Here is a 70,975-nt window from a genome sequence, read left to right on the forward strand (position 1 = left end):
TCCGCCCTAGTGGCCGTTCCCTTCCTCCGCCCTAGCGGCCGTTCCCTCCGCCCTAGTGGCCGTTCCCTTCCTCCGCCCTAGCGGCCGTTCCCTCCGCCCTAGTGGCCGTTCCCTTCCTCCGCCCTAATGTCCGTTCCCTCCGCCCTAGTGGCCGTTTCCTCTGCCCTAGCGGCCGTTCCCTCCGCCCTAGTGGCCGTTCCCTTCCTCCGCCCTAGTGGCCGTTTCCTCTGCCCTAGCGGCCGTTCCCTCCGCCCTAGTGGCCGTTCCCTTCCTCCGCCCTAGCGGCCGTTTCCTCCGCCCTAGTGGCCGTTCCCTTCCTCCGCCCTAATGTCCGTTCCCTCCGCCCTAGTGGCCGTTTCCTCTGCCCTAGCGGCCGTTCCCTCCGCCCTAGTGGCCGTTCCCTTCCTCCGCCCTAGCTGCTCTCGAGGAGCTTCCCCAGCGCGTCCCGCAGCTCCGTGAGCTCGAACAGCTTCCCGTCCAGCAGCTGCAGCAGCGATCGGAGGCTGTGGCGGAACGCCTCCCGCTCCCGCTGGTTGCTCCGCATCCGCTGCTCTAGCTCGCTCAGCCGGGCCTCCAGCGCCTGGTTCATGGACTCCGTGTCCTGGGAAAACAACATTTAAAACTATAAACGATAAAGTTGCTTTTTGTTCACGCAGAAGTGTGAAGTTCAGTTTTTTTTTTTTACGTCTTCCTAGCGGGCCTCCATTTTTTTTATTTCCAACATTGGTAACACTTTTGGACATCTTGGAGACAAAGGTTTCCAATTTCTGTAAAAATAAATGATCAAATAAATTATAACTCTGTTATTCTGCACATAAGACCTGTTTGAGTTCTCTGTTTCCTTCGAGCTGCAGGACTTTTATATTGCAGTGAATAAACGAAACAAAAACAGCTGCTTTATAATGGACATACTGGCTGTAGAAATATTATTATTGGATGTCATTGACACTAAACTTTGTGGAGACTTCTGGGGGCGCTTTTCAGAAACCGGGAGATATTGCAGTGGTTTGAAAATCCCCCCCCCCCACACACACATGCTCATATTTACAGACTTTCCCCTGTGACCTGAACGCAGCCAACATGCCCATCAGCTGCAGGTGCGCCCGTTTCGCTCACCTGTAGCTTCTGCGTCAGGGAGTCCTTTTGAGACTGGAACTCGTTGGCACTCTCCACCTCCACTTTAAGCCTCTCCAGCTCCTGGAAGTGACGAGAAAAAAAGGAAAAAGCACTTCTTATTAAAAAAAAAAGATCAAATGAGACGCGCTCCTCGGTACACCGACCCCCGCTCCTCGCACCTCCTCCTTGGCCATCAACGCCGACTCCAGCTCCTCTATCGTTTGGTTGAGTTCCGTCTTTTGGGATCTGATCACCGGGGATTGGCCGCTCACACACTCCAGCTCCGTCACCTGGGGAAACGAGAGACATCATCAGCGCCGAACGTGGTCGACGCCAACGAATAAAAAATTTTTTTTAAAAAGGAGAACGACCCCCCACCCCCCTCCCCGTCGACCCGATACCCGCTTGTGCAGCCGCTCCGCTTCCTCCTGGTACGCCGCCAGCTGCTGCTTCCACTGCTTGACGTTGGCCGTGGACTCCAGCAGCGCCGCCGTCAGCTTGGCGTTGTTCCCCTTGAGCGCCGCCAGCTCCGCCTCCCAGTGCTTGTTGACGTTGGACGAACTGGGACGCGGAGAGACGGTTAGAATTAATGTCCCCTGAAGCGCAGAGGACAAAACCGTCCCCCATGTGTTGCTGTATAATTAATAGGAAGCATGTTTTTTAATGTGATGCTGTCCAGAGGGCCCCCGGGGGGGAGCAGATTAATAATAAATGAATGAAGCGGTTCGCTAATTTAATTTTAAAATCAGCACTCAAAGAGAAGTAACTGGGGGGGGGGGGGGGGGGGGGAGGAATCAGCCTGGCTCACCTGTGAGAGAAGGCCAGTGCATTCTGGGAAGCCGGTGCTCTAGGTTCGGCATGCTGAGGCGTGCCCGTTGGGACTCTCTCGTCGTCTGTGCCGTTGATGCTCTCTGGGGTCAAAGGTGACAGCAGGTCACCTGCGACCGACTCCTGGTTAAAGAAAAATAATATATATATATATATGACGAAAATACATATATGGGACTTTTTGCTGAGAAGTTTGCATCTGTATGATAAATATGAGGCTTGAGCCAGGACTGAGGTTAGCTTAGCTTAGCATAGAGACAGGAAACGGAGGGGAAACAGCTGGCCTGGCTCTCTCCAGAAGGTAACAAACCCCACCTCCCAGATTAAACCCAAACATAGAGCATGTTCATTATTTAACTTATTGAGCCACGCCAGCTGTTTCCGGTCTTCATGCTAAGCTAAGCTAAGCTAAGCGGCTGCAGCTACATATTGATCCCGCAGACAATTTGGACGATGAGACGAAACAAATCGAATCCGTGTGAATGATTTCCGTGCTCTCAAAAAATGAACCGGATCTCCGTGTTGACGTCTGGTTTACCGTCTTTTCTGTGGCGCTCGCATATATATATATATATATATATATATATATATATTTTAGACAGAATTAAGACTTCTTTTTAATTCATCTTCGTGTAATCGTTTTTTTGATTGGCAGCTGCTCAAAACGTCCCCCAACTGGAGCCGACTGTCACTTTCTGAGAGCATGAGCATTTTTGGTGGGATAAATTCACAGAGACGGGGGTTCCTCGGGTTGTTAGTCTGACATCGGGGGGGACAGACGAGGGCTTCAGACACTGATGACGGGAAACAACTCGCTGTATTGACATTGTGCTCACACCGTTTAGAAGAGGGGAGTCATCGGTAACGGGGGGGCAGGGCTGAGGAGGGGGAGGCATGAAAATGATGCTTTCCACTTCTTCTTTTTTTACCTTCTTTTTACCAGGTTTGTTGACTGACAACACATTCCTTTTTACAGCGCCCCCCTGAGGCTGCTTTAGGGAGAGCAGCATCGTTAACGCGTTATTAGTATTATACGTTTATGTGTGTGTGTGTGTGTGTGCAGCGTGTAGGCGCTGGTGTGTGTTACCTGGGAGGGAGAGCTGGTGAGCTCCATCTTCTCCTGAGACTTCTCCTTCGCTAACCGCGCTGCCTCCTTGAACTCGGCAAACTTTTCTGCAAACTAGAAGCAACGGGAGCGAGTACCACAACAACAACAACAACAACAACAAGTTTCACGCCCGCTCGTCATGACGTTGCTCTCACCTTGGCCAGGTTGCTCTCGGACGAGAAGCCGAGGCCGTACACGGTGTTCGCCCGGCTGTCGGCCCACTGGCCGAACTTCTGCGACGTCTTGGTGAAGGTCATGTTGGGAGTGATGGTGCTGTTGATGACGGCCTGGCGAGGAAAACCAGTTCAAGCGCTTCCAATGAAATACATGCTGGATGTTGACGTTAAGCTACTCTTTAAATGTAAGTTTAGACACGGTGAGTCATAAAAAGCTGACAGAAGGTCTACGTAGACTGTAGAGACATTTGCAAAGTGGGAAAACTGGTTCCAAAAAAGTGACTTTCGTGAGTGGACGTGAGCTTGTGAATGCAAATATTGTACAGCAGTCAGCTCTGTAAACACTTCCTGTTTGTTAAATATGTAACGACGTGATTAAAAAAGGTCACAAAGATAAATTTGAGATGAAGTGCGAGGCGAGACGATTAATATAAGATGTATCATTATATACACAGAGTACTTTTAGATAACTTTGACTTTTCCGGTCAAACAAGGACAACCCCGCTCGTCAATGACGGAGATTGTTTTTGTTTTATTTCGGTGTTCTAGACTTTGGAAAGAGACTTTGTTTTTAAACGTGTGGCATCTGTCTCACTTGTTTTCTTTCTCTGCGCTGAACAGACGTTCTTTGTCTTTGACTTGTTTGTCTGGATAATAACGTCCTCCAGCTATTTCCAGCAAGAACACAGCAATAAAAAAAAAATAAAAACTGCCTGGTTGAACAACAGCAGTATTCACCCAGAAGAGGCTGTTACATAACCATGCTGACTCCACCCCAGCACCTCTCTGGAGACCAAAAATAATCGTCCGCCACAGAGATATGACGGAGCCGACCGCCTCCTTCACGGCGTCGGCACAGAGGGCGGAGAGGTCAACGAGTCCGGAGAGCTGAGCAGAGGTGGGATTTATATCCACAAAATCAAACGCACCTCTCTTGTGCTCCATTCAGGGTGGAAACAACACACACACACACACACACACACACGCACACACCTTGGATCCATCCAGGCTGATGATCCGATACACGTTCCTGGTGTTGTCGAAGAAGTAGGAGACGGTGACGGCGTGTTTGCTGGTGGGAACCCAGTTCTTCTTGGTGCTCGGGTCGATCTGGAAGACGTGGGCCCGGGTGCTGAAGATGGGCTGCTCCCTGTGAAGGAGGGGGGAGGGGGGGGAGGGGGGGGGGAGAGATGTCGTTGGTCAGTATCCAGGCCTCAACTCCGCGGGCGAAGCTTTTAAAGTGCGTTTCACCAAAATAGATAAAACAACAACGATTATAGGGACAAACAAGATTCTGCAGCCATGCTCACGGCTCTGTACTTAAAAAGTAACAGGAATGTGTGCACCACATTGTTATGATCCACGGTGGGGTCAGGGGTATCAGTAGGGTGCATCCTCTGGGAGCCACGAACGACTGGACAAACCGGATGTGCCAATTCAACTAGTAGATGTTTAGATATTTTACTGAATAAATGACATTTATTTTGGACCAGAATTGCACAAGATTAAGAGTCGGTATTGGCGTAATCCTCTGGGGACCATGAACGTCTGGACATGTGCCAATCCAGCTAGTAGATGTTTAGATATTTCAGTGAAATAAATTAGTATGTTGATGATGGCACAAGAGGAAGAGTCGGTAGGCTTCATCCTCTGGGGACCATGAATGCATGAACCACATTTCATTGCAATCCCTCCAACAGGAAGTGGCATTCCTAGAGTCACATCTCTGGCGTGGCTAAAAGACACACAAGCAGAAAACTTGTGAACAGAGCGCCGCATGAAATATCCAACACTGCTCTGCGAAAAGGAAAAGAGAGAGTGGAATTATGAAGGAACGTGATGAATCAGAGGGAGGTGAGAGAAACCACTTCCCGGGTCCCATGACATCCATAATTCACCAGCCTGCTGTGTTGCTGCCAGTAACTGGGCGAGAAGTCATGAGGCATTCACGAGAGTGTGTGTGCTTAAGTACAAACACACAAGGGCACAAAGTACATCAACTCAAAACGCTATATAAATATATATTTTTATTTTATTTATATATATATTTATTTATATATATAAATAAATGAATATAATTTATTTATATATGTATAAATAAATATATATATATATATATATAAATTAAACATTTATTTATATCTGAATATATATATATATATTTATATATATATATATATTCATTTATATATATATATATTTATATATATATCTATTCATTTAGATATAAATATATATATATATATATATTTATATCTAAATATATTTATTTATATATATATATATACATTTAGATATCTAAATTAAAAAATATATATATATATATATAAATATATCTTTATATATCTAAATTTAAAAAAATATATATATATATGTATATATATATATATATATATATATATATATATATATATATATATATGCAAATAAATGACTTGATAGGAGAAACAAAACAATGTTGTCGAGCGAAAAAAGATTTTCAACAATGTTCCAAAACGCAAATAAATTATTATAATTCCCCGATCACTCCACTATTTGGAGTTAATGAACCTTTGCAGCCGGCGGGGCTAATGAAGTCATTAAAATGGGTTTATTTTCAAAATAAAGCCTCATGGAAGCGTGACAAAAATAATGTCATACAAACGATCACGACGCTCAGATTTTGGCGACATAAACGATATTTGATCTGCTAGAACTCTGCTGCATAAATGGGATTTATTGCCGTATAGGTTTTCACATGCCTCGTCGTTGTGGTGCATAACAGTCACACAAATACACGACATGGACAACATGGACAACCATCAGCACCAATGGCCGCTGGTGAAGCAGCGAATGCCTTCGCGTCAATGCCGGTGCATCTCCCGAAGGAAGCGTTTATTTTACCGATTTGGCCAATTGATTTGAGATCCGTGCCGTGGAAAGAGGCCAACGCTGGCGTGGAGACGCCGGAGCGAGGCCAAAAGGTGACCTGGAAGCACCTGTGCCGACAGACAGAGATCAGCACGCCCCGATCTCCCAGGGTCTTTGGGTTAAAAGCAAAACGAGCCGGAGCAGTCCGGTTGTAACCGGTCTGAACGCTCCACAACAAACTGAGAGCAGAGGTCAACATGGAGACGTCCAGATCTGTTGTTGTCCTTAGAAAAATATTTTAAAAAGTGGGACTTCTACAGCTCAAATGGAGAGTTTGTAAAAAGATAAAATTTTTCCTTGAATACAAGAATATATATATATATATATATATATATATATATATATATATATATATTCATATATATATATATTTCAATATGAATGGCATATTTAAACGATAAATACGATAAGCGTCAAATAATAAATAAAAGAATAAGCCATGCTACCGGGCCTTCAACCACACATGTTGAAGTTCAGCATTAATAATGTCGGCCATGTTCTTACTTTAGCATCTTAGCATCTGATTAGCACAACGCAGAGTGCAGCTGAGGCTGACGGGTGCGTCATAAACCAAAGTTTTACATAAATTCTCATTTTTAACCAGATGATCAAAAATGTATTCGAGTTTAAACATTTGATTAAAATGAAATCCAAATAAAAGCAATAAACGTGAGTTATGTCCGTCTGGACCAAAGCGGTGCAAAGGTCGTGCCGACAAGAGACGTCTATACATGTTTTGGATAACTCATATAACGGGTTATTAAAATGCAGACAATCGAGTTCCTCTTTCTGCCGTCGCTCTGGACAACCGGCAAAAATAAATAAACTGAAGCACGGCCAACTGTTATGAATGTGAGTAGTTTTTATAATCTCCTGGTTGTATTTGGATGACCACAAACGGCAGTAAAAGTACTAAATACCACACTCACAGTAAAAGTACTGCATTCAAAACCTTCCTGAAGTAAAAGTATTGATTGTGCAGTAACATGTATTTTTTTTTTGTCTGATGTCTCTGGATTCATGTTAAATATGTGTGTTAATGAAGTACGGTACAAGTGGTGGAACGTAACCAAATACATTTGCTCAGGAACTGTACTGAAATACAACTTTTAAAATACTTCACTTGAGTATTTTTCCATGGTATGCAACTTTATACTTTTACGCCACTACGTGTCGGAGTGAAATATTGTTATTTTTACTTCAGTACAGTCCCTTGATGAGTGGAGTTACATTGTGAATTGATTAAAAACCCCAAATATGATTTAAAAAAGTAATGAATTATAATAAACATAGAGACTATTAAGAATGCAAAGTAGTGGAAATCACACATTAATAAATCACCATTCAATCCAATATTGAATAATAAATACTTCTGTAGTTTAACACAGTATGAAAGAGAGATGAAAATAGAGTTGTAGATTTCCTTGTTGACTTCCTCCAGCATGATTCCTCTTCCTCTTCCTCTTCCTCATGTTCAGGTCGCAATATTATGTTAAACCAACACGAGGAGTTTGTTTTTTTGCACTCTATATATTCGGACTCTTTCAGCGGCCTTATGAAGCCGATGTGTTCGTCCCATTTAAAGACTCGATGCAAACAGCATTGAGTTCAAAGATGTCCGCCCGTGTTTCAGGAAACGGACAGATGCCACGAACCGTCAATCCTTACTTAATGAAAAATAAAAAGGTCAAACTTCAGTTGGCGTTAAGACGGCGAGCAGACTAACGATATAGATACAACACACTGTCATCAGCTAATGGCTTCGTTTAGCTGGTGAATACTTTACTTTGAAAGATTTCCTCTTCCTACTACACAAAGTAAAAACAAATCAATGTGTTAAAACTTTAAAAAGGGAGAAAGCAGAAAGTGAATTTGGCCAAGTGAAAATTTACTTTAATGTAATTTGTATTCTTTTGAAGTGTAAAGAGAAAATGCTGCTTTAGCATCGTTTTTTAAAATGTAGGAAAATGACCCACGTACCACATTTCTAGCAGCACATTTTATATTTCATTCATTAGTCTGACAGCGTGGCCCAGATCAAAATCTGCCCCCGTGGTGTGTGTGTGTGTGTGTGTGTGTGTCTCTGGGAGAGTGCGTGTCGATTGTTAGCCCATAATCCCTTTTCACAATGAAGCGTACTGAGGCATTCAAGTCTCAATGACAAGTGCTTTGACAGAGGAATCCGACCGCAGATGTTATCAGATCAGCATTTCTGCACCTCCAACTAGCAGAAAACAGAAGACACACACACACACACACACACCAGTGTTTGCATACTGAGGGGGAACAAAGACATGTAGTGTGTCTGTGTCTAAAAAAATAAAAGGTGAACGTGTTCAGATTATCTCGAACTACATCCAGCGTGTTCTTTATCAGGACATGGAGCCACATTTGTCACGGGATTAGTCACATTATCCCAATCCTGAGACCATATATATTATATTATATTCCTGATTTATAAATGTCTTCTTTAGCCCTAAAGATATTTGATTAATAAGACATAAAAAATAAAAAATAAAACAGTCCATTTGTCTTTGATGTGGCTCCCACAGGTACACATAAAAATATATATAAATCTTGGGCTTAATGTGTTTAACCGTTTTGGGTCCATAAAATGTCTGAAAAGAAAACAATTTTTTCAGTTTTAGAGTCCGAGTTCTAAAGATAAATAGTCATAAAACGACCAAGAAAACCAGAAAAATGTTCACGATTCAATGTCTTCCTTTTAAAAAGAGACTACTTAAAATAATGAAAGGGCCGCATTAATTCAGGTTATAAAACGGTAAACATTCATCACGCATTAAAAACACGGCCCAGTCTGGGCATGCAGGAAAAGGAATAACCCTGCATTACTAACTTAGCTGGCGCGGTCGTCGTGGCAACAGCCATGTGACTTATAGGGCTGGTCATGAGCTGCAGACATCCTCCAACTCTCTCTCTCTCTTAGTCCCACTACATGCTCTCTCGCCCAATCCGATCCCGGCGTCCCCCGTCGGGTTAACCCACTCACCGAGAGTTGGCAGGGCAAAAGAAAACACCCATATGTCGTTTACCGGGCTCTCAGATACTCATTGAACATTATATTTAATGCTCATGGGTAAAAAGGTGTTGGTTGTTACACTTATATGGGTGTAATACTTTTTTTTTTAAAGTTACATATTCTCTGTTGCTTTTTCAAATACCTTCACCTCGACCTCCATGGAAGATATAATACAACTAAAGCTACTGAAGTTTGGCATAACGCTACATAATCACGCAACACTGGCTGAGAAATTAAAATAATCATTTAGTTATCGATTAATATACATTTATTTTCCTCCATTGATCTATTAGTTATTTGCTGTATGTAGAGTCAGCAAATGGCAACAGGTGACCCATCTTTACAGATGTACTGGGTTGATTAAAAAAAAAGGTCTTTCTACAATAATGTTTAATTTAGGACTCAGGGTAAGACACTAACAATCTAATATTGATATCAACCTGAGCTGCTGCAGGTGATCCCTCCTCTCCCTCCTATTGCTTCACCTTTCTACTGCGGCTATCAAATAAAAACCAAAGGGCTCGTTTGGCAGAAACAATGCTTCACTGATGGGAAAAACAAATTGGCACCTGCGAAGCCATCATGAGTCACACTACAAACACACAAACACTTAACACACAGTTTCAGAAAATTATGCAGAGCTGTAATAAGTCCTGTCGGCCAATACAACAACAAAAAAATAATCTGTTGCTTATATGTTGACTATGGAAGCCCATTTCTTGCCAATAAAAGAAAGAAATAAGATGAAAATGTAGCCATGATAATAGAGATATTATACTTATGATATAAATGACTTTTTTTTAAACTCATAACCATACATTTCTATCATAATTATGACTTTCTATCTCACAATTATGACTTTCTATCTCACAATTTTGACTTACCACGGGGATATTTTCATTACCACAGCTAAATGTTCATCTTAATTCTTTTCTCTAACTGGCCGTGTGCACACACCGTCAGCATGAGACTTGAATAAAGCGATGTGTTATCTCGCTATTCACCCGTGTAATAACATCCCAGTGGGACACGCTAGTGAACTACTGGCCTCGCTGGTTTAAGTAGAGACATATCCCCCCCCCCCCCCCCCCCCCTCCCGGGGGCTCCGTCTCGTTCAGGGTCGCTCCACTACAACAGAAGCTCGTTGGAACAGCTCATCGCGGGGGTGACTGCACACATGCTCTCTTTCTGTGTCTGAGGAATTGATTGTTGGGATGGATTATGACCAATGGCCTTGAGAATTACAGAGGATGTTCCCCCCCCCCCTCCCTTCACACACACACACACACACACACACACCCTCACCACAATATGACAGCAGACCAATCACATGCTACATCATCTGCTTTCATTGGGAACAAGAACTAGGTCGCTCTTGATCGGTGGAGTCCCCCCCATACATCTGCAGCTTCAGCATCACACAGCCAAATGCAGAGGGGGGACATCATTATTGTCTGGTGTGTGTGTGTGTGTGGGGGGGGGGGGGGTTAAATAGCTTTGGTTGTTTCCATTTGGCAGCAAAATATATATATTTTTTTTCTTTCTGTAATGTCTTTGCATTTATAATCAACTGTCTGAGCTGTGACACTCTCCCCAACAGTAGCCTGCTTCATTGCAGCCTAATCTTTCGGCAGCACTAATCTAACATGTCAGAGTATGGAGGCTGCGAGGAGACACACAAGATGGACAGATACTTCTCCCACGAGTATTTGCTGCAGGGACCAGGGCATTATTCTCCTACACATATTCATCACAGCTGACAGGGGGGGGGGGGAGACTTCACACAGTTGTTGTTTTTTGCCATAGGTGGCTAAGCTAGTAGTTGTTTCCAGCTGTGGTGCCACTGCTGGAAGGCTGCAAAAACAAAGTCAGTCATACCCCCGACATGGAGAATGAGAACCGCGGCTTGACATACCCCATTTTTGCAGGATTTTGGTGGCTTTTAGTCGAGTCGAAAACGCTCCTCTCGGGGGTCTCTTGAGGGCGGTGTGAGGAGGCTTGGAGGCTAGCTTCAGCTCTTGATCCCCCCCCCTCCTCCTCCTCTCTCTCGCTCGACTAAAGCCGCTTGTTGTGGCTTTCACGGCCGGCGGTGCCACGGAGCCGCTCTCCGTCCAGACATCGGGCTCCGTGCTGGTGGTGGTGCCGGTGACGTTACGCCCTCAGGTGCATTTTTTTTGGGAGGGGGGTTGGGGGGGGGGCGGTGGTTTTTGTTTGGTTGCTTCACCCATGCGAACGTGTCCGTGCATGCATGGTGACGGAGGACGGCTCAACGCGGCTCCTTACAAACGAGGATTAACGCCGGCGGGGACTATAAATTCGGGGGCAACGCTGACAGGAAGGGTGCTGTGACTTATAGCCACGTTAAGCTTGTCAAGTAAAATGTTTTTTTTAAAACATACAAATAGAAAATGTCTGAAAAAAAACGAGGTCCAACTGGTAAAATAACGCAAAGGAAATAAAAATGATATTAAGTAGCGTTACTCGGTTAGCGGTTCCTGGTTTGTAGCGTTGCAACACCGGGGAAACGGACACACTGGTACACGTTACGGGGTGGTTATATCCTCAGCCGTAAAAAAAACTAAAAAAAACACTATAACTGTTCAATAATCCCACTTTCAGTCGCTGGCTCTTCCCTTTGTTGTTTCCATTCAATTAAAATCCCTCTACCGAGTGTGAGTTTCTTTTAACTGCCGCAAGTGAGACCTTGAACGCATCTTTTGCGATGGAGGACGTCGTCCTTCACGGGAGGAGGAGGAGGAGGAGGAGGGGAGGAGAGCTTCATCTCCGGTGTTTCTGGTAGAAAAATTTACAGAAAACACTCGGTGCACGCTCCGGGATTTGACATCCTCAGCCGCGGTCCCGAGAACGCGCTCCGACGTTGACGTAAATGAAAATGTGCACTCGCAAAAACCGGTTATATTTAATTTAATATTTTATATTTATCCACTTGATTGTTGTTCACGTAATTTAAAGACGGAGCTTTGAACTAGGATTTTAATTTTAATTTATGATCCTGGTGCTCCATCGGGCCCGGTTCATCCTCTCGCCATCTCGCCCCCGTCTGTGGTCGCTATCAGCCCGCATCTCATTCATTTAACGCCCCCCCCCCCCCCCCCACCCCCCTCCCTCTCTGCTTGCTCTGTAGGGAGCATTAAAACGAACGACGTCATTACGTCATCTCTGGAAAAAGAAAACATCCGGCGTGTCTGCAAGGAATATAAATCAAGGAAGGGTCGTATACCTCCAAAGGTGTACCAATGCAGTTATCAAACAATAATCTGAATTACACAATTAAGCAAAACATGCTAAGAAAAAAAGAAAGAAAAGTTGCATAAAGTCTGAGCAGATTTTAAGAACATCGGTTCCTGTTTACACATTTCAATTTTTTTCCTGGTAATTGATATTAGGGCTGCACTTTATCCTTGTTTTTTGTTATAAATTAATCTAATTTGACCTATAAAAAATGAGATACCAGTGAAAAATACCACCCATCCCAATATCCTAGAGCATAAGGATACATCTTCAAATATATTCGCTTTGTCTAAACAACAATACAAAACCAGATCATATTAAATTCACTATAATGTAAGACAGTTATAGTGATAAACACGTGATCTGCTACTGATGATTGCCATCTTGTGGACAGTTGTTGATACAAGCAGCCCTGAAGTGCACGGATCATTTACTAAATTTTATTGTGACAAACACATTTTATGGCCCAATTTATTGATTGATTTGTGAATTGATAATTAAAACACTTGTTACTGGCAGCCCTAAAATACACACACTTGATTGAAGTGGGAAAGCGACAATCTGCAGATGACATATGGTGCTTAACTCTATTGTAAAGGATTGATTGTTAGCTGTTAGTTGCATGTAATATGTAGTAAATGAGCTGAATGTGCTAAAACATTGGTAGAAGAAAGTGCACCTTTATTACCAGTATATTTTTAGCCTTTATGATTTACTGAAGACCAGTTGACAACGTTTGCCCGGATACAACCTGTTGACTTAAAAAAAACCTCCCCAGCTCCTCCATTTCCCATGTAGTGTCCCCGTCACACTGCCAGACTGACACAAACAGGTGCGAGATTACATTTTTTTGTGTAGTAGTGTGGATTTACATGAAGCAGATTTGTATACACAAAAATGCTGAAGATACTTTTTTTTTTTTTTACATGTGTGTTATTTGGAGAAAGGGTTTATAAAAGTGCTTTTATTTATTTTGTTCTCCTCGCTAGTTCACTGTCAAAGCCTAATATGGGATTTATTTGATCCTTAATAACACTTATATGCTTCTGACAGACTTAACAGACGGGATCATGACATTGGATATCGGCTACCAGCAAAACATTATATTTAGACCTGGCTAAAAAAAAAACACACAAAAAAACAGAAGCATTCTCATGCATTTTGCATCACACGCGACAACTAATTAACCCAGATTAACCTTATTTATTGTGTATTCGCCGAATGCAAGGGTTACGCCGGTGTGAACAGACGACACATTAACCTCCCCCGCATGCTACGAATGCTTCAGATGAAACACTGGAGGACCAGTTTTCTATTTCAAGATTACGCTGAGCGTGAAGACTCAGCTGGAGAACGGCCCCCGGCGGCTTCGAATGTGATCAACAGAGCGGCGGCGAGTCGTGGTCAGAGGGTCGAAAAAAAAGCAGCTTCGTCGAGACAATGGCTACTTTGACAGATGACGTGTCGCATGTGGACTCTGAGATGAGAGCGTTGACCCCGGAAGATGTCACCGGACAAGACGTGGAGGCCGGGGATGAAGTGGAGATCCTCACAAACAGGTAGAGATGGATCGTCAGTATTAAAAGTGGTCTGTGTCATGGAGGTGTGCTTCATAGTTGCTCAGAGGCAACGGCAGATTTTACAAAAATAAATTGGATCCATTAAATTTGCTTCCATTAGTGCCGCCTGTCTGAGTGTTCGAGGGCATACATGTTTATTGCGTACACCTGGCTAAGATGAATGCAGACTAATGCAAAAAGAAATCCTCCCTCAGCGTTATAATGGTCAGTTTAAAAAAAAAATGTTTTAGAGAGATCCAATTTTATGATAATTCTGGAGGGGATTATGTTGAATTGTATTATACAGATAGGTGTATCTATAAAATACCTGTCGGTTAAATCCAATGACCATTAAGACGAATGAACACCTCAATAGAGGATTCATTCCAAGACTGCTATTCGACTGCATTATTTTTAGTTTGGTGCACACACTGTCTGTGAATGTGAGAAGAACATCCTCAATTCAAATGACATTTCTATTCATGCGGCCCAATGTCACAAATTGGCCTCCGGGGGGGGCTTCGCAATCTGTCCCCCGTTTTAAAAATCGTGATCATTTAGCATGATAATCATCACAAAGTTATTAAAATAATACATTTCTAATGTAAAGACCCGGTCGACCAGAGTGACCTTGAATTGACCTCAATACGCTGCCTCCGTGTTGTTCCCCCTCGCCTTTAGTTTACGCGAGGCCGTCCACGATGACAACGTCCGACCCAAGATGCAGTGCCTGATGATGGACTCCTCCTTCTCCATGGTCACCATGCAAGGAGAGGACAGCGGGATCGCGTGGGAGACGACACCCAGCCGCTGCGCCACGCCATGGGCGTCCGAAGCCGCGGATCCGGGCTGTGCCGCACCCGGGTCTGGGCCGGCGGGGAAGATCATCTTCGTCATGGACGAGGAGCTGATTTCAAGACGGAAGAAAACCAAAGAGAGGGTTAGTCAGAAGAGCAAAGCAGAAAGACAACGGGAGATCCTCGGAGAAAGTTCTGACAACGTCTCCGGGAGGCCGGAGTTGGTAGAAGTCTCACAGCCGAATGTGCAACCCGAGGAAGGAGACGAGGAGGACGCGCCGCGCGATCCTCTAGTGGATAAAGAGCAGCGGCTATTCAGCTTAGTCTCCGAGGGCTCTGAAATCCTCAACATTGTTGTTCCTTTAAAACTGGCAACTGTGGATGAAGAGGAGAGCAGAGAAATGGTGGACAACCTTTCGTATCTGGAGGATAGCCTCGTTCCCAAAGCCAGTGTGGAGATTCACGATAACGAGCTGGCATTCACAGGATCAGATGCAGCAAGAGGAGACCAGGTCGAGCCCTCACCTTCCATAGGTACGAGCGTGATGGATCCACCCGGCGCTCCAGTGGCCAGGCCCAGAGGAGCTGCTGGCAACGTGGACTACTTCGAGGCCTTCGCCCTGATTGATGCCCAGGCTCCGGGAAGTCCTGCTGTGACCGCACCGGGGCCGGTGGATCAGGAGGCGATGGTGGTCCCCGAGATCCGGGACACCAAGAACCCTGTGCAGCCTGAAGACAACGACACCTGCACAACCACGGTTGTGGATAATGACAAGTCAGACACTCTGAGTCTGTTGGAAATCACCAGCGAGCTTCTGGATGAAGTCTTCTACGGCGGTACGGGCAGCTACACCATGAAACCCCTGGACAAAGACGATGGACGCGGTGCGCCCTCCAAGTCGCCTTCCAAACCCAGCGGTTCCACTTTGTTTGGCAGCCAAGAGGACATCCTGACTCCGATCTTTCTGCCGGACGGACCTCCCAAAATTATCGACCAAATCTTGCTGGAGGAGCCCAAAGCCATGGCTTTCCTTTACACCGACCTGTATGAGGAAGCGGTCGGCAGCCGGAAAAAAGAAGAGGACGCGGAAAGTGTGACGTCCGAGAAGTCCTTCCACAGCAGGCAATCAGACCGGGAGGCCCAAGGGTATCTAGAGAAATATGTCCTCATAGATGAGACTCCTGTGGAGCCGTCCGACGAAGACAAATCCCCAGAGGAAGGTCCTCGGGTACTGGTCCAAGATTTGTATGATTTTGTCGATTTGCTTTCCGCGCCTGAAAAAGGTGAAGCGCCAAATTCCGAGGAGGAAATCACGGACTTCTTAAGGTCCAGTGCCAACTCTTCTCCATTGGACGTAGAGCCTTTCTCCCGATCTCTCGGGGAGGACGAACTCCAAACAACTCCAAAAAAAAGTAAAGACAAAAAAAGCAAAAACGTCTCCATCAAGGTAGAGAACGTGGCTAAAATCCCAGTGGATCCGCTCGGCGTCTCGAGCTTCGAGTTTCTCTCGGAAGAACCCGACTGGGGAAGCGCAGACGATCTGGACGAGAAGGACGTCGCAACAGATCAGGAATCGCGGAAGCCAGTCGCCCCTCCAAGGAGAAAGGCCTCGTCCTCTCCGAAGGCCTGTCTGGACCTCACACCTTTGACTCCGGTCGACGTCGCAGCGCAGGAAAAGGAAGAGGCCGGCGAGAAGGAGCACAGGGTGGAGGAGAAAGAGACGGCGTCACCGGCGGAGACTGCCGACGAGGGAGACGGAGGGGAAACGACGAGGCCCGTCTGCGATGTTGCCCTCCTTCAAAACGCCTTGGCGGCAATGGAGTCCCCGCAAACCGAAAGCGCAGCCGGCGTCAGAGACACGAAACCAGCCGCGGCTCACGAGAGAGACGCCGAACCGGTAGAAGGAACGGAGACGAGCGAGAGTGAGGCGGCCACGAAACAAACTGAAGCGGAAAAAGTAGATGTCAAGTCGCCAGAATTGGCTAAAACAGAGGTTCATGCAGATAAAGTAGGCGATAGTTCAGCTAAAGACAAAGGACAGTGTGTAATACTTTAGGTGAGCTGCTGTGTGTTCAACAGGTGTGTTGCTGATGTGTCTTCAAGGTCTTAAAATTAAGGGAAATTCTTTACTTTTCATATTTAAAAGTGCCAAATAGTTTGTATTAAATTATTAAAGTTAAAGTTCTAAACCTTTTTTAAAACAGTTACTATCACATTGACCAAATATCCAGGAGGAAATGTTCCTTATTTATTTATTTTCATCCAGTCTCTGACTGTTTGAGCGGTTGGTGCATGAATCATAGCGTGTTTGGGTCACGAGTGTGAATAAAAAAAAAAGAAAAAGGGTGAGCGCGAACGTGTCGGTGTCGATGTGACTTCAGTGCAGATCTTCAGCTATAAATAAGCCTCTCCGGCTGTTAACCTGACACCTCGGCTCCACTTGTGGAGTCGGCGAACTCTTTTTGTAAACAGTCAAAGGAATAAATAAAAACAAGTGTAATATGTGCAAACATGTGCATATTCTTACACACACAAACAATGTAACTGTGCATGTGTGTCTACATTATCCACACCAAATATCAGGCAAAAATTATGTTTATGACAGTGTATAGATGCTTTTTTTAGTTGTTTTTACATGAGACGGGTCATTCAAGCTGGTTTAGGTCAAGCATTATTTGCAGACACTGTCGGCCTGAATCCACTGGATCCCATATGGAGCTCAGCAGTGACCTTAAAGTGACCTTGAAGAGGAAAGTCGCAGATATTAATACAAACATACACAAACGCGGTGTAAATATGATATAAACTGAAGTAAAAAGGTGCAGTACGAGTTGTTTTGGTAGACCGAGGGGTGTGTTAAATGCACTCTGGTGACATCCAGTGCTACAAATGAGCATTTCCCCAAATTGTATGACTTTTTTTTTTTTTTTTAAATCACCTTTTTCCTTCTCCTCCACATCGACAGGTGGCAGCTGTGAGTCGATGGCTTAGAAATACAGTCGATAGAAACACAGCAGATAGAACGGAAATGCTGATTCACACAGATAAATAAACCATAATGTAATAAATGCATATTTAGACCAACACAATTAATTAAGGTGTGCACATAATGAGCTTTTTAAAAAAAAAAAATACAACTCCCAGCTTTTACATTTTTGTGCAACCGGTTTTTGTGCAACCGGTTTAACGGGTTCACGGTGTCTCTAGTTGCTGTATTTCTACATCTATATATATATATATTTATTTTGTTTGCATCAGTTAGCAATGGACCATGTCCCCGGCTTTTGCCCCTCGGTCTCTCCTGAAGAAAACGGAGCCGCCGCCGGCGACAGCTCGTCGGCGGAGGACGGGCTCGTCGACGCGTTCGGGGACCTGGCGGCGCTCCCGGTGGAGGTCGGCGAGAGGAGACCGACGTGTTTGCGGTGCCGGTGAGCCGAATTCACGGGAAAGTTAAAAATGCTAGCTAGCTAGCCGACGACATAGTAGTGTGGTGGGACGCTTCTCCTCCTCCTCGAGTAACCCGGCATGCTTTAATGAGGGGGACAGATTAATGTTGCATTAAAAAGCTTGACACAGCTTCACGTCTTCAACTCTTCTCCCCCCCCCAATGCAGTCGCCCTCAGAAGGTGTGTCTGTGTCCTTTCCTCCCGACACAACCCCTGGAGGTCTCCACGTGCCTGTACGTGGTGCAGCACCCTGCAGAGGTGAGTTGTTGTTACCGGTGTCGGATATGGCCGAAGCACCATCAGTCGTTGCTTCCATTGTTTTGTTTTTTAATCATGTAAAGTGCCTTGAGTACCTTGTAAAACGCTATATAAATAACATTTATTATTATTATTTACCTTTTTTTTTAAAGAGGATATTTCGTTATTGACCAGTTTTCTTTGCTATAATCATTCTTCCTGTTCATTCTGAGTGTAGTGGCCATTTGTCCGACGCATCAAAAACAAACACAAGTCAAACTAAACTAAAGAAAAAGATATCCTCATATATCCCAAAGGATCTAAGCAAACAGCGTAATTAAACAATACTGCTAAATGCTAACATCAAATATATAGCTCCTACACTGGGTATTGAGAGACCCCTTCCCTATAATTCAGATTTTATATTATGCATACCGAGCCATGCCACTTCTCATACACGTCTACGGTCCTTAGAGTTGATCTGTGTATATTTTTGGATGTACACCGTGTTATCACCCTTATTTATTTTTCTTATTGTTTTTTTACGGCACCATCTTTTCTTTTACTGTGTATTTTACGCTGCTCCTTTTTGGCCCCTGTTATTAATTGTCAATTTGTTTTATTTTACTGAACTGCACTTTGTGAAACCTTTTGTCTGTGAAAAGTTACTTACTTACACCCTTTCTATTTGTTATCGTATTGTTAGATTAATAAAAGGCACTAAATCATGTTTATTATGGGGAGTTATTTACACGATTGATATTTAATCTATTTAAATAAGCTGCATTCACACAAATGTTTTTTGTTGTTGTTTTGTTTTGTTTGTTTTGCCTTTTACCCAAACCAGTAAATCTAATGCCGACCACCTCCATTAGTGGCTCCTCTAACCTCTCGTGTGCTTTCAGGAGAGCAGAGTTCTTCGCACCGTGCCGCTGCTCGCCGCTTGCTTGCCGCAAGGAAAATGCAACGTCATCGTGGGACGGAGATTCACTGAGGAAAAGTAAAGCCGGTTTTCTAGTTCGTAACGCTGATTTCAAAACATCGGATTTCTCTTGATACATTTTTATTTTTTTTTCCCTCTTTAGGCACCCGGAGCTGGCAGCGGTGTGTCGGGACAGCCGGACGCTGATCCTGTACCCGGGTCCCAAATCCCGGAACCTGGAGGAGTTGGTGCGACAACAGGAAGTAGGAGCGGTGAAACATAACGTGATCATCATCGACGGCACTTGGAGCCAGGCCAAAAACATGTTCCTCAAAAACAGCCTGTTCCACCTGCCGAAACAGGTGTGTGTGTGTGTGTGTGTGTGTGTGTGTGTGTATATATAACTGTGTTGTCACTTCTAATGAGGCCTCAGACACAACATCTTGCTGGAATAGAGCAGAGTGCTTTATCCACATTCTTCCATCACACCCGCTAACGGGAAAGCTGCTTTTAGAAACAACTAATTTGACCTTAAAGGCCCTTAGTTTTGTTTTTTTAATAATGTTCTGGCTTAATGCAATAATAGAGATATTGAGTTTTTATGGGTGCTTTCATGCTTCTATTTTACTTATAATTGCCCTTTTTTCTTTTCTTTTTTTTAAGCTCCTACAGTTGTACACTTTCAGGACAGCTTGATATTACGACATCTGCGATTTACTGGTGGGCACAACAAGTGCAGATTAACACAACGGAAAACAAACGGCAGAACAACTGATGCGTTTACAGCACAGTTGACAGACTCGTGTTGTTTTAATAAAGAACACTTTAATAAAGAACACCTCTTGTTCATTACGCCCTGCGACATTAAATATTTCACAATAAAAGCCACCCCCCGTGTCTTTGCCAGTTGAGCGTCTTTAATGTGACGCAGCAGCAGGAAAACGTTTGGTTTGCATGAGTGAGGCTGACGTCAATTAGATTAAATTTAATCCACTTATTGACTTCCCGAGTTCTTTGTACGTGTGAAGACGATACAAATCCAGCACAGTAATGGCTGACAATGAAAACTAATATACAGAGGCAATAACCGATTGTAGATTCATTAAATCACGGCCATAAATGGTATAACAAACAAGGTTTAATTCCATGAAAATTAGCTTTTAAAAGCCATATGTCGCTAATCACCTCCTGCTTTTGGTTTCCCCAGGTGCAGCTCAATCGGACTCTTTCCAGTCAGTATGTGATCCGTACGCAACCCTCCAACATCTGTTTGTCCACGCTGGAATGCGCCGCGGTCGCCCTGTCCGTCCTGGAGCGGAACGACGACATCCAAGAGGTGAAGTCCACGTTTTATTTTTTTTTATCCACTTCTAAGAGAAGCAGAATCGATCTGTTGACACGACACTGACGCGTGTGTATCAAATTACAAACGGACAAGAAGCTACCAAATATTTACAGTACATATATGTTTTTTCTCTGGATAAAACGAAAGGTTTCCGTGTAAAATATATATGTGTATTGTGTTTTTACCACTCCACGCAGGTTCTGCTGAGGCCCCTGAAAGCCCTGTGCTCCTTCCAGCTGCAGCACGGCGCTCAGGTTCACCACAGCAAGGAGCATCTACTGAAGAACGGCATGTACGACAAACCCATGCCCAAGAACAAACGCAAGATAAAGAGGATGGAGAAGCTCGTCACCGACCACAATGTCTGCCCGAGATGAGGGAGCGACCGAGCGGAGGAGAAGCTCGACTCATCTCTGGATGTCTTTCACGCTGCGCAGGACTGTTTTCATCAGAGCAGCATGTGACGGCATCAGGGCGCAGCCACGGAAAAACCACTGGACTTTTTTTTGGGTGGGGAGTTTGTTTTATATATAATTGCTGGTAAATGTAATTGATGTATTTGTTCTTTATTAAAAAATAAATTAACGCAGGAAAGAAAGGGAGATTTGTGTTGTACTGTATGTGAGCTCTTTCCTATATACAGCGAGGTAATATTTCTAAGATATTTTACAAGGATTTTTCTTTCTTTTTTTATATTACCCGGATGGAATTAAAGTAACTCACTGGACATGGTTGTGTATTATACAATAAAATATACATGATCTTATTTTTAAGTCTCAAAGTGTCAATTTTGCCATTTTGGAAAAGCTGAGAATTGAATTGAGCGAGTTATAGCTTGAAAACAACTTTTGTTATGTTATAACTCAAATTTTATATGTAAGCGAGATAGATTCATGGGGTTTACCTGTGCGCTTAATGCCAGTTTTCAACTTGTACATGTGTTTATGGATCAAAATATAGCTTTAATTGAAAGGAAGTACACAAGTTACCTCCTAAGAAATATAATTAAAACATTGTGTCAGCTTGTTATGTTGTTATTTGAAAGAAGCTTCTGGGACTCATGAGGCAGCAAAGAACACATTTCACACATTTAGATGGTTAAGTGCGATTTTTCTTCCAAATATAATTTCCAGTAATGTGGAAATTTATTTTTAAGCATATAAAAAACTAAATATATACAGTAGTGAGTCCTCAAAGGGAGCTAAATCTGTACTGTTTGTCTATGTATATATATATATATATATATATAATGATGAATGTAATACCTTTACAGGTATGAGTTACATGTATACAGCTGAAAGAAATGCATGTTTTTCTGGCATTTGGTTAAATGTATTTTAGGGCTAAAGGAAAGTCACTTGTACAAGACCATGTACTTAATGGTGTGGTGACACAATAAATAGAATAACATTTTAAAATAAAGTACATCAACTAAGGAAATAACAGGAGATAATCAAATGAAGAAATATAATATAATAAAAAAGTACGGCTCGTATCTTTCATTGGAAACATTTTTTGGTAAACACACACGAGAGAGAAACGTCAGTATTTTCGTAACATGCCTTGACGTTGCCTTTGGCCGTCTCGCTTGCGCATGCGCGTTTCGCCTCGGCTCCGGTCGCTCCGCCATCTTTGTCGGCGGCCCCCATTGTTCACTCAGCGGCGGTTAAGCAGTTCCCACTGCGCAATAGAATAACTTGACGGGCGTTACAGGCAGCTAGCCCCGCGACAGTCGTGGACTTTCTCTCCGGGTTGCGACTTGTTCTCGGCCGGCAAGTTAAACAGAATGGACGATGACCAGCCCAAAACCCTGTAAGTGTGCTGTGTGCGTGCGCGCGCGTCTGCGTTGCCGCTAGCTTAAACCGCTCGTAGTCGTCACGTAGCTCTAGGTTAGCAGCGTATTATCCCACCAAGAAAAACAACAAAAAGGGGTCGTTTTTGGACGTTTAACTCTTATGATAAAGCCAGAAATTGTGTGACGTCTTGAACCGAATAGCCTCGGTGATAACCCAGCGCACCGTATCGAGCTAACATCTGGTGAATTCGCCTCAGCCGTTAACTAACGCCACGAATAGCTCAAATTTAACGCGTCGGTTCGCACTGCTCGCCATGGAGGAAAGATAAATAAATGTCATTTTGTTTAATAAATACGGGCTTGACGTGTTTTTAGTGTGTGCCGAATTTAAAACGGCGACTCGCACGGATTGGCCGCGTGCGAGAAGCGGCTCTCCGGGGCCAGTAAGTCCGACGACGGGCAGGAAGAACACTGGACTGGTTTGTTTTTTTTTCTTCCTCCACGGAGTTTGGTGTGTGCCGTCACCTCCAACAACGCCGGGGCGATAGGAACCATCAATGCACGGACGGGCCTTGGAGCGGATCCGTGTTAATGGCTAGTGTTATTACACAAAACGGGTTTATTTTTAATTGCCACCTAAGATTAACTTAAATCTATTTAAAGCCAGCAGTGTTGCATGACGAGGTCAGGGGAGGGCAGATATCTTAATGGTACAATCTGTCCCTCGTTGCTCTCTTGTTTATTTTTTTTAATTAAATGCACGCTGCATTTATGTATTTATTTGACATAAACTGTCTGGAGATGTTTGCATTTTCTTGCGTGTGTTTTAAATGTGATTACTGCCGGGGTGCTGCTATCTTTCTTCTTCTTCTTCTTCTTGTTTGTGTGTGGTTTTTGGCATTTACACATACGCCAGTCTCAATAATATTATTTAATGGGAATATGGATTTGTAAAAATGCTCCCTTTTTAAAAAAAACACTACAGGAAAATGTAGAACAGCGTTGTAATCGGGCAGGTAACCAGGGCTTTACCTGGCGATCTTAAGTATGTGTGTAAACAAATACACTCTAAAAACACTGCCTGGACCCAGAGCGACTGGTTAATTGCCTCAGGAACAAGTTAACGTAATGTTTAGGCTACCTCTACCGTTTATATAGTACAAGATGTCACATGTATCCATTTATATAGTACAAGATGTCACATGTATCCATTTATATAGTACAAGATGTTACATGTATCCATTACAACACTGTCTTTTGTCCATTGTAGGTATGTGGGGAATCTGTCCCGGGACGTGACAGAGGCCCTCATCTTAGAGTTGTTTGGCCAGATTGGACCCTGCAAAAGCTGCAAAATGATAGTAGATGTGAGTTTATTTGTCCCCCCTCCCCCTTCCAACCCCCCCTCCCCCTTGCCTTAGAAGATGCTTGGATTACAACAGGCGCCTTTGGCAGCACAATCCAAGGACAACCATTGTACAACCTCTTGAGAATTCATAAATCAATATATTGCTCCCCAACCGTGGGGTCTGGTTTACCCTCGCTCACCTTTTTCTGAATGTCCATCCTGTTGATGCACAACATTTCCTCCAGAGTCCAGGATTATTCTGCAGCATTCGCCATTAATATTTGTTCCGTACCCCGTTTAGAATTTTTTTTTTTATTTATTAACTTAATTGTCATGTTTAATCTTCATTTAAGTTTCGCCCACAACCTCTTAACGCCACCAACTCGGACTCCTGTTTCCAGGATAATTGAAACGCTCATTTATGCTGAAGCTGCCATTTTTATTCACAAGTGCTCAATCAGCACTGCGCAGGGGCAACTCTCATAAGAGAAGGAAGGAAGGAAGGAAGCTGAGATTAGCTGCTACTATCGTCCGGCTCTGGAAAAATCTGTTTGTTCAATTGTTTTTGAGTTGTTATATTAACTAGCTCGACGTAGCGTTTTACAATCTCCAGGCAAGGGGGAACCTGTCGAGTCCAGTTTTGACCCCCGATGGTGTATAACATTTGTGTTTCTTGTCCCACTCCAGACGGCAGGTCACGATCCGTACTGCTTTGTGGAGTTCTATGAGTATAGACATGCCACTGCTACAATCGCAGCCATGAATGGTCGGAAAATACTGGGTAAGGTAAGCTATCATATCTCCTGGGTGAGTCAACTATGGCGAGGCTGGGTGGGCATGGTTGAAATGAAGCAACTGGAAAAACTTGTATCTTTTTTTTTTAAGAGCTCATCTTACTTCCTTGTTTCCTGCGACCACTTCATTTGTTTATTCCCCTGCGCACGTAATTCTTCTGTGCTACAATCTGAAATGACCGCGGTGGGAACACCAGCGACTCTGTAACACTACTGCTGTGCATTAAAAAAATATATATATATATCATGACGCCTTAATACTCAATGTGAGCTTTTCGTTATTCATTGAAATAGTTTCTTGCTTTCTCGTGGTATTAACACAAGTCAGTAGAGGCCTCAAGTGATTGGATTTAAAAAGACAAAAGCCATGATGGATTCAAAGTAATTAGATTTTGAACACGCACTGAAAACTATGAATATGTTAATATACATTTTAGCATTATTGACAGTGTCATACTTTTACAGAACAATAATATCAATTATTTTCCAAGTCTTCTGTTCATGCAGTCAGTTTTGCATCCTAGGGCCTTTTTTATATAAAGTAAACAAGTGCTAATATTGACTTTTTTTAAATGGATTGTTTGGTCTATTAAGTAGAATAGGTGTAGAATATGTGTTTTGTCCTGTTTTCAGTTTAATATTATAAAAAACTATGAAACCCAGTAAAATATCCACACAGTGGAGAAGCTGGAGCCAGTGATATTTTACTTTATATTAATTAATTAACTTTCTAACTGTTAAATGCATCAGAATATTTTCACATTCATCACACTTGTTTAGACATTTGACCAATTAGGTTATGAAAGCCTTTAAAAAAAATCTCCACACAGCTGTAGTATTGTGTGATATTAAAATTGCATTGTGTATTAAAACAGGCGTAAACAATGTCCCGTTCTAAATACTTATTGTCCCTTAATGCATCATTCTGTCTTGTTTTTAATTAAGCTGTTCCTCAAAGTGCGTTTTCCATCATGTTGACTGATTGATGTAACATGGCCCTGCTGTGTCGTCATGCTCCATGTCTTTGATCTCCTTGAATTGATGCTCTTCTGTCCCCCTCACATCTTTACTGCCATGTGTTCTTTTTTGCAAAGTTATTTCCACGTAGAATCCACATAAGAGCAACTTGAAGAGAAATACATTCAGTTGAAAATATTTTATCCTCAACAGGTATTGAAGGACCATTTGAGGAGTATAACAAGTTCGTAAAAATCACTTGTTTGTAAGTCCCTTGTTATTTGGACCTCACTTCCTACAGTTTTGCTCCAAATCTTTTTTTTTACTTGACTGAGACTGAAATGTTCCTGATTATGAAGGTGAAATCTTGATATCCCTTTTTTATATTCTCCACTGTATTTTGCTGTTTTATTAACTAATGCAAAGGTATGTAAAATTAGATCATGGATGAATCGATTTTGTCGTGTTTGGTTTTAAGAACCCACGTATGGCCCAGAGAGACCACCTTTATGAAAAAAACATTCTCAATCACAAAATATAAAAGTAAACTGGTGTGTGACAAAAAAAAAACCTCTAATCAAAGAGAAAAGCACCTTCCTCCCTTATGCAAGCGTACATCCCGTCTCACCTTTTTCCCTCTTCCTTCCGCTCTCGACTGTCTCTCCTGCAGGAGGTCAAGGTCAACTGGGCCACGACGCCAACCAGCCAAAAGAAAGACACAAGTAGTAAGTAGTTCGTCACGGTTACGCGGTTTCTCCTTCAGGGTGGAAAGGTAGAAAATATACGTCCTGGTATACAGGGGTGAGAAGGCTGCTTTCCTTCAGTGCTACACTTATACACAATATATTGTATGTGTGTGTGTATTTTTTATAATTTTTGTCTGTCTCATGCCAAACATCTGACCCATGCCTCATTGGTGCCTTTTACAAAATGTGCATACTAATTTACTAATGCATAAAAAAAACCTATTAAAAACATTATAAAGTACTTGAAATGACACGTTTCAATCGAGCAACAACATTTTTTTCCTTATTTCCGAAGCTTTCTCCTATTAACATATTTTGTGCGCTTCCTTTTAAATAACACGATAAGACCGAGGTGATTTTAAAAACTTGTTTAATTTAAAAAAAAAAAAGAAAACTTCTGGATAAAACTACATGAAAATGTGATAATACCTGCAACAATAAAATAGAGGATGTACAAAATGGCAACGCCAGTTATGCCATTTTATTTATTGTTTTAGTAAATAAAGTCAGGTTCACACTGATATACTATCTGTGTTAAATTGTTGTTTGTGTGTTTTTGTTTTGTTTAGGTCACTTCCACGTCTTTGTTGGAGATTTAAGTCCTGAAATCACTACAGATGACATAAAAGCAGCTTTTGCTCCGTTTGGGAAAATATCGTAAGTGTGTTCTCGTGATCGTTATTTGTGTAATTCCATATGTTTATTCTCTATAACCAATTTAGATCAGACGGGCTACATCATTAGCGTACTTTTAAATACCTTCTTAGAAGGTTCTTGATGGATATTAAATAAAGAAAATGAAAATCGGGCTTTAATACACAATACACACAACATTCGTTGTTGGTTGTGGTCTTTTCAAGGGATTTGTATTTAATTAATACAATAATCATACTCGCCACAAACCCTTACGTATGTCCAACTTTAAATTGCCCTCGTTAAATTATAAATGAATTAAAAAAAACATTAATATAATTGGTGAGTTACTCTGATAATTTCACGTATTTGATGTCATGAACTGAATTTTCCCGACCGACCGTGTTGCGTTTGTCCACAGGGATTGTCGAGTGGTGAAAGACATGGCCACAGGTAAATCTAAAGGCTATGGCTTTGTCTCCTTCTTCAACAAATGGGTAAGTGTGCCAGTAATGCCCATGTGTTAGAGAGGACTGCCGACACATTAGCAGGCTCTTTGTTAAACGTAGTTGGGGCGCAGGGTTTACATGCAGTGAAGACGTCTGCTGTCGGGGAGGAAGTCTTGAGGAGGTTCCCTTGTTTCTCTCTCTCTGCATGACCAGGACGCGGAGAATGCCATACAGCAGATGGGAGGCCAGTGGTTGGGAGGAAGGCAGATCAGGACCAACTGGGCCACGAGGAAGCCTGCCCCGAAAACTACCAACGAGAGTGAGTTCACCGTATTTGAATTAATTGATGCTTAACAAACGTTTCCAGATTTTCTCTGGGTCATCTTCAGAACCCAAAAAGACTGGAATTTCCCTTTTTTATGTTTCTCACGGGACAAACAGACACGTTTGCCTTAGGCGCCCAAAGAATTAAATACACATTCTTTTTTTTTTTTATTCAGCTCGTACAGTAGAGGCGCACGGTTGTATTATTATTATTTTTTTTACGACAAATTAAATAACAAACCTGCTCTTAACTGTTCATTCAGCGCCCAACACCAAGCAGCTATCCTTTGACGAGGTGGTGAACCAGTCCAGCCCCAGCAACTGCACCGTCTACTGCGGGGGAGTCACGACAGGTCTCACAGGTGAGTGTGTCAACAGGGAGACCAAGCCGCGGGGGGGTTTTAGAAGCACTTCTTTTTTTTTTTTGAATGCAGAATATTTATTTTGGTTTCATTTTCTTTTGTAGAGCAAATCATGAGACAGACCTTCTCGCCTTTCGGCCAAATAATGGAAATCCGGGTTTTCCCAGACAAAGGCTACTCGTTTGTGAGGTAAGGCGACTTTTTTGATTGACCCATCAGACATTTATTTTAAAGCATTAACCAGTTTAAATGATTAGGAAACACAGTTTTGTATTTTTATTTAAACATTTGCTTTGATGAAAGGATAAATATCTTGGGCATTAGTAGTTTTAATTGTGTAACATAAGCTGCTTAGAGCGAAACCTTCACCAGACTGATGGCGTTATAATTTAGCTCTTTTTCACGTGTGCAGGTTCAACTCCCATGAAGCCGCAGCTCATGCCATCGTGTCCGTCAATGGTACATCCATAGAGGGCTACGTGGTGAAGTGTTACTGGGGCAAAGAAACGACAGACATGGTTAGCCCCATACAGCAGGTACAGATGTCACAGGTATGTACCGAAAGGATCGGCCGCCCTGGACCGTGTGGCTCGATCGTCTCCCCGGGGTGCAAATGCGACCCTCTTGTCTCTTTTATCAAATATCATTATTCATCATTTCAGCAGAACACGGTGAGCTTCGCAGCGCAGCCCTACAGCCAGTGGGGTCAGTGGTACAGCAACACGGCCGCCGCCCAGCAGATCGGGCAGTATGTGCCCAACGGGTGGCAGGTGCCGAGCTTCGGAGTCTACGGACAGACCTGGGATCAGCAGGGCTACAAGTGAGTGCTGACGCGGGAATCGAAGCGTTCGGCTTCCTTGTTTTTTCACGTAATTTCCGACTATATGGGGCTATTTTGTGCACCCTGTGACGGTTTGCAGACGGTTTAGGTAGACGTGCGTTAGTGACATCCTTCATGTTGTCTTTACTCGCAACATTCGCTGTCAGAAACTGACAGAATAGCTTTAAAGCCTACACATGAAGCTGCCTTAGTTACGGCTTAGAGCAGACATATAAATCCAGCTTTACCGGCCCTATATACACTTATAGCATGTGTGTGTGTGTATATATATATATATATATATATATATATATATATATATATATATATATATATATATATGTGTGTGTAAGTTCTCCCGCAGATCAGACGAGCTTTACAACTGTCGTTTTAATAAAATAAAAAAATCAGTCCTAAATGCTGTGTTTCTGTCTGCCGTTCCAGTCATTTACACGCCGGTGCCGGATGGACAGGCGTGGGCGCCGTGAGCAACGGCGCCATGGTGGAGCCGGGGCAGGGCGTCAACGGGGCCGTGCTCACTAACACGGCCGGCATGAGCACTGCCGGCTACCACACCCACTGATCACCGATCACAGTAGGCCTCTCTAAAGCCTCTAAGGGCCACGAGGATGATCCTCTGCTGGGGGGGGGGAGGGGGAGGGGAGGAAGGGAGGGGAGTGCGAGGAGTGCGTTAGACGCTCTTGTCACCACACAAGGTTATTCTGTTAGAGAAGCTGGTACGCCATTTTTTTTTTTTTTTTTTAAATCAACCTTTACCAGCCTATTCTATAACTTCACCCACTGCCCAAAATCTGCAAGTGTAAAGAAAAACGATCCACTCCAGAACACGTAAACACCGTCAAAAAAAAAAACAGCTCTATGCGAACGCACCTAAGCCCATTTTATTGTTTGGCGTATTTTTGTAATGCCTGCAGATAACTGGCCAAATGTAAATTGATAAGACCGTGTGTAGATATTTCTAGCACAGCCACGTTTTTTTTGGAATTTTAAGAACATCAACCAATTATAATTAAAACAAAAAAAATCACCAGGTTTAGTTTTTGTTTTCAGAGCCAAAGAGCAAGGGCCGCATTTTATACCAATGTTTAACAATCGTACAGGGAGGAGAGGCTACCAACTTTTCAAACAAGACGGCACTCATTAATCCATAGTAAGTAATGCAATGTATTGAGTAAAGAAGGGGTGCGATTATAAAAAAAAAAAAAAAAAGAAGAAGTTTTCTTTCTCTCAATTGGAACCTCTCACTCTCACTTCTGGTCTGTCCGCCTGTCACTAGAGTGACCAACAAGTCTGAGGCAGTTCTCAGGGTGTTGTCAAAGTCATTCTGTGAAATGTAGGAAATCACTGAGCAAGACGGAAGTAGGCAGGTTGAGGGAGGAAAAAAAAACGGAAAAACAATTAAAATTCAGCGCTCCTTCACTTTCATCTCCCGGGGACAGGACTGAACAGACTGACGAAAATCCTGTCTGTGGATGAGAAGTGTGTGTATGTGTGTATGTGTGTGTGTGTGTGTGCGTGTGTGTGTGTGTGTGTGTGTGTGCATGAACTGATGCTTTTACACACAAGAACAATGTCCACTTCATGTTCCCCTGAAACAGAAAGGACTACGCCATCTTTTTGCAACAGATAACATTGTCATTTTCTTTTCTTTTTTCTTCTTTTTTTTTTGAGCAACTTTAAAATAATGTTGTATAAAGAGCTTTTGCCTTTTTTTTTCTTTTCTTTTTTTTGTTTTTTTTTTGTTTTGCGTTTCATTTTCGGGACTGTCTTATCAAGAAAAAAATGTTGCAGTGACACCATCAGTCATGAGACCTTTTTATGTTTGTTTATAAAACACTTAAGTGGCTGTCGACTGTCAACTTTATTTTTAAAATTAGATTTTCAATATCTCAAATGAACCAATTGCAGGGATTAACTGCCACTCTTATCTTACTTGTAGGCAGATAAATATTGCACAAATATCTTTTCACAAAATTTGAAATACTAGGTTGTTTTTTTTATGTTTTTTGCATTCCATACTCTTGTCTGTTTTTATGTATATAACCAAACCAGTCTGTTCAATTGTACTGAATCTGTATAAAGACAACATGTTAATTAAGGGAGCGAGCTTGCTTCTGCTTGGGCTAATGGACTCCACAAACAGCTGTTTGACAGTAGCATCCCTGTCCAGCGCTGGTCCGTGTACAGTAGACACCGCGCATCATTTGATTCTTCCAGACGAAGAGCAGCGTTGCTATGCAACGCAAGAGCCTTTTCGATTGACCGGTAACGCATCCTTAAGTTATTCTGTCCTACACCTAAATACTTGTTTTTATAGATCAAGAAAACAACCATGTGAGGATCCAAGTTTTGCTCTGTGGCCACCGTCATTTTTAATAGGGTTTGGGGGGAAAAATCCATTGTGTTGCCTTATCAGTGATTTTTTTTAATTTTTTTTTTTAAACAAATGAAATCATCCAAGAGTAGGCGGGGCCTAAGAATGTTTTCAACCTTTTTTTTTTTTTTTGTGAGGGAGGATCTGTCGATGCTTTTTAGTAACATGGTTTGAGTTTTTGCTTTGTCCCCATTAAAATGCTGATGCGTAAAAAAAACACACAAAAAACAGCTCCCAGTTACACTGTTTGCATCTTATCTTTTAACACCAGGTGGAACTTGGAGGGTTCGTCTCACGAGTGTGTTTTATATTCAAAGTGTGCAGACTTCATTTAAAAAGAGAAAACTCAAAGACGCCTGGAAACTGAATTACATTCACAGTTATAGATTAATCTGGTCATTATTTTCTCGATTAATTGTTGGAAAATGATGTTTTGTAATGTCAAAACTTAAATATGTTCAGTTTTATATCATATGACATGAAGAAAAGCAGCACATTTATATTTTCCTTAAAAATAATGATACTCCTATAAGCATATTTCCTTATTAGTTTGTCTGCAAGTAGATTAGTTGATTAATATTTCAGCCTGAACATAGTACAAAGCACGATTTGCCTATGCAAAAAAAAACAGAACACCTGCACCTCTAAATGTAATGTTGTACGACTGTATGGTCATTATGTTCACTTTATTTTTTTAACTTAATTAATCAGTGAATACATACGGAAATACAACTGCATCACTTTATATTATATTTAATGTATCAGTTTTATATAATTTTAAACATTAGTATTAGTAACATTAATATTTGGGTTTTGGACACTTGGTTGAATCGAACAAGACTTCAACAGTATTAAAACATTTTTAGGGACAATTGGTAAATTAATTTAACACATTACAAAAAGGTTACACGTTTTTTTTTGTCATTGTATGAGAAAGTAAATGTGGATTGTATTCCCAATTTCTTTTATATTATGTATTAATATTATATATAAAGTTTAACATTGTATATTATCTTTTTAACGTCTAGCATTAAATGAGGATTAACACCTGACTGGGTAGATAAAGGTATAAAGCCAGGCTTACAGCTTTGGTTCAGTGGTGCTTTAAGCTAAATGTTATACTATATATAGTCAGTCTGTATTTTAGTTAAGCCATTTTGCTAATATATATATTTATTTATTTAAAAATAAAGTATAAGGGTTTTTAAAGGTTATAGTCGACCAGAAAACGCCTGAAAACAAGCCTCTGACCGCCATTCAACACGAACTACACTTCCCATGAGTCAACGCTCCCGAGGAGGCCGCCCCCATTTCTACTACCACGTGACCGCCTCCGACCAATGGGGAGTGTCGTTACAGGCGCAATGCGGTTGTCGGGATGTAAGGAGGAATGGCGACGGTCGAGACGGTTTTTGGAGGCCAGAGTCGAGATGAATTTCGACCAAACAGAAGCCGAACTCAGGTATTTTAAACATTTATTGCACGGTGAGATCGCGCGTGACCCGTTTCCACGGCGAGGTGGAGCCGCAGTGGATCGTCCACGCGATGCATTCTGCAGCGTTGTGAAGCCTTTCATTGGGTCAAATTGTTAGCAAAACTTAAGAAAGCAATGTCTTTAAAAAAAAAATAAAGTTTAACGTTAATATTGCAAGTTTAATTTTTTATTATAATAAGAAAACTTCCCTTTACTCGCACTGCATGATGAATGAATCCCAATGTCCATATTCTACTAAGATACTCTGGCTGTTTATCATCTATTAGAACCTGTTTACATAAAGGAGTTAATATTTACTATATATTAAAGGAGTTCATATTTACTATATTACAACCTGTTTTACATAAAGGAGTTAATATTGACTATATTAAAGGAGTTCATATTTACTATATTACAACCTGTTTTACATAAAGGAGTTCATATTTACTATATCTATTAGAACCTGTTTACATAAAGGAGTTAATATTGACTATATTAAAGGAGTTCATATTTACTATATTACTACCTGTTTACATAAAGGAGTTAATATTTACTATATTACTACCTGTATGTGACAATATGTGAGTATGTATATATACATATATATATGTGTGTATATATGTGTGTATTTGTGTATATATATGTGTATGTATATATAATATATATACTGTATATATATATATATTTTTTAAATTAAATATATATATATATATATCTCTTTCTTAAATATATAGGGACATAAATGTATACAAAAAGTTCATGTGTTTTTTTTTTTACTTTACACATTACTGCCCTACTCCTTCCATAATGGCTATTTAAAAAAAACGGTATAATTTTGACCAAATGTGTTATTTAAAGTCGAAATACTTTTTGAGGATAATTGAATCCATTTCCACAGCGTTGCGCGACGGGAGAGAACATTGTCGGCATAGTTTTTCTCCTGAACCACGACGCTCTCATTGGTTAGAGAAGAGGAGCCTGCTCCTCATTTAAATCTGCCCACATTTTGACACAAAGCTTCCAGTGTCTTTTCCCAAGGATGGGTCATTGTTTCTATTCTTATTCAACTGTTGTCGTCAAACAGCTGTTTCAATTGTCAGTCGGGTTAACTTTTGGCTCCCCGCGTACAAAACAAACGTCACCATTTAAACATAGAGAGAGAGAGAGAGCTCCTCTCAGCCATCTGATCTCCACAGGAATGTATAATTATTTTCCTCCCTTCGTCCAGGTTTGAATCCCTTCTGTTCCGACTGAACCGTGAGTGACACAGAGTCCCAAAATGGAAACTGAAGTGACGGTGTCCTCCTCGTCGAGCTCGGTCTCGTCCTCCACTCCCCAGACCGCCGCGGCTCAGGCCAACCTGGCCGCGAAGCAGCGAGACGGCAGGAAGAACGCCGCGTCCACGACCCCGGCCTTCCTCTCCAACCTGGGGAGGGCCACCCTGCGGGGGATTCGCAAGTGTCCCCAGTGCGGCGTCTACAACGGCACCCGGGGGCTCAGCTGCAAGAACAAGGTGTGCGGGATCTCCCTCAGAAATGCGTCCTCGGCGGCGGGCAGGAGCAGCAAGAAATGTGCGGTGGACGTGGTGAGAGTGATAATAGACAGTGAGGAAGGAATGGGGAAGGAGCGCGAAGGTGGAGGAGGAGGAGGAGGAGGAGGAGGAGTCCTGGGCGGCGGCGGCGGGTCAAGTGCAGGAGTGCAGGTGTTTTCAGTGTGTCATAGAGGAAGAGGAGCCACCGCCACGCAGTTGGGCTTCGTTGAACTCGTCCCCACGGACACGGCCATAGCGACGGGCGACGGCGCCACCCTGCTGACCCGCATCAACCTGGGGCGCTGCTTTTTGCCGTCGTGCAGGCAGGGTCAAAGGTCAAATCAGGGCGAGGCGGAATCGGGGGCGGCGGGGTCGAAACAGTCCTCGGACAGCCTCTGCGTCCACATCAAGCAAGCGATCGAGTGTCGGAGCCGTTCGACGCCGCTGACCTTGAAGAGCTCCGTCCTGGAGGGTTTGCAGGCCTCCATTCAAGCCAGGAAGGAGCTGTGGAGGCTGGCCACGGAGTCTCCGGGCCCCCTGGTGCAGCGCGTGGCGAAGGACACGCTGGTGGTGAAGTGCCACGTAGATTCCCAGCATCCCCTGGGGCTGCTGCATCTCACCGTGGGCGCCGGTGGACTGTCTGAGGGTTTAAAGAGCGAGAGAAAGGTCAGAGAGCAGCAGCAGCAGCAGGTGCATGCCGTGTTTCACTGTGCTTGTCAGGTCGGCGGCGGCAGAAAGAGTAAACCAGGTGTCGATGCCGCCGGTGGATCCGCCGGCTCGCATCCTCCGTCTCCCGGCCCGGTGGCGCCGCAACCCTGCCTCCACTTCTACGCCTGCGTGTGCGCCTTTGCGAGCGACGAGAAACTGGCGTCAGAGTTTGCCTCCTTCATCAAGTACACGCCCGGTGGTAAAGAAAACTGAGCCGGTGTTTTTTTTGTTTTTTTTATATATCCATCTGAAACCACTCGATGTGTCATTTGGGTTAATATAATGTCGCCTTCCTCTTCAGGGGTGCAACAAAACGCCACCAGTCGAGTGGTCGGTCCCAGTGAGAAGCCTCTGCAGCAGGCCGACCCGCTCAACTCTCCTCTCAGAACGAAGAAACTCCGCCTGGATGAATCTCTCTCTGGTAGTTTCATCGCAATACGTCCTCAAAATATCTGCCGTCACTCTTCCTTCCTCCTCTTTCTGTCTTTATCTCTCCCGTCCTGTCGTTCTTTAATTTCCTGCCTCTCTCTCGGGCGTCGGAAAACCCCTGGTGCTGGTGGGCTGAAGGCTCCAGGTGCTGCCTGCCTCCTCTCTCCTCTCTCCTCTTTCCTCTATCTGCCTTTTTTCCCCTCATCTTTCTTGCTGTGTTAAAGAGCCTTACATCGTCTTAGACATCTGTCTCTATCTTTATCATCCCCCCTCTTGTCTAATCCCGCAGCACTAATCCTGATCCACTATTGAAAAGAACAGGGTCGCACTGCTGTGGGCATATTTTAACATTTCATTTTAGAACTATTTGACTAACATTTGCCTTTTTTTATTAAACTTGACATGCCATAAAGAGTAAATATCTGGGTGTCCCACCTCGAAAAACCCCAAGAGGATAATGATGGAGTGTGTGTCGCGTTGCTTCTAATGTGTGTGTTTGTGTCTCAGGGTCGCAGGTCGTGGACGAGCGCACGGTGACGATGGGCTTCCAGCAGTGGCTGGCCGGCGTCACAGAGAGGATCCACCAGACGATGCACTACCAGTTCGATGGTAAACATGGTTCATAGTTAGAGAAATATATCAAAAGGTGATTCTGTTTGTTGCAGAGAGTTAGACGTCTGCACTGTAAATACAAGCCTTCAGCGGTTAGCTTAGCTTAGCATAAAGACTGGAAACGAGGGGAAACAGCTAGCCTGGCTCTGTACAATGGTAACGCAATCCACCCAGATGTAAGAGGCCGGGTAAGCTATGCTAAGCTAAGCTAAGCTAAGCTAACTGTGTCCCGTGAAAATACAGTTTTAATAAACTAAATCAGACCTTAAAAGACCTTATTAGGACTTTTAAAATCAGTAGTGACTTATTAATAACAAATTCTGGGTTGTGTATTTTTAAAGTTGATTTAATAACAAGATTTGATGGATTGATGTGGCGGAAACTCTCTTAACTTATTAATCAAAGATTTTTCATGTATTTTGACTACAATAATATTTGAATTATGGTTGAATACTGCCTTATAGATATAAATTACGCTACATTTCCGTCATAACATTTGGTTCTAGAAGTATGAAGCTACCGCCCCATTTCGTTCCAGTTGGGCAAAGCCAGGCTAGCCGTTTCACCCCGTTTCCAGTCTTTATGCTAAGCTACGCTAACCAGCTGTTTTAACTTTTGCAAAAGAAAGAGAACGCTTCCGTTTTCCCCAAATAATTCTTTTAGGTCATAAAGCACTATTAAATGCACACGGGTCAAAGGTGTTGATGTGCTTCCTTCAGGGAAACCACAGCCTCTGGTGTTCCACATACCGCAGGAGTTCTTCATCGCTCTGCAGCAGCGTCTGTCGCTGGGCTCCAAGAAGAGGAGGCTGCCCAACTTCACAACAGGTGCAACAGCGTAATTATATGCTGAATTATATTGATTATGTAATTAGACGCCATTCATTCGGTCCTTCTTATCACACTACCTGAGAATCGTGCGTTGTACACAGGTATCCCAGTACATTTACTCATGTGCTGTACTTAAAAAATACTTTGAGATACTTGTACTTTACTTGAGTATTTCCATTCCATACTTATAGTCCGCTACATTTTGGAGGAAATTATTTAAACCGCTCCATTTATTCTATTTTGCAGAATCAGTTTATTGATACTAAATATAAAATCAATAATACATTATGATGTATTATTTTTAGGTTACGCTACCCATCAGTGTATAAAGTAAATAAAATGACTAAAATTAAAGTGCTGAACACATTAGTGAATCACTAATTAATATAATAATGTGTTTTATTCTGATATGGACCGTTCTGCACAACGGGTACTTTTATTTTTCGCTAGTTTTCGGTCATATTTTAATCAAAGTAAAGTAAAGAGTATTTCTACCCTCTTTTATACTCAATTAAAAGAGCTCACTACTTCTTTCACCGCTACATTTAGAATTAGGTTTTTACTTGTAATGGACTTTTACATTATTATATAGAAATGATCTAAATATGTGTTTGTGTGGTCGTCAGCGTTGGTGAAGAACGACGGCCTTCCTCTCGGCTCCTTCTCCAAGTACACCTGGCACGTCACCAATCTCCTGCAAGTCAAGCGCATCTTCGACACCTCGGAGGTAAAGAATCTTTTCCCCCTCGCTTTCACAGTTTACAGGTTTATTTCCTCAGTGAATCCTCCAAACGTTGTTCTCCATAAAGCAGAGAAGATATCTCCATAATCATACATTCAAGCTTTCCCCTCCGCCTCGCCGCCTGTCCATCAGTTGCCTCTCGAGCTCTCTCAGAGTTTCGTGAGGAACGCCGACGGCTCTTATTCACGCTTCCGCTGCCCCGAGCCGCCGCCGCCTGAACCAGAACCACCGGAGGGCTGCAGGACGGACCGGCCGCAGGCCATCCGGCCGATGGAGCTGCGCACCTTCCTCAAAGTCGGTGAGTGGCGTCGCTCCCCAGCACGCGCAGAAGTATCGTCCCAAGAAGTCGTCCGTCTGTACGACCTTGCCCCCCCCCCGTGTTCTCTCCGCAGGACCGGCGGATCAGAAGGAGGCCGCCCCGTTTGTGATCGAGTGGATCCCGGACGTCCTCCCCCACTGCCACATGGGGGAGCTCCGGATCGCCTTCGAGTTCGGCCACCAGCAGAGCGGTCAGCCGGAGGACGGCGAGAGAACCGGCGCGGCGGAGAAGGGAGGTCGCAACAGGTCGGACTCCACGCACGCGAAACACGCCAAGGCCGTGGAAATCATCCAGCTGGTGGTCCAGTGACCAGTGGGGACGGCTGCACCAATGGGACGACAGATATGGATTCATATGCCTCGCTATGGGACTTACCCCTATTTATCAGTGTTGTATTATGCAAGGCATGGATAATCAATTGCCATGTGAATTACTCAGTTTAATATTGATCAGTATTTTTACACAATCTAGTCTGACGTGGAGTATTTATCATAATGCCTTTTTAAATATCCGTAATATCAAGATCTTCTTTACCTGAGATTATACAAACAGTAAAAAATATAAATAAGATTTAAAAAATAATATTTGTCTTGTTTATCAGTAGAAACGACACGCATGTAAATTGCTGCATAATTTATTTTATATATATATAGAAACAGCAGGGGGTTATGGGTGAAGTACCATATTCGCTACAGGAAGTGGGTGGTATACATGCATATGCACGTACAGCGTGCGGCTATATAAAGTAAACGTCATGCAGGATTTATAGACGCACACATGTTGAAGCACCGTTTGTGTGCATATTAAACTGAAAATATACCGTTTGAAGTTAAGTGCAGGTTGTAGCGTAACGGGTTATTGACACTATGTGACTAAACTTACCTGCGTTTGTTTCTGCAGCTGTTTTAATCCTTCAAACGAAAAAAGGTATATTACAATTACAAAATCTGATGTGTGAAAGTTATTGTGTATTATATCGTACGGGTTAATGTTGGAGGCACGCTCTTTGTGGAAAGATGTAGCTCTGGATGGATGCTCAGACCTCCACCAGCAGATGGAGACACGCGCCTCCTTTACCACAACGAGACAAGAGTGTTACAAGTTGCACAACAATTTACAAGATGACATCAAATGGGAAAAGTTGGTCGACGGGAGGATAAATATTCTGAAAGCAATACAGAATGCTTTGAGAGCCTTCGCTGCATATGTCCCATTGTATTATTTTTAACATTTTTAAAGTGTCACCTGGTGCCTGAATGTGGTGTTTCCCTTTGCACAAATAAAGACTCTGGAAATTTCAATACGTTTCACCACAAATCTTGAAAACCAAATCTACGGCCTTTGGCGTTGATAATGGAGGCGCTTTCTTTTGTGTGATGGATGTTGTTCAGAGTCTCACCAGCAGGTGGAGACATCCGCCTTCTCTTTTCTCCAAATTGAAACGTTTCAAGCAAACACAAGTAGAGAAGGTGAACGTGATAGGATTATTCAAACTGCCTTACTCTGAGAAACTCAGTGTAACCAGATATTAAAATAAATAAAAATCATCAAATATAGAAGGAAATTCAGTGTTAAACAGCATTTTGTAATTTTGGCTGGATCTGGCTTTTTCCCTTCTGGGCATCACAAAGCAGGAATTACACGCTTTGCTGTGAGATATATCACTGGAAACATCACGCACGCGTCCAAATATATGTCCAAATGTTCGTGAATTAATTGAAGATTACAAGTTAATACCACGAGAACGCCACGCCAAATGATATGCAGTCCTCAGAAATAGCAGCCTGCACACTGTGCATCCACATGGGAGGGGAGATGTAGGCGTACGAGAACACTGCCAGCCCCCCGGCCTTCCGTCCTCCCTCACAGGCCCCCAGGACATCAGCGATGAGTACAGCCTCATGCCTGGGTGGGGGGGTGGGGGCCCCGGCTGCCAGACAGCTCTGAGCCACGGATTTAGCTGTTTATGTAGTCTGTCAGTCACGGAGACGAAGGAATGGCGAGCACATTGTGACAGAGAGAGGTCCTCCGTCGCCTGGAAGATGTGTTACAGACGGAGACAGGAAGGGCTTGGGGGAGGGGGGAGGGGGACACGTTTAATGTTATGTTATTAAAAAGAAAAGACAAATGGCCTCGCAAGATCAGAAAGTAGCACAGTTAAAACACTCCACGTGTCTCGGTGACGTGGGCGAGTTAACCGCTAGCGCTAGTCTTGAGTTCCTCCTCCAGTTCCTCTCCGCTGTTTCCTCTCATTTCTACCACCATTGAACACCATTCAATAGAAAGTTATTGTTAATAATAAAAGAGCGAACTTTCTCTGCAATACAGATTACAGAGAAGCAAACTGACTGTTAGCAAGCTATATAGCGTGCTAACAGTCAGTTCGCAAACTAGCTCAGTTAGCAAGCTATATAGCTTTGCTAACAGTCAATTCTCAAACTTGCTCAGTTCTCATTTCTCCCACCATTGAACACCATTCAATAGAAAGTTATTGTTAATAAAAGAGCGAACTTTCTCTGCAATATAGATTACAGAGAAGCAAACTGACTGTTAGCAAGCTATATAGCTTGCTTGCTTGCTAACAGTCAGTTCGCAAACTAGCTCAGTTAGCAAGCTATATAGCTTTGCTAACAGTCAATTCTCAAACTTGCTCAGTTCTCATTTCTCCCACCATTGAACACCATTCAATAGAAAGTTATTGTTAATAAAAGAGCGAACTTTCTCTGCAATATAGATTACAGAGAAGCAAACTGACTGTTAGCAAGCTATATAGCTTGCTTGCTTGCTAACAGTCAGTTCGCAAACTAGCTCAGTTAGCAAGCTATATAGCTTTGCTAACAGTCAATTCTCAAACTTGCTCAGTTAGCAAGCTATATATATAGAGAATCGACTGAGCTAGTTTGCGAACTGACTGTTAGCAAGCTATATAGCGTGCTAACAGTCAGTTCTCAAACTAGCTCAGTTCTCATTTCTCCCACCATTGAACACCATTCAATACAAAGTTATTGTTAATAATAAAAGAGCGAACTTTCTCTGCAATATAGATTACAGAGAAGCGAACTGACTGTTAGCAAGCTATATAGCTTGCTTGCTTGCTAACAGTCAGTTCGCAAACTAGCTCAGTTAGCAAGCTATATAGCTTTGCTAACAGTCAATTCTCAAAGTTAGCAAGCTATATATATAGAGAATCGACTGAGCTAGTTTGCGAACTGACTGTTAGCAAGCTATATAGCTTGCTAACAGTCAGTTCGCAAACTAGCTCAGTTAGCAAGCTATATAGCTTTGCTAACAGTCAATTCTCAAAGTTAGCAAGCTATATATATAGAGAATCGACTGAGCTAGTTTGCGAACTGACTGTTAGCAAGCTATATAGCGTGCTAACAGTCAGTTCGCAAACTAGCTCAGTTCTCATTTCAAACTAGCTCAGTTCTCATTTCTCCCACCATTGAACACCATTCAATAGAAAGTTATTGTTAATAATAAAAGAGCGAACTTTCTCTGCAATATAGATTACAGAGAAGCGAACTGACTGTTAGCAAGCTATATAGCTTGCTTGCTAACAGTCAGTTCGCAAACTGGCTCAGTTAGCAAGCTATATAGCTTTGCTAACAGTCAATTCTCAAACTTGCTCAGTTAGCAAGCTATATATATAGAGAATCGACTGAGCTAGTTTGCGAACTGACTGTTAGCAAGCAAGCTATATAGCGTGCTAACAGTCAGTTCGTACACTAGCTCAGTCGCTAATGGATCAATAAGTCTGTGTGCCCTATCGTCTGCCGTAACCTGTCACTCATAGTTCACTAATAAAATAACTATTTACACGTCGTGGAGATTATAGAAAGATGGACAATTTGGGTTTTTAGACACTTTAGAAACAGGAGGCATTTGAGTCTGTATTTTGTCAGCCAAATCAAATTGTTCACAGGATACTCCACCTTTTGTGTCTTTTATAATTGCATATAATAATAATTGACTTGTTTCTTTACAGGGGCTTGTTCAAAGGCAATAAAGTAGTATATAAATATAAAATGATCACAATCCCTCCTCGGTTGGTTTCTGGCTTTTTTGACGGTTACACCTACAGTCAATAGGCATAACTACAGTTTATTTTCTTTCACAGTACATTTTGGTTCTTCAGGCCTCTGGCATTTTGGAGAATGTTAAGAATTGTTAAGCTCACAATAATAAAATTGTTTACCATATTTGCCATCTTAGTGTAGCGCGTTAGTACGCTGACATTTGTGAAATAACACTCAACACAAAGTACAGATACACCTGATAGTAATAACATATTTAGTCTTGCAGGTAAAATATTTGACAGATTGATAATTAGTCTTGATGATACACTAGAAATGTCAATTTTGGATAGTTGACAAAAAGCAAAACCTCATGGTGGCGCTGGAGAAAGAGGCAGGAAGTAGTCATCATCTGGGGACCATGAACGTCTCTAGCCATTTGAATATTTGCTGACAATTCAACTTTAACAACACTTTTTTTTTTTTTACCACCACATTTCAAGCAGAATACGACAAAGTGAGTGGAAGCAGCCAAAATAAAGTGGACTGTAACTGCACGTCTGTCAACAACAGACGCACTGGGCTGTCGGCTCCCCTTCACTCCACGTTGTCCGCACTCAAAAATGTTTTCCAACATCATATGAATTGCTTTCGATGGCACACGGGGTGAGATCTAACTCGGCCTCTTTCCTGGTTTTTCTTTTTCTAACAGCATATTTTGGCGTTGAGAGCAGGCTGCATCCTTTTAAAACCACCCACCACAGATGTTTTATTTTAGTGATGAGCCCCACCCCCCTTCCCACCCCCCAGGATAGCCTCACATTAATCAGAACTGCCCGGAAATTGCCGTTGTTGTGCACATTATTGTTATTATAGACTGTTAAATTCAGAAAACGAGTAAACTTTTAAAGATTTTGGATGCACCGCACAACGAGCTGTAACCTCGCAGTGAACTTTATAGCATTTCATTAGCTAATTTCATACAGCTCTCATGAGCTCTAAAAAACACATCCAACACCGGCTCGGCACCAAAAGGCGGACGGCCAAAGTTAGCGAATAGCCGTTGGACAAAGCGGAGCATTTAGCAGCTAAAGATCCAGATGTTTCCCCCGGGAGAGAAACAGAGTCAGTAATTGCAAGTTTTATGTTGGACTGAGAGATTTTAAACAGGCGTGCTTTCAGCAAAATGCTAATGCGAGCATGCTATCAAGCTGACAATAAGTGTGTCGACATATCTGCGACCTATAATGCTTCCCATGTTCACCGTCTTAGTTCAGAAGCATGCTAACGTCTGCGAGTTATTGCTAAACCAAAAGTACAGCTGAGGCTGATTGGAAGGTCATTAGTTTTGCAGACGTTTTGGTCGTAAACCAACGGCTGGATGGTAGATTAAAAGCCCCATCATTAGTATTCAATTATCGGGGGGATTATGAACGTCTGAACCAAATCTTATGGCCATACATCAAAGAGTTGAGATGTTTTCGGTCTGGACCAAAAGTGGTGGATTGACCAGCTTTTCCTTCTCTGGAGCCACGTAGCCGGCGGCGGAAAAAAGATTTTGCATTATAGCAATAAAGTGCAAACATATCGTTGTGTGTCTCTGTAATTATTAAATCTGTGTTACAAATGAAATGTACCGGTATTGCCGTTCAACACAAAGCTGTGTTCATCCATTAATTGGCTGTTCACATGCCGACCAAACCTTTTTGGGGTTTTATTTACAAATGTAATATCTTTACATTCGAAGCTTCGGGAGTCCCCGTAAAAACATGAGGACATTAGGATTTTGTGTTAATTTAGCTACATAAATGTTATTTATGTTGCTGCTAAACCGCCTCCTTAGTTCAGGTGCGATTGGGAGAGTATAGTTTTGACTACATTTTAAAATTTAGTTTTTGAAAGTATTTTGTTCGATAAACACTATTAAAATTATTACATCTATCAGTTTTCAATACATTTTGATTACAGAGACCTGAGCCTGGCGTCACTCGCTGATTTGTGTGCTTTGGACTTTAGCACACAATGTTTCTTTCATTTATTAAATAATCATTTGATTATTTGTTATACTTCTTCACTGAGTGGTCTCATTATGTAATTTAAGTACCATTTGTGGTATACATGTGGAAACCTTTCATAAATCCTAAAAGGTACAAATCCTTTTTTTAAATGTCTTTTTTTTTTTGCTGCAGCATCATCAGAGATGGACCCTCATCTCCCGAGTCAACTGTGTAATAATAATTTTAATAACAACGACAAGGTCAGAGAGGTTGCTCCAGTCTGCACGCATTAAGTAGAACTCGTGCTTCAGAGGAAACTAAAACATTAAAAGGGGGAAAGACCTCCAGGAAACGGCAGTTACAGAGGTCAGCATCTTTCGAGCCAAATGAACGAGGCGAAGCACATTATATTAGCCTTGCATATTAGATATGCATACTCCGTGCACCTGCACTCAACAACGCACGCTAATCTAACGCGGCGCTCCTTCGCTGTAAGACAAGGAGGGGAAATAGACCTGCCAACAGGTCATCTACCTGCCAACTGGAAGGGGTAGAGGCGGGCCGACAGGACGTGTCAACACATCCGTGATGACCGACGACAAACGGCGCCATGCAACATTTCTACTTCCTCGATGGGGAACGCCACTCAGCACCGCCTCATCAGAGAGTCCTGAACTGGTGGTCGAGGCCGGATCAGACGGAGAAAGGGATCGGGAGAGAAGGTCAAGGTAACCCGACGACCTCTGAATCCTGCCTGTCGATCCCTGGGGGGGGTCAACCAACCCGACGTCAATCCCCTGACAATCCAAATCTCCATTTTCTCGACCTCGATGTCTTTTGTCGACTCAACCCACGTAGAGGTGCTTTTAATGTGAAAGGGAGTTTCTAACACCGAACGGGGAGATTTTAGTCGTGAAGCTCCTTAAGCTTCCTTAAGACTGTGAAAGCCACAGAAATAATATGCAAAGTTGTTGAGAATAGTTGCTTTAATAAGGTGCTAAGCGGAGGATGTTTAGGCCGGAGTTTGGACCGAGTTGAAGGCAACCTGCAGTTTGAAGAAGGACGAGAATGCGAACCTTGAAAAAAGAAGAATAAAAGACTCCATTGGCAATTAGTATGTTTTAATCCTCCTGTTTTTATGCATATATTACACGATTGTGCAAAAAAAAACATGTTTTTGCTTCATTTGAGTGCGACTGGCGCACTTTTAATTGTCAAACTATAATAAAAGACAATTTTATTTATATATCACAAAGCCCAATATTTATTATTCAATACGTTTCATCCGCTAATAGGATTCATTGGCATTTTTCTTTTGCGGATTTTCTGAAAAATTCGGTTAAACTTTGTGCCGCCTTTGAATCTAAATTGAACCGACGGGGTATTTGTGATCTCCACCTTTACAACCACGTCAGAAAGCACCGTGCATCGTGTAAACAGCCCTCCTGCTCTCCTCATACATGCATCCTCACGTGTTACATGTGTTCCCTTCCTCACTTCCTTCCTCCCTTCCTTCTGACTCTCCCCCCCCCTCCCCTCTCTCCCTCATCATCAGATCCATCAGTGCGGAGTCATTGCCTGAGGAAACACGGGCCAATTATGGCCATAAATAATAATGGGAGTGCGCATCTGGCACGATGACTGATGGGCCTCTCTCACGGCTCATTTACATGGCCTTTGTGTGGCCATCAGCGGCTTCGCTCTAACGTAACGCTCAGCAAATGAGCCTTTCACTGAATATTGTACGATTCAAAGGGGGGGGGGGGGGGCACCAGGATGCCACTTATCCCTCCAAACATGGATCTGAAAAACAGGGGGGAAGGAAATGAGAGATACAGGAATTGGATATATATCTGGATGCAGATGGAGGTTTAGGTGTTGCCATACATGCCCTAGACTTCCTGTCTTGTGCCTTGTCCGTGCATTTGTGGGTTAGAAGGAAGAGAAGTCCATCCATCAGCATCAATTACCCCGACACGGGGGAAGATCGATTGTGTCTGCGTGCTCAGGTAACAAACCAACCGCCTCCCACACTCGAGCAACACACTCTGCAGATACCTTACCCGTCAGACGCCCGCCCGCCAACCCCCGTCTCCTTTAATGTCATCCGCGTCGTTTCGTAATGAGCGAAGTGAAAAATGACACTTCCACAGCAGAAGATTGGTGGTCAGTTTTTTTTTTTTTTTTTTTTTTTTTAATTTCTCACGCCAGGCGTCATCGCTGTTCAGCGAATCCTTTAATCTGTCCTTTAGGTCGGCGGCAGCCTGGAGCCACAGAACAAAAGGCCGCGGCGTGGTGACGTGTGTCTCGCCAGCTGATAAGCCCGGTTGTTAATGGTGTTAGGGTAGATTTCATTACCCCCTCCAGACTGCTCTCATTAAATAAACATCCCACTGTCACCATCCCTCAACAGGCGGGAAGAGGAGTAACCGAGGCAGGAGGGGTGAGGAGGAGAGGAGGCGTGTGTCAGATGGACGACGAGGTGGAATGTTAATGAAAAACTCGCCACTCAAAGTCAAATCAGGTGCAACGCTTGGGTTGACGTGTCTTTCTGGCTGTTTTGCTTGCGTGCACGCGGCTGGAGGAAAGGATGGAGTACCGGTAGGAAGGGAGGGATGGAGAACCGGTATAGGGATGGAGTACCAGTAAGGGAGGGATGGAGTACTGGTAGGAAGGGATGGAGTACCGGTAGGAAGGGAGGGATGGAGTACCGGTATAGGGATGGAGTACCAGTAGGAAGGGAGGGATGGAGTACCGGTAGGAAGGGATGGAGTACCGGTAGGAAGGGATGGATGGAGTACCGGTAGGGAGGGATGGAGTACCGGTAGGAAGGGATGGAGTACCGGTAGGAAGGGATGGATGGAGTACCGGTAGGGAGGGATGGAGTACCGGTAGGAAGGGATGGATGGAGTACCGGTAGGAAGGGAGGGATGGAGAACCGGTATAGGGATGGAGTACCAGTAAGGGAGGGATGGAGTACTGGTAGGAAGGGATGGAGTACCGGTAGGAAGGGATGGAGTACCGGTAGGAAGGGAGGGATGGAGTACCGCTAGGAAGGGAGGGATGGAGTACCGGTAGGAAGGGATGGATGGAGTACCGCTAGGAAGGGAGGGATGGAGTACCGGTAGGAAGGGATGGATGGAGTACCGTCGGGCCAGACGGAAATACTTGTTTCTAGTCGTGGTGCAACTCACGGTTCGGATCGCATCGTGGATCAGACTCACGGACAAGCAGAAGAAAAAAAAGGAGCAAATATTACTTTTAGAGATCCCTGATTACATTATTTTTTCCCGATCATTGATGATCCATATTGGCAGATACCAGATCCCTTTGTTGTTTGATTATAGCAGCTGGTCTATAAGGCCAAAATACATTTCCACCGCTCTGAAGTCAAATATTCGGAATGTTGTCCTTTTTGTTAAAAAAATTAAATAAATAAAAGGTTTGGATTTTTATTGATTTAAACAAATCGTGTATAATATCCATTTATTTTGTTGTGATGTCATCATTGAACTCTCTTTGGTAATTCCTTAAAGGGGAACTTTAAACAATAAAGTGTGTAACTCACAGGTCCTGGAGAATACTGCTGCGTATGTGAAACCAGTATAAGCGTTGAGTTGCTCCAGAGGGATGAGGCTGTGTGAAGTGCGATAAATGACCTCAAGTGATGTCACATGAGTGAAGTTGAAAACTACAAGTTTGAAAATGAACCACAAACTTTTTACTTTAATCAGATATCCGCAAAGCTAACGGCATTCCTTCACCCTCAGCTGTGCTTTGTGGTCAGTGCTAATTAGGAAATGCTAGCATGCTAACATGTAAACATTACATGTGCTTAGACATCAGGATGTCGGCATGCCTGCATTGCATTAAATTCACCACCCAGAGTATCGTTCCGCCAGGCGGCAACTTCCGGTGTCTCAAAACGTGCATTCTCTCTGCTGACCACCAGGGGGCGACTCCTCTGGTTGTATAGAAGTCTATATAAATGACTCTACTTCTCTCTCTTGATTTATTCCCTCAGTAAACATTGTAAACATGAGTTTATGGTCTCAATCTCTATTTTCAAGTCTTCTTCAATACAGCGTGATGTTCATTTAGTGAATTATGGTCCATTTAGAATCAAATAGGGTATGCAGGGTATGCTTTAGGGCGGGGCTACCTTGTGATTGACAGGTCTCTACCGGACAATACCAAAGTCACTCCACCGCAGTCCAAATATGGCAACTTCCATTCTTTAGTTGCACAAAAAGGGAAGACGGCAATAGCCGCAGACTTTGAGAGGTCATCAAATATTTGCTAGCAGCTGCAGACGCTTAGTTCTTTTTAACACACAGGTCGGCGGTCGTTAATGCAACAGAAGTACATGATGACCTTCTGTTGCATTAACATCTTTTGGGGGGACCCCGTCGTTAGTGTGTCTTCACGACTCTCACTCAGTCACTTTCCCTTTCTTCCATTAGTTTTCACCACAGTTTTCTTTTCTGCCGACCCTTCCTTCCCCTCTCCTGACCTTGTGTAGACTCCCGCCCCCCACCCCCCCACACCCACCCCGCTCTCTTCTCCTCCCTCTCTCCTCCGCACTGACTAATCTATGCCATCATCCTCTCTTCATCTATCAGAGTGCTCTCATTGTTTTGACGTCTAGTTAATTCTCGGCTCATGATTTATCAAATTCTTATTACCGCTTGCTGAAAGCCTCATTCGTTGTCCTGATGTATGGTAATGATAGTCCCGGTGTGGCAACAAACCCCCTCATTTATTTTCTTGCTCTTCTTCTTCTCTCCTCCCTCCTTCTCTTTCATGGCTGCCCTTTTTTTTTTTTAGCAAAACTGTTATCTTTTTTACTTTGTCCTTGCAGTTGTCTTGGCTCATCTCCCAAATAATGGGCACACAAATACATAAAAGCTGTCTTCTCCCGGAAAAAAAAATGGCATTCCCACAACCTATAATAACATTGACAACAAACCCTTTTTAAACAGTCGTGGCAAGTTGTCAGTGAATTTAGGTAAATTAGAGCTCCTTTGGTGCATTTGTTGACAAGCGGTTGTTAATACAAACACAGACACACAAGTATTTATGAAGGAATACTTTGTTGTTGGGTCAGTGTATTTAAACTTCTTTGTTTTACACAAGCTGCTCATATATGAACGCGTAAACCAACAGGAAGACGACTACAATACAATAGTTTTATTACATCAACAGTCATTCATTCATTTTGAATGAATACAGATGCTTCACAGGAGGAGTCATATACATTATTGTAAAAAACAAACAATAAACAGTGTTTTTATATATGCGGACAAACCTAACCTATGCCAGGTTGTGTGCTAAGCTCCACTGCGGTTCTCGTACCACATTTAACCTTTTTTTTTTTTTGTGGAGAACATTTAGATATTCTACAGAAATTGGATGTTACTCTCAGCAGCTGCTTACTTCAAGCTGCCAACGTCGAGTGCGCTGCGCTTCCCTCTCAGCCAACCGCAGTGGCACCGTGCCGGGTACATCTCTTCGCACATTTATAGACGTACCTTTTCAATTTAATGTGACTGTACACACCTCTGTGATCTCATCTCGACTCAAACTGCACATTTATTTGCAGGGTATTGATTTCAATTCATTTTTTTACCGGTGTTGCTTTTTTTAAAAATATGGAAGCCCGTAGTGTTCAGTAATAAACATGTTGTGAATTTTTAAATAACCACATGAATAAACTTTGTAAAAATATATAAATTAACTAAAAAGCATTAAAACTCAAATAATATTTATTAAATTAATAATTCTTTTAAATTATTTGACTTCATTTTAAAATACAGTGTTACAAAAGTTTCTTCTAATTTATTTCATGTCACGTTTTATTAATATTTCTGTTAGCTAGACCAACAACTATACCAAAGTAATTCTGTTTTTTAAGGCGTTTAATACCTAGCTTAGCTAGCTAGTTAGTTTAGTACCTAGCTAACGTTAGCTGCTGCGGCCAGCGCCGTCTCTTTACTTTGACAGTAATAAAGCTAAGCTCACAACACTGTCCAGTAGGTCTGCACGATATCTATCTATATATATATATATATATATATATATATATATATATATATATATATATTACAACATCATGCCACTGAGCTAATTAGCTAGGTAGGTAGCATGCTACATCTCAACATTTCTGCCCCCCCACTTTATTTTACCACTCTATTCTCTACCTCTTTTTTTGTCCTTTCTCTCTTTTTCCCCTCTTCCTCGGTGAAGATAAGGGACGGGCACCGTGCTACAGGAGGTCAAGCATTAGCACAACTATCTAATCACTACCTCTCCTCTTTTTTTTCTACTCCTCCCTTTCATCTAAAAAGTCATCTGTCAAAAGCCTGGCGGCTCTGGCCTCTCCATTAGGGCAGTGGCACCTGAGTATTTCTCAGTCCACACACACACACACACACACACACACACACACACACACACACACACACACACACACACACACACACACACACACACACACTTTTACATGCATCTCCGGCCCAGACACCCCTTATGAGGAGGGGGGGAGATCAATGCCGCCAGCTCCATGCATCATTTGTCACACCGCTGCCCTCTGTTTAATGAGCTTGTCTGGCTTCAGCTCCTCCTTCTGTTTCCTCCTCACCTCTCATCCCTCGTTCATTTGACTACTTCCATCTTCTCACTTGACTCGCCTGCATGTACAAATGCTCCCCCCCCCCCCCCACACACACACACATACACACCCTGTGCTGCGCTGTCAGATGTCACTTCTTATCTGTTTAGGTAATGATACAGCAGATCGTGTGCTTCATAGTGGGAGGACGTATTTAGATCCTTTGTTTAAAGCTACTGTGTAGTCTCCTTCAGCTCAGACTCCAGCGGGGCCCCCAGCAGAGACCAGTCCACTGTGGACAGACCCAGATCCGGCAGAGACCAGTCCACCGTGGACAGACCCAGATCCGGCAGAGACCAGTCCACCGTGGACAGACCCAGATCCGGCAGAGACCAGTCCACCGTGGACAGACCCAGATCCGGCTTCACCTGCAGTCTTGGACCTGCAGTCGGAGCTCCGGAGGAGGAGGAGGAGAGCAGCAGCAGTGTCACCTCCTCTTCCTCTTCCTCCTCCTCGTCCTCCTCCTCCAGAAGCAGAGCTTCTCCTCTCTGGGAACCGATACCGACCCCCCCCCCCCCCCCGCCGCTGCTGGAGACCCCCCAGGACGTAGTGTCGGACCCGTTGGAGTGAAAGGGGGCCACGGTAGAACCAGAACCAGGACTGACAGGGCCTGACCCTGATGTAGTAACATGAGAGGTTACCACTCAGAGACACTACCACTTTGGTCCACAGGGACTTCCAAAATAAACACAAAATAAAAAGTACTAATACTACCAGTGATGGAAAGAAACAAGTAGTAGTTCAACCTCTTTCTGCAGAGATTAGGTCATCGACATCTGTCTCCACTTTAAAAAACACTTTAAAAAAACTTGGATAGCCTTTTCAGAATGTTATATGTGGCTATATGTGCACATACTGCATGTTTATGTGCACTGTATATGTATGTATATGTATATTTAGAAACATTTACCTTGTTTTACCACTTGTTGTTGTTGTTGGTCATTTTATGTCATGTTTACTGCCTCGGGAAGTACTTAGTTACATTTGAAGTGCTGTATTTAATAAGCAAAATGTGTGGCTAATGTAGAAGTATTAAGTGGTATGAGGAGATTATTCTCAAGCAAAGTAAGAGTATCCCACATTTGTACTTGAAGTATATTCGTAAAGTACTTGGAAGCAGTAGTCTTGATGGTGGAGGGGTGTGCATTCGTTGATTAAGACCCAAGCACTGTACTTAAGTACAAAAGCGCGGTACTTGTACATTACTCTGCTACATCTCAGAAGTACATACTGTACTTTTTACTCCAATACTTTGGTCTGACAGCTTTAGTTACTTTAGATGACCGCCTGTCATCCGCTTCCTGTTCAGTGAAAAGCTTGTATCTCCAGATGTGTTGTTGTTGAATGTTTGTGATCAACTGAAGGATGAAGTGTTGAAGAAACTCCTCCTCCTTCTTCAGATAAATAAACTCTTTTTTTTAAAAAAAGCCTCTTGGATCAGCTGGAAGATGCATCGTCACACAGCTGTTGGTTCTTTGTAGAGATACGAGGTTCTCACAGGACGGAGACCACAAACACATGATGATCTCACAGTGATGTAGATTAAACTAGACAACAGCATATAGAGGAGTTAACATGAAACACACATTAATGCAGCAGGAATGTTCATCCAGAAACATCAGATATTAGTGAAACACCGATAGGGAGCATTCTACTGCACTATGAGTACTTTTGAGTACTTTAAGGAAGATATAAGAAGTTTGTTAAAAATATATTGCTGAAAGCCGCCTCTTCAAACTCACAGAGGACTGCGTGTGTGTGTGTGTGTGTGTGTGTGTGTGTGTGTGCCGCCTTCAAAACTGTGCCTTGGTAGACGCAGCTTGTTGCATTTACGCTTTGGTGTTGATCCAGCCCAGAATGAGTTCCAAAACAGCGATTTATGAGACATATGAGGGAATCAAAAGCTGGAAATCGCAGCTATAATGGATGATGTCCTGTGGATACAGATACATAAAGACCGGCAGAGAAGGATGCCAGATTCTCTCACTGCAGAGGAGGGAGGCTTCAGGGGAACATTCATCCTAAGACGCTAATTAAAATGCTCTTTTAGGACTATTTGGTGATATAACTAGTTTTCCTGGGGCCTTTTCTTTAAAAAATATTTATTGGTGTGTTTATCTACGCACATCAAATGTTCATGAAGTGATGTCATGTTGAGAAATATCGAGCACCGTTTGGTAACATTTACCAGCTACCAAATATATAAACAGTTGTAAAACAAAGAGCAAGGGCTTCTACTTTTGAGATATTGAACAGTCAGTGACGGAGATAGTAGCCTCCAGTAAGCACTCAGATCCTTTTCAGAAGTATTAAAGTACTCGGCGAGTATAGTTTATTTAGCTGAAGAAGTAAAACGTTCTCTTCTCCATTCAGTTTATCATAAACATTCAACGCCTTCACATCTGGAGAGATATACGTGGTTTTCACTGGACATGAAGCGGATGATCGTCTGAAAAAAAAAGAGTACAAAGTGTACTTCTTCTGAGATGTGGAGAAGTATAACGTTGGGCCATATGGCGATGCAGCCGGCAACCTGTTGCTTTGAATGAGAGGCTCGGCTGTGATGCTGGCGTTTAAGGATACACTGAAGATATTCCAGTGGATGTTGTATAAACAAAACCTCTAAAAAATGAATTATTTCACAATGCATAGTAACCGTTGTGGCCGCGGTGTGCACAGATCAGGGAGGCGTGGCCTCAAGATGTCTCCGCTTCTCTCCGGCACACACACACACACACACACACACACACACACACACACACACACACACGTTCTCCAGATGCAAATAAACCACCGTCGTCGGAGCCGTCATGGAAAGATTTTGTCACTGAAATGTGGCAACGGACGCCGAAACGATAAACAGGGCGACGAGCTGCTCTCGCGACGCCAGAAAACAATAAACACTTTAGCCTTGAAAGGATATTTTTTTTGCTGTATACCTTAAACTTCTTCTGCACTACATTTTAAAAATGTTGTACTCGGCCACATTCATATGACGGCTGTAGTGACTGCTTACCGTTCACGTCAAGACTTGACGATCAGTTAATAAAAACATGGTGAATTCTTATAAATGAAACTTGCAAAACAGTATATAAAGTAGTTAAAATTAGCTCTATCATAAAATACTGCTTGTGTAAATACATAGATAATACTATTCCAATCATTTATATAGAATATAGTGTGAGTGGATTAAACATTACCCACAATGCAACGCAACCGCAGGCAGTTCAGCTGGAGATTCTGGTGTGTAATGCTGCTAGCAGCTAGTTAGCGGTTAGCCTGCAGCAGAGACGAGGAGCAGACTCGGCGCTTCTTTCTAACTCCACCCTCAGATTTAGTTTTTTCTAGTCTTCAAACTTCCCGTCTTCAGACCCAACTGACGAGCTCAGGGAATTACTTTGGTTTTCACGCTCCTCATAATTCTTCTTTTGGAGATGTACTGCTCCATCTCCGTCCCAATAAATCACCAGTAAAAACATTCTCTCTGTCTCTCTCTGTTTTTGTTGTTGTTGCCAAACTAAGCACTCTTTTGTTGCCAGTTTGAGGTCACGTCACATTGGAGGTGATTCAGGACTGCCTGTCGGTTACTTGGCAACGTGAAGACAAGCTGTCATCTTTTCACTGGTTCTTCTAGAACAGCGAGGCCATCTTTCAAAGTGGAGGAATTCACTCATCGCCGCATAAGCTGCTCTCGTAACTCAAGAGAAAGGACGCATCCTCAATCTTGAGTTTTATTTGTTGTCCGGGATGGATGAAGTGAAGCGCACGTAGTTTCTCAGAAACTTCGGGAAGAAACACATCCATTGTTAGACCCAGTTGGACATTCAGAGAATCCCACGGACTCGAGACCCTGTGGAGTTATGGCACGTCTGACATGCTTTCGTACTTTTTTTTTTTACGACATGTAAATCAAAATCCTGCTCACTGGAAAAGAATCCTCCCAAGAAGCTACCGTGCAATAAATTACTGAGGGAATAAAATAAACTGACGTGCAAACCGAATGACGTGTGGTGATCTCGGCATGGTAACGGTACGGTCGACATACCCGCTAATCGTCAGGGTGTTAGCGTTGTCACGACGACAATGTCTGACACTCGTTGAATGGTTTTAATATCAGCACCAGATAAAGCGGCGCCATGTTCCTTAAGAATAATAAGAGATATCTGCCGAACATCACGGCCTCGCACCATCTTCTTCTTCTGTTAATTAACGGCGGTTGACGTTGATAATTGTTGAAAATAAACGTGTTTATCGCAGTAATCGACCCTTCATTAAGCCACGCCCCCCCCCCCCCCCCCTCCGCCCGCGCCACTTACTTCGAAGGTTACAGTGTGAATGAAAAAAGACAATTATTCCTCATTGCTGTTGATTGATTACGCGTTCGCTGAGTAATTAGCATAATAACTCGCTTCATGTATTTCTCAGGGCGGCCCCGGCCTGTTTTTTTTCTTCTACTGGCTTCCTTCCCTCCGCCTCCCTTCAGGTCCGCCAACCGGCCCATTCCTCAGTGTTATTATTGGATTTAAAAAAAGAAAAAAGCCGGGGGGGGGGGGGGCATACATCACATCTCCCTTCGTCACCCTCCCCCCCCACTGGTTCACACTCATTCGTCCATTCATCATTCTGCTTTTTTTTAATAACTCCCTCTCTGCTCTTTGGTCATTAATAAAGATGAACTCACTCTGCTGTCGCCTCCCGTCTCGCAGTCGTCTCCCTTTTCACTTTCATCCTCATCTGGCTTACCTTCCTCTTTACACTTTCCTTCATGTCCTTCCTCCTCCTCCCAGTCTGTACCCTCTTGTCTTACCTCCTTTCCTACCCCCTTCACCTTTTTTTCTCCTTCAATTTCTCTCCGCCTGACACAACAGTCCATCACGTGGCCCGGCTCTGGACACCGGCCTCCTCTCAGACGCTCTCATTCATCAGGACTTTGAAAAGCAGAAATCACTCTCTCCTCTCCTCCGCTGGCCGCTGCCACTTATTGCGCTATCCATCACACCTGGCAGATGATCGATACGAGCTCCGCCCCCCCCGTCCTCTCGCTTCACACCGTATTTCTCTCACGTCCGGCTCTCTGCAGCCCAGGTTTGTGTGAGGAAACCTGTCAGACCCTTTTAGGCGGAACAACTGCACCTGAGACGTGAAACCGAACGACGCGTCGACAGCAGTAGATTATCCTCTTTGACACGGACGTGGTTATTCCAAGTAGTTCAGTTTATATCTTTTGTAAGAACATAACATACATATCAAAGTATAAAGATTAGTCCTGCTTTCAAAACCGTACTCTAAACATTAGTATAAAAGTATTAGCGTGAAAATATACAAAAGGCATAAGCACTTATTGTGCACGACGGCTCATTTCAGACCAGTTATCATTTCTGCTTATTTCTGCACATCAAAGTCGGGTGATCTTCGACGTCAGTAGGAATCATCCGCTGGGGACCATGCATATCTGTGCACAATTTCATAGCAATCCACGCGATAGTCGTCGAGATATTTCAAAGTCGGACCGACCGTCTTGACGCCGCCATTGTTGCTGCTGTCGCCGAGTCATCTTTCTATAAATATGAGCCAAAAACATGAATTTTTTTTCTTTCCCCTTTTTCTTTTTCTTGCCTCTTCCAGGGACCGACTCGTTGGGCGGTCGGTCTAAATCGATGGGTGTTATTCCACCGATTCCTCTTCAGGTAGCACCCAGTTAATGGGGGCAGGCAATAAGAGGCGGATAACACCGGCTATAATTCTGCCGAGAGCAGCTTGGCTTTGTAAAAAACGGATTTGTTGAGGAGAGAGGAGTCGTTAAGCCGCCTCCCAGATCCTCACGCTCCTCTAATCTCCTTCGGTATCGCTAATTCTCTTCATTCTGCGCCGCCGTCAAACAGGTTCTCGGCGACAAATCCAATTACACCGGATGCACCGGGCAAACTAACCATAAATTGGCCTTCGCCGCCCCTCGCTGGTGTCGGTGTGGAAAGCTGGGAACACACCGGAAGGGGAGCTGCAGAAACAACCCTCCCTGCATGCTCCCCTGTAGCCGACGTTTGCGGCCGCTCACGTTTTATCATCACATCACGAATCTGAGCATCATATTGCCCTGAAACATAAACACCTGGTGATCTACGCAGCCTCATCTGACTGAAGAATGCGGTAATGACACGGAGGATGATGCACGAATAACAACATGGCTATTTAAAATGTGTAAAAAGGCCTGAATGTGTTAATCAGAGCACTCACATAAGAGCGTAGCACTGCCAGAGTGGAGATCTCCGTCACCTGTTGACAGCGTGTTGGACATGCATCTCCAACATTTTTCTAGAACGATTTTTAAATTGCTTTTTCCAAGTTCCAGGTGCCATCTTTGTTTGTTTTTTGGAGCTGCAATGGCTCAATTCGTATATAAAACATTAGAAAAAAGGGGTCATTACACGATATTTGTTTCTGGTGTCGTACAAAACGAGCGGGGACTTTTCTCCTGCCGGCTGGATAGGAAAAAGGAGTGTAAAATGTATTAAAATCTATTTTTATTTTGCAGCTAAAATAATATCTTGTGTAACTCAACATATTTTTGCACAAAACTTCATGTTTCATATTGGTACATTTTCTCCTTTCCAGTTATCTGGAAGGGAAATGGAGTCAAAAGGTGGAAAATTATTTTTTTTTTATCCATGTATAGTCTTTTAAGATTCTAGAAATACATCAAAGACAACGAGAGAGAGAGAGAGAGAGAGAGCTCCAACGTCACCCTACTGACACACATTCGTCAGCGCTGCTCCCGCGGAGGCTTTGCAGACAGACGGACGTGACCCCCCCCCCCCCCCACCTCCCGAGTCACAGCGTCGTGACTCGGATATCGACTTTAAAAACCGGGCTCGACGAAGCTGCCAGCAGCTCAATTATCTGCCATTAGCAGGCGGTGCAGCGCGGGCCCACGGGTCATTTGACAAGCTTAAACTGGTGTTCTTTCATAGCGGGCCGCTTCATCGGACCTGAGTAAATATATTCTCAGGCTAATGCGTATAAATAAGAAGTGTTTGAACAGCTGGGGGTTAGTGAAGCACCGGTAGGAGTGGGTGGGATACAAAGTCAGCCCTGAAAATGCTGTGGTTTCAGGCCCACGAGTGGCATCAACCCCAATGATACCATCTCTGTAGACATACTGGGGGGGGGGGGGGGGGGGGGGGGGGGTGACCAGGGGTTAATCTCCTCTGGAACCTTTTCTCTCTCCCCAAACTGCTTGTTCACACTGATTGTGAGCTTTTAAACTGAAAATAATCGCAGAGGTCGCAGTCAGCTGTCTTATCTGTCTGCTTCTCCCCGGATGATTTATTCCTGATCCGTCTGTGTGTGGACGTCGGACGACAGGCAGGTGCTGACACTAGCTCCTCCGCTCTCTCTCTCGTCCCAGAAGAATGAGGATGTGGCGTTAATACGCTTTATTTTACGACAATACGCGTGAATATTGGGTGCGAGAACTTGTGCGATGTGAGTCTCCTCGGCTGCGAGAGGTCAGCTCAGCCCCGATTCTCCGGCTTCTCGCTGACGGAGGTGAAAAAGGAAACTGAGCCCTGAGTTTGTGCCTCTGAAATTGTGTTTATTTAGATTTATTGATTATTTTTTTCTCACCAGGAACAGTTTAAAAACTTAAATGTCAACATTTGAAGCATCGTACCACATTGTAGCTTTAAGCTTTATTTGCATCTGTGGTCTTTATAACACACCATAGGGTTGTTGTTCGCAGCCATACATGATTATTAGTGTTTCTCAGCAAAGAATTTTACGACCATTTGTTATTTATTTACACACCAGCCTCCACGTTGACAGATACACGTTAATATACACTTCACACTGCACTGATTATGAATGCTTAAAGTGCACCGGCACTCCTCAAGGACGTCCAATAAATGTTTTCATCCACCTGTTTTTATTCACATTTTTATATTTCCTAATAAAGAGCTGAAAGATATGTATTGCAAGTTGGTGTAACGTGGCAAAGAACAATGGAAGGAACACTTGAATATATCATGACGAAGAAAGAAAGATTTCCATCAACATTTTAGTCCAAAAAACAAAAATCAATGGTAATAAACTATATTTATATATATATATATATATAAAAGAGAGAGAGGAATTTTCAAAACAAAGATGCTTCACATGGTTCAACCAGGATTTGATATTTCAAATACAAATCAGACAATTACCGTCTCACAAACCCGCAATATTAAAAAGCCCAAACAAAACATCCTTCCTGTATGTTTATGATTTATTCCCCACAGTTTTCCATTTTGTTTTTATCGAGTCACAAACTTCTCCCCCTCAGCGTAAAAAAAAATGCCTCACAATATTTTGAGTTTTTATTCTATTTTCAGTGTTTCCATTAGTGATTTTATGCCAAAAATAAATAAATAAACAACGTATTTAAATAAATAAAATAAATTGAAATGCACCGAACTCGTAGAATCCGTAGAGAGCATGCTCTTCAAAAGAAAAGAGGAGGAAGAAAAGACAGAACGGAGAGAGAGAGAGAGAGAGAGAGGGAGATAAATGCATTAGATGTGTCACCGTGTGCCGACCTCGCCGCCCCGCTGTCCGTCAACCCGTCACCTGTCCGACACCTGGGGGTGTGTGTGTGTGTGTGTGTGTGGGGGGGGACATCAGGGGAAATAAAGAAACAAGAGTGACAAAGAAAACAGGAAGTGACACGGAGCGCCGCCTGCACTTCCTGTGTGAATGAAAGCTCTCGTTTGAGCGTGAGCAGGTGAGACACCGGAGGTGGGAACCTTTCCAAAGGAAGACTGTCAGTCCGCCGAGTGAGTGACCAGAACTCACCTGTGGCAACGAATGGCTTCATTAACAGTCATTAAATCATTCATTGATGCTTTATTAATAAGTTGTAGGATGTGATTTAAAAATAATCAGGACGTAAATAAAAGTTATTTATCTGCACCTTTCGGGTGTCGAACGCCACGCTGCTGGAGAGCGTGTGTGCTGGGCCCCGCTGGAGGGAAGGGGGGCAACGGGAGAACCAGAACCAGGACCCAGCGTGGGCAGACCCCTGCAGACCCCTGATGCAGTAACAAATAAAAGGGACCACCAAAAATCAACTCAAACCCGCCTTGGAACATTCCTCCAGTTGTCTTATTTATGTGCCTGCGAATAAACCATGGATTCCTTACTTTCTCAGTATTGACCAACATCAGGGTTTGTTCCCCCCCCCCCCCAACGGAGAACATGTGGCATCAATTTTTTTGGGGGGCTAGATTCCCCCCCCCCCCCCCCCCCCCCCACACACACACACACTTTAATCCCTCTTCTTGTGAGAAGAAAAAAGAAAGAAAGATGGGAGTGTCGGTGAGGAAGCACATGGCAGCTGAGGGTCATTAATCACTGTCATGGCAGAGGATGAAAGACGTGGAGAGATGGAGCAGCAGCAGACATGGCAGGAATCTCTCTCTCTCTCTCTCTCTCTTTCTCTCCAGAGATGAGATGAATCAAACTCTTCGGCTGGGCCCCTCGCTCCGCGGTCCACGAGGCAGCGACATCACTTCCTCCTCGTGCCTCCCGAGTCGTCGTCGGCGGCGGCGGCGTCCCGTTCCAAAGAGAGAGCGACGGGGAGTGAACGCATCGGATTGTGCATTGAATTACCGACAGGCCTCCGAACATCTCACGGGGACAACTGGAGTTATGGATGACAAACATGGTCGGACTCCAGTGGGAAAGGCAGCTTGTCAATCCCAAAAGATGACGCGTGTACACGTGTACGAGAATCACCAGATCAGAGACGTCAAAAAAAAAGCTTGAACGTCGATCATCCAGGATTCATAGAACCGTAGTTACATTTTGTAACTTTCATTAGCTTTGTATAGGCTACTTATATTTAGAATAATTACACGTAATTTACATATTTAAATGTGTGAAATATTTTCATCGGCAACTAAACCAGTTAAAAGTAATTTTCCGTGTTCACTTTTCTTCTCATTTACCTCACTTGTCCTCGGCTTCTGATTGGTTAGCTGAGTCACATGTGAGTTAGGAACAAGGCAGTGTTGAAGCTGATAAAGTCAACCACCTCCTAGCTGTTTTAAAATATATATATATATATATATATATATATATATATATATATATATATATATATACACATAATTGCAAACAATCTTTTTGGTTTACAAACAGATGATATTCTGTTGCAGGGAAGAAGCATTTAATTTAATTGCAGCTGGACTCTATATTTTAAAGAAAGAGGGAGGAAAGGCAACTCCTCTCTCTTGCCCACATTTCATACCACGACCCTGGCCCGCTGCGCTGCGGTCAACTCCTCAATGTGAACCAGATACATGAAATCACGATACTTTATTATTATGTCCGTCCGTCCTGCAAATCTAAAACATCCCTTGGCTTAAAAAAAAAAAAGAAAAGTGGAGTGCATGTTCTGAATATATATTTGACTTGCCTCGGGGGGGCTGAGATGTTGCGGGGGGTAAGGGAAGCAACAACAAAAAAAAGTAAGAGTATGATGAATGTGTTCTGGCCAGAGAAGAGTGGGTGGTCTTTATCTGTCAGCGGTGCTATTACAGCCGACAGCGGAGTTACAGGCCAATAAGCCACACTATCATCACCGTCATCAGCAGCAGATCCCCTTACAGCAGCTCTCAGCTGTCCACATCACAAGCCTGACAACCCAAACATGCACTTACCCAGAGAGCACTTGAACGCCTCGCATAAAGAAGAAAAAAGCGCGGCTGTTTCACTGTACGCTCTCGGAAGGGTCCGTCCCGGGGGTCACCCGAACAACAATTATTTTTGTACTTTTCTTTTTTTTTTTATCACTTTCTGCAAGTGGCAGTGGTTAAAAGTGATTTTAAAAACGTTTTACTTTGAAAGTAAAAGCATCAAAACGTACTTAAAGTACACAAAGTGCTCATTTTGCGGCTGGCTACTGCGGTTACCGCGGTTACCGCTGATAACACTCTGTACCTTCGTTGTTATGAACAATGTCAAATTTTTTATTCGTCTCGTACGTAGACGTATAATAAGCAGGATAATGTACATATTTGTGTGAATCTGTAAAGGAATTATGTATCAAATACAATGTAGTGGATTAAACAAATATATATATATATATATATATATATATATATATATATATATATATATTTCCCTGAGATGAAGTGGAGTCAAAGCATAAAGTAGCAGACAATATAAATCCTCAATTAAAGTACCTTCAAATTTAACCGAAGTACACATACTTGCATGCTCATATACTGCAAGCGCTGTGTAAGAAAAGGACCAATTTTAGGTTGTTTTTTTTAATGGTGGAAACAACCGAGAGAAAATTACCATCACAATCTTTTTCTGTTTGCTTGTGTTTTTTTCGGAGCCGTGACGCTGATGATTCCCTGGATTCTTTTTTGTTTTTGTTTTACGAGGTAAAGGGGGATTTACCGAATGGCAACGCGAGCCCCGAGCGACCTGCAATCACCGAGCTAAACGGGAGAGCTGCTATCAAAACAGTGTGACATTGGTTAGCGCCGCTGATTCATGACTGTGAAAACACACACACACACACACACACACACACACACACACACACACACACACGAATAGAGGGCGAATGCAGTTTGTTATCGTCGAGATTGCGGAGGAGAATAACGAGGTCACCTATGAGCCCACCGCGCTCCATTAATGAGGTCGCCGTTTGCCTTGCACTAGCTCACCGAGCGCTATCTGTCCTATCGTGTCGCTCGGCGTCCTCTCGGGGGGGAAAAAAAAAAAAAAAGGCGAAGAGCGGCGGTGGAAATCGGACCGCACCGGCTCGGGCTTCTGTATCCAGCTCATGTCGGACCCTCTTGTGACAACGCGCCATTGATTTACGACTCCCGCTAACATCAACGCACAGCCTCGCGTGTTGTTGTGTTTTTTTTTTTGTCTCGTCTGTGGCATTTTTAACATTTTTTTAATGTAATCTCTCCGAACAGCATGAAAAAGGTGTGAGACCCCGGGAGAAAACATCCGCCGTGACCTCCAGCAGCCCCCCCCCCCCCCACCCCCCATCAGAGTCCACGTCTGGTGCGTGCAGGCTGTATTGTATTAGCATACCTTTGCTCAGGCACGCTAGGAAATTTAATTCCACCCCCCTTTCCCCCACACACTTTCCTGTAAGACTCTCCCCGGGATTAATCCGTCACCGTGTGATTTACTGTAACCTTGCAATAAACGGCGTCGTACGTCCTGATTTATGCGCCCGGCGAGTGTTTTCGGGGTCGCCACGTTGTCGCGGATTTTAACAGCACCCGGGACACAACGTCGTTTTAATGGCGCAATTAAACGTTCTTTTCATCCATCGGTTTGTCGTTTTGAAGCCTTAATTTGGCGTTTTGGCCTTTTGCTCTTGTAGCAACCTGTCAATCACTTTGTAGCCCCGCCCTACAGCAGACCCTCCTCTAAATGGACCATAATTTACTAAATGAACATCGCGCTGTATTGAAGAAGACTTGAAACTAGAGATTGAGACCATAAACTCATGTTTACAATGTTTACTGAGGGAATAAATCAAGAGTAGAGTCACTTATATAGACTTCTATACAACCAGAGGAGTCGCCCCCTGGTGGTCAGGAGAGAGAACGCAGCTTTAACACATGAAGCATAGGCTTCTATACAACCAGAGGAGTCGCCCCCTGGTGGTCAGGAGAGAGAATGCAGCTTTAACACATGAACCATATTCTTCTATACAACCAGAGGAGTCGCCCCCTGGTGGTCAGGAGAGAGAATGCAGCTTTAACACATGAAGCATAGGCTTCTATACAACCAGAGGAGTCGCCTCCTGGTGGTCAGGAGAGAGAATGCAACTTTAACACATGAAGCATAGACTTCTATACAACCAGAGGAGTCGCCCCCTGGTGGTCAGGAGAGAGAACGCAGCTTTAACACATGAAGCATAGACTTCTATACAACCAGAGGAGTCGCCCCCTGGTGGTCAGGAGAGAGAATGCAGCTTTAACATATGAAGCATAGGCTTTGGAGCGTTTCGCTACAATGTGCCATTTTACTCCGTTTGTTGTGCCCGTCCAATGCGAACAAGAGCAAGATGCAGTTCAGGAATCAACAGCAATGTTTGTCATTTTTATTATTGTTTATTGTTTATTTTTTCTTAAATACAATACGCCAACATTTAAAGGCCTTAACTGCAACAGCGTTGCATTCTTTTCTGGCAGAAACTCTTTACATTACATGCTTTTGTGTGAAATATTGGATAATTTAACCTTTTACATATACATACATATAATATTGAGCTGTGGTTTAAATACCAAAGGGAGGAGGTGCAGCAGAGTGGGCAGGTGAGAGTAATTGAGCTGATGAGGTGGGCGTGGCCAACAGGTGCATTGCATGAGCTGATGAGGCGAAAGAGGGAAGGGAAGCTGAAATGTGTGACACAAACAGTTAATTGCTAAAAGACTTGCTAACCAAAGGATCGGAAATGAAATTATTATATTTTATAAGCTCATCATATGTTTATATGTACAATATTTGCCTCTAAAATGTATTGTGGAGAAGTGTAAAGTAGCATAACATGAAAAAAACGCAAATATTAATTACAAATAATCCTCAAAAGCTTCTGCACTGACGCAATCCCAACAGCGACAACTTTGGCACTAACCCTCATTTTTCTTCCCGTGTCTTCGAATGTGTGTGTGTGCGTGTGTGTGTGTGTGCGCGCATGTGTGTGTGCAGCTGATGATAAATGAGCTCAGCGGATCCTGAGAGAGCTCGCAGAGGAAAGAATAATGGATATTTAAGCACACTTTGTAAATTACCAACACATTTGTCTTAGACCGTCCCCTACGGGACGTCTGACGGCGCAGCACACAAAGTATATAAAGCTCACATGCATCTGCTCCGCATCGCCTTATTGCATCTGTTGACTTCACCCAAATACAAACTGTCACGCCGCGTGCCCATACTTTCGTACTTTGACAAAGCGCACAAAGCAAAGTCTCTTTTTTTCTCCTTTTCTCGCTGTCTCCGCACCTGCATTCATGTGTTGTGCTTTCTGCTTGTCCCGGCAGGTGTGTGCCTGGGGTCACGCAGAGTGCAACGCCGATGTTTATCTCTTAAGTGTCTGCAGACAGGCATGCACATTACAGCTATCTGTTCCTCGGCGGACGGCGGCGTGCCGAGCTCCCAAAACCTGTGATTTTTTTTTGGTATTTATTAGTAGAGATTAGCGAGAGTGATCGTTATTATTTACAGAATATAATCAAAACAGCCTCTCGGTGAACTTGCTGACTTTGCTTTGACGTCTCTGGCGCTCGCTTCCCTCTAAGCGCCAGAGATGTTTGGAGCTTCCTGCCAAAAAGGTTTCGGTTCATAAAGCGGCATCGTGTTTCTCCTGCAGGAACAACCCCCCCCCCCCCCCCCCCAAAGGGAGAAGAAAGGCCTCCGATTCATCATCCTCATTCATAAACAGCCATTAATGTTTATGGCAGGTGTCGTGACATGTTTACGACAGCATTATGTTTGCTTTACGAGTCCGCTGTCAAGTCTGGTTTTTATTTTTTATTTTTTTTTACGAGCGTGGCACTCGGAGGCAGCGAGGGGACCGCCGAGAGGTCCGAGAGGTTCTGGGATGTTTAATCAGTTACTCGAACACACTCGCAAATAATAATAATAATAAAAAAAAAAAAGGGAGAACAGAGCTTGGCAGGCAAGTCGGCCTGTTTGACGGCAGATAGCCATCAAACCTTCTCATTAAACCCTCCGAATCCAGGCTCCCTTGGTCTTCGGGGTCTTTTTTTTTTATAGGAAAATCACTACTCTCAATTTGCTATCTGTTGTAAAAGTTGTGTTCCAGGTAGTGGTTGTGGGTTCTGGTGGGGTTAAGCAACGCCACAAGACACCCCCCCCCCCACCCCCTCACTCCAACCTTTCTTCTTTATGGCGGGCTGTAAAGCTGTTGGCAGGCTGACAGCGGCAGTATCTTTTTATCCGGCTGCTAATTTAAGGAAGGAGATTAAGGTTGCGAATTACATTCCTGGCTTTTCTTTTGTTTTGCTTGTTGTTCGGTTCCAGTCGTGCGCAGCATACAGAGCTCCACTTCCTTGTTTTTCAACGCTCTTGTTGTTTCTTTCACTTTATTTGAGCACAATTGACTATTTTTCTGTACATTCTTGCTTATTCGGAACCACTATGCAGAGTTTTTAAGTTGTCTCAAAGATTAGTAGTTGTTTATTAACCATTTACTACTGATTTATAATGAGTTATAAGCATTAGTAACAGGGACATTCGGTATCCTTTTGGCTAACTTCCGTCTGCACTGAAACATGTCATGTATTAACAGCTTATTTATATCTATTAATGGATTAAACAACTTTATTTTACACTACCTGCTCAGCAACAAACACCAGACAGACACAGTTAGCAACCAGCTAGTTAGCTAGATAGCTAGCTAGAACATAGCTGAGCATTTAGCAGCTAAAGAGGAAGATATTTCCCATCGGAGAAATAAAAACGGAGCTAAAAGTGAGTGAATATTGGACTTAAGTTCATCAGGTGGACACAAACACAGCACATTATAGTATATAATATTGCTCCATAACTGTTAGACAACTGTTTGCTAAGACTTTTCCCTATAACCGTAACATATGTTGATATGTCAACGTTGTGTTCTGTTTTCAACTTGTTTCCACTGGCCCCAAAAGGCCCAAAAGGTCAGTCATTGCAAGTTAAATCAAGTACTCACAACCCACATTAACATATTTGCCATTTAGGTATCAGTATTTATGACTCAACCATGTAGCAGCCAATCCGTCAGTTTGCAAAAAAAAGCCCATTATTTAATGTTAACTAATGGCAGAAAGATGCACCTGTTATAGAGTTATTTTTCCCAGCAGAGCTTCCTCAGCCAGTGTAAACATTCATTGAGAGAATACATTTTAGGGCTATCTCTCTTTAAATAACTAATCTTTGACTTTAAATAATAGCTGCGTGTCCCCGACACCTGGACATGCAATGCCCTTCTCTGCGCCCCGGCAAGCACTTTACAAACAAACGCAGGCAGTTTTATTGATAGGGTAATCCTAGACTGATTAATGGCCCAATAATCAGCCGTAACCTGCAATAAATCAGCCCGCTGATCGATACAGCCTGTGCTCTGCGGCCGTGGCCAGATCATTACCATGTCACTGTATATCTCCCATTAGTGCAGGAAGGCTGGGAGCGCCGAGGCAGTGGGAGAAGAAAAGGTGCTTCCTTTCTAATGTGTTGGAAATGGAATTGATAGAGAGGTCATTTTTTAATTTTTTTATTTCATTTGTCGGCCCACCTCCCTTCCCTCCCCTCTTTTTTTTTTATTTTCCGCCTGATTAATGACCGAACAGCAAAAAGACAGTGATGAAGATGGAGAGGGGTGAGCAGGATGTTAAATTATGATAATGACGGCACAATTAATGACATTTGGAGACATTATTCCTTCAGCCTCTTGGCCTATCACAGCTGTACAGTGTGCCGACGCTGTTAAAGGTTCTCTGGCGAATAAGAATTAGGAATACGAATATGAATGCTTTTTGGCCTTATTTTTGCTGCCCGGTCTGGATATTTCCCATAAATATGGCTTTATTGGGTCGTTCTTACTTTTCACTCCCCCACTTTTGTTGTGGAGATTCAGGGAAATGAGAACTCACCCAAAAAACAAGATTCACAGCTTCTACAGCCTCCTATACAGAAAAGGTTATTTAATTTAAAGCATGTCAGTGTAAGCGAGAAAATGCACTTAAAGTATTAAACGTAAAAGTACGTAAAACATAGATAGATAGTAGAAAATCTTCCCATTTAAGATAGAACGTCTTAAATGATTATCAAAATAGTTGGCAATTCATTTTCATGTCATAAGCGACTAATCGTTTAAATTGTACATATTCATACATCTTCATTTGTGAAATGACTTAAGCTGTAAAATAGTTAAAGTGAAGTAAAAAGTACAGTAATTTTTGTGGAGTAGAAGTGTTGTGTTGTTCAGGCATATTCAAAATATACAGTAAAAAGTGTACAACAACACGGAGGCAGCCAAGAGGTCCACTCCTTCCCTTCTTACCTTTCACAATAAAAGCCCTAGACGTATACACTGTGGAGGGAAGTCAAATTCATTGAGAGCATTTCGCTAAAAGGAAACTCAATAAAATAGCTTATTGAAAAAGTGTTGCATAGTTCTAACGCAAAATATTCAAAGTATATTCAAGTATTTTGCATCCTTAAATGTACTTTAAGGCCCAAAATGTGCTACATTCCACCATTGAAATAGATCCGGTGTCACTTTGCTTGCAGCTCCGACACCCAGACGGAATATACAGAAAGCACATATGCACACACATTGAAGTGTCCCCGAAAAGCAAGAGATCAGATCGGGAGGTCGAGGATTTTTTTGTTTTTTTCGGATTCCGCGGAGAAGATGTGACAGATGGGAGAGGCGGGGTCGCGAAACGAGAGGAAATAAAGGATGAAATCAACCGAGTGAGCGGACGAGAGGTGAAAGGAAGCGAGGATGACAAGGTGCATGCAGAGGATGGAGCATGTGGGGAGATAAGATAGTAAAGAGAGGGGAGGACAGAGAGGAAGAAAGGTAATTTGAGAGAGAGAGAGAGAGAGAGAGAGACCAGTAGGAGAGGTTGAGGCAGGGTTGACAGTGGGCCATTCATCCTCCATGCTAGAAGAGACAAACTGCTGGCAGAGGAAGACAGGCCCCATAAATCACTTTCAGCACACACACGCACACACACACACACACACTGAAACCCACATGTGAACAGAAAACACACATCTCCTACAGCTTATTTTAAAAAGGTCTGTCTGCTTCTTCTTTTTTTTCTCATCCCGACCATCTGGGGGTGTTTTTTTTTCTTTTGTACATGCACTATAATATATATATATAATATAATTTAAGTACAAGTTTAATATACTTGTACTTTTACTTTGAAATTTCACATCTTAAACAAAAAAAGATACTAAATACTATCCTAATCAGTCGACCGACAGAAAAGGAATTGACAAATTTTCGATGATCCTTTAAGTAATTTTTCATGCATCACTTCTCAAATCTGAAGATATGCTGCTTTTCCTTTTAATAACTGTAATACTTTTGAGGTTTGGACTGTTGGTTGGACAAAACATAAATGGTCCCTTTGGAGATCAATTTTATTTACTTTTTTTTTGCAAACCAAATAATCAATTGATTAATGGAGAATATAATCAGAAGATTAATCCATAATGAAAATAACCATCAGTTAAAAGTAAAAAAATGAGCTCCACCTCAAACCAACTGCAACATTACAATCTCGCCTTCACTGCACGAGTAATAATAATAATAATAATAATAATAATACATGAACTATACTTTAGGCCCGTTTTTCATAATTCTACTGACATACTTTTTCAGTGCAGGTCTTTTTCGTGTATTTCTTTTACTTGAGTAAAGGAATCTGAATACTTCTTCCTCTGCTGCTTCGGTCACATGTAACAGCAGAGCGTGTGTTGAAGGGGAAAATAAGCAGCAAATATTGCTGTAACCTTTTGGATTTCCCTCTCACGGTCCAGTATAAACCGCGGCTGGCTGGCTGGCTGGCGGCGGCGGGCGGCGGCGGTACCCCTCCGTCTCTCTGTGGCCAAGGCCGGCCGCTCTGTGGCTGATGGACACGCTCTCCCTGTGGCCTCCGTCACTCACAGACCTCCCACTTTTCCTCCCCTGCCCAGCGAGGGTGAGGAGTGCCAGTTCCTCTTCGCCCGGCCCTGACCTCTGCGCCGACCGCGCATGGCGTGTTTTGACAGCGGGCCACGCGGCTGACCGCGGCTGCTGGGCGGCTGCCCTCGTGTTTGCATTGGAGGAAGTTCTTTTCTGTGTTGTTTCAGTGATTATTTAGGTCAGACCTTTTTTAATTTGTTTTTTATAGAAACTGTGAATTAATAAGTGGTGACGATTTGAATTCACTCGACAGCTTCTTGACACACATACCTGCTCTATCTCATCTTTAAGAGCTGCTGATCCATTGTTTAATGCCATATTGTCAATGTCATTGATATTATCTGTGACATTTAGCGCTAGTTCAGGCTTTTCCACAATTTAATTATGGGAATCCAGGGCAATTTAACCCCCCCCCCCCCAAAAAAAAGCTATTTCTCTGTCCAACCATCCAAAAACAAACTAATTTTTAGAGGCTTTATGACATATCTTACCCATAATTCACTTCTAAGTCCACTCCATCTAAATATGTAACTATGTATTTGTTAAACCTGCAAGGACGGGTTTTTGTGCCATTAAAAGCATATAACTAGGTTAGCTCATTTGCTGTAAATCTACAGAAACAGAGTGAGGAGTAATAGGAGTATTGAGAGTGTGTGCGTACTAAACGCACACACTCTGAATACTCCTATTATGTGCAATGAGTATGGACAGCACTGTAACAGCTGGGGTTTTAATGGTGTAAAATAAGGTGGCTCTCACTCATCATTGTGTTTACAGCGAACGCCGGATTTAAATCATTAGTGTGACCCGGGTCATATGTCAAGAGAGCGAATGTGACTCACATTAGCGATGCTGCGAAACAGTAGAGTGCTTTGTGTTGACGTGGTTGTGTAAGTATCACATGCATGTGCGTGATGGTAATAAAGTGGAGGAAAAAAAACGAATACAACAATGGGCTAGAAGTTCGAAAATGCTTCAGAAAGTAAGGACTATTTCTCTGTGATTAAGAATAAAGAAGCAGCTTCTCAAGAGACTAAAGAACAAGCAGAATAACTGTACATAAATCCTATTTTGGCCTCGGGGGTCTGAAGATAGAGCCTCATAAATTCTGCTGCATGTGATCCATCTTTGCTCTTCCACATGTGTGCACGAGGGGAGTTTTCTTTCTTTTCTTTTTAAAAAAAAAAAAAGCACTTAAGGAAATATGTGTAAGTTTTTTGTGGAGGAGAAATTAATCCAGTGCATAAAAAAAAGATTTAAAATGCGGAAAGATGAAATATTCTTCGACGTCTTGTTGTCATTTCCTGCCATTCAGTTCCCCCCTCTGCTTCTTGTTTGTCTTTAATGTGGGTTTATATTTTCCCCTCTTGACCTCTCGTTCATTGACTTCAACCATATGTGGGGCGGGGTGGTCAACTCTCGTTAGACTCAAGTTTTTCCAACTTCACCTTCCCACTTTCCTCCTCCTCTTCCTCCAGGATTCAATACAGATCTCTCTGGTCTCAATCTGAGCCATCATGGCTCAGATTGAGACCAGAGAGATCTGAGATCTGATTGACA

At 43.1% G+C, this 70,975-nt stretch overlaps 4 protein-coding genes across 9 annotated transcripts; 3 read left to right on the forward strand and 1 right to left on the reverse strand.

The window, feature by feature from the left end:
- Positions 1–308: 308 nt before the first annotated feature.
- LOC117740982 (homer protein homolog 1-like) lies at positions 309–11,342 on the reverse strand. Its single transcript, XM_034547679.1, has 9 exons — positions 11,094–11,342; positions 4,222–4,378; positions 3,208–3,339; positions 3,032–3,124; positions 1,925–2,067; positions 1,518–1,677; positions 1,296–1,406; positions 1,117–1,197; positions 309–601 (listed from the first exon to the last, which is right to left on the reverse strand). The coding sequence occupies exons 1-9, from the start codon at positions 11,096–11,098 to the stop codon at positions 413–415; spliced, it is 1,071 nt and encodes a 356-aa protein (XP_034403570.1). The 5' UTR covers positions 11,099–11,342; the 3' UTR covers positions 309–412.
- A 6,690-nt stretch (positions 11,343–18,032) lies between these two features.
- Positions 18,033–21,503, forward strand: dtwd2 (DTW domain containing 2). Its single transcript, XM_034546847.1, has 6 exons — positions 18,033–18,215; positions 18,401–18,491; positions 19,376–19,470; positions 19,556–19,754; positions 20,600–20,728; positions 20,935–21,503. The coding sequence occupies exons 1-6, from the start codon at positions 18,052–18,054 to the stop codon at positions 21,112–21,114; spliced, it is 858 nt and encodes a 285-aa protein (XP_034402738.1). The 5' UTR covers positions 18,033–18,051; the 3' UTR covers positions 21,115–21,503.
- An 847-nt stretch (positions 21,504–22,350) lies between these two features.
- On the forward strand, positions 22,351–30,373 carry LOC117740123 (nucleolysin TIA-1-like). 4 transcript variants are annotated; one of them, XM_034546311.1, is made up of 12 exons: positions 22,351–22,549; positions 23,803–23,899; positions 24,568–24,666; positions 26,302–26,356; positions 26,947–27,034; positions 27,432–27,507; positions 27,673–27,778; positions 28,047–28,145; positions 28,250–28,334; positions 28,558–28,696; positions 28,808–28,965; positions 29,410–30,373. In XM_034546311.1, exons 1-12 carry the CDS (start codon positions 22,524–22,526, stop codon positions 29,546–29,548), a joined length of 1,167 nt encoding a protein of 388 aa, XP_034402202.1. In that variant the 5' UTR covers positions 22,351–22,523; the 3' UTR covers positions 29,549–30,373. The 4 variants fall into 4 exon arrangements, with proteins under 4 accessions (XP_034402202.1, XP_034402203.1, XP_034402204.1 ...); XM_034546312.1 differs by having other exon boundaries at positions 28,811–28,965; positions 29,410–30,195; XM_034546313.1 differs by lacking the exons at positions 22,351–22,549; positions 23,803–23,899 and having other exon boundaries at positions 25,845–26,356; positions 29,410–30,195.
- Positions 30,374–31,074: 701 nt separating this feature from the next.
- Positions 31,075–39,284, forward strand: c12h2orf42 (chromosome 12 C2orf42 homolog). 3 transcript variants are annotated; one of them, XM_034546308.1, is made up of 8 exons: positions 31,075–32,822; positions 34,063–35,272; positions 35,375–35,494; positions 36,010–36,111; positions 36,834–36,941; positions 37,571–37,671; positions 37,819–37,984; positions 38,079–39,284. In XM_034546308.1, the coding sequence occupies exons 2-8, from the start codon at positions 34,114–34,116 to the stop codon at positions 38,312–38,314; spliced, it is 1,992 nt and encodes a 663-aa protein (XP_034402199.1). In that variant the 5' UTR covers positions 31,075–32,822; positions 34,063–34,113; the 3' UTR covers positions 38,315–39,284. The 3 variants fall into 3 exon arrangements, with proteins under 3 accessions (XP_034402199.1, XP_034402200.1, XP_034402201.1); XM_034546309.1 differs by lacking the exon at positions 38,079–39,284 and having other exon boundaries at positions 37,757–37,974; XM_034546310.1 differs by lacking the exon at positions 38,079–39,284 and having other exon boundaries at positions 37,787–37,974.
- Positions 39,285–70,975: the final 31,691 nt, after the last annotated feature.

Source organism: Cyclopterus lumpus, chromosome 12, assembly GCF_009769545.1.
Source record: "Cyclopterus lumpus isolate fCycLum1 chromosome 12, fCycLum1.pri, whole genome shotgun sequence".
Taxonomy (NCBI): domain Eukaryota; kingdom Metazoa; phylum Chordata; class Actinopteri; order Perciformes; family Cyclopteridae; genus Cyclopterus; species Cyclopterus lumpus.

Excerpts from the sequence above, each read along its gene's own strand:
- dtwd2 (XM_034546847.1), top strand. The coding sequence starts at position 18,052 with ATGGACCATGTCCCCGGCTTTTGCCCCTCGGTCTCTCCTGAAGAAAAC. Across the intron at positions 18,216-18,400 it reads CCGACGTGTTTGCGGTGCCG|TCGCCCTCAGAAGGTGTGTC; the intron begins GTGAGCCGAATT and ends CCCCCAATGCAG. Across the intron at positions 20,729-20,934 it reads GGAACGACGACATCCAAGAG|GTTCTGCTGAGGCCCCTGAA; the intron begins GTGAAGTCCACG and ends CACTCCACGCAG.
- LOC117740982 (XM_034547679.1), bottom strand. Across the intron at positions 2,068-3,031 it reads TCACCAGCTCTCCCTCCCAG|GAGTCGGTCGCAGGTGACCT; the intron begins GTAACACACACC and ends TTCTTTAACCAG. Across the intron at positions 1,678-1,924 it reads GCACTGGCCTTCTCTCACAG|TTCGTCCAACGTCAACAAGC; the intron begins GTGAGCCAGGCT and ends TCCGCGTCCCAG.
- c12h2orf42 (XM_034546308.1), top strand. The coding sequence starts at position 34,114 with ATGGAAACTGAAGTGACGGTGTCCTCCTCGTCGAGCTCGGTCTCGTCC. Across the intron at positions 35,273-35,374 it reads CATCAAGTACACGCCCGGTG|GGGTGCAACAAAACGCCACC; the intron begins GTAAAGAAAACT and ends CTTCCTCTTCAG. Across the intron at positions 36,112-36,833 it reads GATGCACTACCAGTTCGATG|GGAAACCACAGCCTCTGGTG; the intron begins GTAAACATGGTT and ends TGCTTCCTTCAG.
- LOC117740123 (XM_034546311.1), top strand. The coding sequence starts at position 22,524 with ATGGACGATGACCAGCCCAAAACCCT. Across the intron at positions 24,667-26,301 it reads GTCGGAAAATACTGGGTAAG|GAGGTCAAGGTCAACTGGGC; the intron begins GTAAGCTATCAT and ends TCTCTCCTGCAG. Across the intron at positions 27,779-28,046 it reads CCCGAAAACTACCAACGAGA|CGCCCAACACCAAGCAGCTA; the intron begins GTGAGTTCACCG and ends CTGTTCATTCAG.